General features: G+C 43.6%; 1 protein-coding gene across 1 annotated transcript; it reads right to left on the bottom strand.

Annotated features, from left to right (window-relative positions):
• Positions 1 to 806: 806 nt before the first annotated feature.
• AKR1E2 (aldo-keto reductase family 1 member E2) lies at positions 807 to 28,126 on the bottom strand. Its single transcript, XM_054437091.1, is given in 10 exon segments — positions 807 to 6,788; positions 7,052 to 7,134; positions 11,890 to 11,973; positions 12,538 to 12,610; positions 14,570 to 14,667; positions 16,807 to 16,929; positions 18,582 to 18,716; positions 20,906 to 21,022; positions 23,517 to 23,684; positions 28,002 to 28,126. Coding segments are annotated over 10 exon segments (963 nt in total). The 5' UTR covers positions 28,041 to 28,126; the 3' UTR covers positions 807 to 6,745.
• Positions 28,127 to 60,948: the final 32,822 nt, after the last annotated feature.

Raw genomic sequence — 60,948 nt, 5'->3', positions numbered from 1 at the left:
AGAAATACAAAAATTAGCTGGATGTGGTGGCACGCACCTGTAGTCCCAGATACTCGGGAGGCTGAGGCAGAAGAATCACTTGAACCCAGGAGGTGGAGTTTGCAGTGAGTCGAAATAGTGCCACTGTACTCCAGCCTTGGCAGCAGAGCATGACTCTGTCTAAAACAAACAAACAAACAAACAAACAAACAAAAACAGTAAAGGAGTAAAAGAATGGCTACTCCATAGACAGAACAGCCCCAAGGGCTGCTGGCTGCCCAGTTTTATGGTTATTTCTTGATGATATGCTAAACAAGGAGTAGATTATTTCTGCCTCCCCTTTTTAGTCCCTATAGGATAACTCCCTGACACTGCCATGGTGCTGGTGGGAGTGTAGCATTGAGGACGACCAGAGGTCGTTATTGCCATCTTGGTTTTGGGGGATTTATTGCAACCTGTTTTATCAGCAAGGTCTTTATGACCTGTATTTTGTGTGGGCTCCTATCTCATCCTGTGACTTAGAATGCCTTAACCATCTGGGAATGCAGCCCAATAGGTCTCAGCCTCGTTTTACTCAGCCCCTATTCAAGGTGGAGTTGCTCTGATTTAAATGCCTCTGACAGTTGTCCCCACTTTCAGTTGTTCCATGTTTCCAGACCAAACCAAAGCCTACCTCATATATATGGATTGGTGTCTTATGTCTCCCTAAAACATATAAAACTAAGCTGTAACCAGACCACAATGGGCACATGTTCTCAGGATCTCCTGAGGCTGTGTCATGGGTCATGGTTCTCACATTTGGCTTAGAATCAATCTCTTCAGATATTTTACAGAGTTTGGCTTTTTTTTTGTTTTTTTTGGCAACAAGTATCTCATTGCAATATTGCAATTAACCTTAAACAAACTACTGTGTGTCCAGTCTAATGTATCAAAGAAATACAATACAATTATCTGAAAAAGCTCTAAATATGCCTCCTTTTTCCAACTACTAATTTATGAGGCTGGGGTTTTTTCATGAAGTTTAGCCAAGACATTTTGATTGAATGCAGACTCAGATATGAAATCTACTAAGCCAGACTTATTAAATAAGTTCGCAAACATATAAAACAATGCCAATCTTGTAAATATTTTTCTTTTGTCTTGGGGAATACATTATGAGAGTCTGGCTCTGGTTATTATATGCTACAATAGTTTTTAGGGGCTTACTTTCCCCATTGCTTTGTAAATGATTCCAACTCCCAATTGAATTCAATTTCTTTGTTTCTTCTAGTAACATCTATCCCACTCTGATCATTTCCTGAGGTTTCCTAAATGTTCTTTTGTCTTAAGACATAGCCCCACAACCTCTTTTATCTCTTCAGCTTTAAAATATCCCTCAAGGTCACAGACACACACAGAAGGAAGACCATGTGAGGACACAGAAGGAAAAGTCCTGGAGAGAGGCCTCAGACGAAACCAAATCTGTTAACACCTTGACCCTAGACTTCTAGCCTCTAAAACTGTGAGAAAATGAATTTCTGCCGTGTAAGCCAAAAAAAAAAAGAATAAAATATTTTTAGAACAACAACAAAAAAATAAAATGAAAATAAAAAAGCAGCAGCAGTTCCAGCAGACCTTGCCCATCCATCTCTGTTGTATTTTCTGCTTTCCAATTTTCCTAACCTGCTTCAGCGTAAATTCATTAGACACCAGGTGGGGTGGCACAGTAGTGAAGGTCTGTCCCTGCAGCTGTCACAACTCAATCCAACTTAATCTAACTTAATTTCAGAGATTCTCGTTTTGGGTAGTCTCTAGCTAACTGTATTCTCCTTCCATTGATGGAGCTATTTCTGTCTTATTATTTTACAAGAATTAATTGCACCACAGTTTCTGTTGTTGCCCGGCATTTGTTCAGGGCCCTTTCTGCCTGTAGAATCTTCTTCACTAGTGAGGGCTGTCATCTGTCTTGACAAGAGAAGGAGCCTTTTTCATGCTCTTCAGCTCTTTGAGAATTTTCCACTTCCCCCTAGAGATGTTGACTTTTCTAGCCAAGAAATTGCTGTTTCCATATCTCCTTCTGATTTAAATATATCGCCTCTGTTTAAAATCAGGCCTGGAAGTAAATTAAGCATATAATGGCTTGAATTCATGTGACTCACCAATCTGGTCTCACAGTAATTGTTTTTCAATGATTTCCCAGGTGAAGTAATGCTGGTCACCATTGGAATAGAGTTTTGCAGGTTTAATGAGCTCTTCTGTTTCTTTCATCCAAATACTCATCAACACTGCCAAGAAATGTTTGATTTTCCACTGGTGTCACATGGAATGGAGCTGTGTGTTCAAAGGTTCTGGCACTGTCACTGGGCCACATGCCAATCCTGCGGGGTGGAATGTGTCCTATCTTCTCAGGAATCAACACCAAAAGTCTCACCCTCTTATTTACATAGTTTAAAAAGATTAATTCCAAGAGAAAGAGTACATAGTTAACTATTTCCCACATGGTATGTAATTAAGAGCCCAGCCTCTGAAGCCAGATTTATCGAGTCAAATTCTACTCACATCACTTTACTAACTGGGTATTTGCGGGTAATTTACTTAACTTCTCTATTCCTTGGTTATTTCATTTATAAAATGGAAATAATGGTAAATCCTACCTTTCTGTGAAGATTGAGTTAAAACGTGTAACATACTTACAGAATAGTACCTGGCACACAGAAAGCATCAAGTTAGTACTAGCTAATGTTAGGGAGGGATTGGTGTTGGAGCATGGATATAATTCTAAGTGGCAGAGGCGATATGTGACAGAAATGCACATTAAAAATTGTAGTTTTCCTTGTTCTCTATGTGTTCAAAGTACCAGAAACCAGTTGGTGAAGATAGGCTTCCAGTCCAGCTCTAGTCTCCTAGTGAGGACTGCCAGGCCATGGAAACTGGGCCTAGAGTCACGCCCATTAGTCCTCTCTGCCCAGAGCAGAATCCAACCAGGAGTGACAATGACCACAGCACAGTGGATGTCACATCATCTAATGTTGCTAACCTAGGTCTGGATAGTTGATTTGCCCCAGTGTATGGATACGTAAAAGAATTCAGTCCTGTGAAAATATGCTGCATAACAAGAAAAAGGAAACACAATGAAGACACAGGGTCTTGATCAATTTCATGATATAAAATGAAAATGTGCCCGAACCCAGCCAGAGCTGGTCGCATCACATGTCACTGTACTGTGATCGCCTCCACATGTGTGCCTGTCCCATTTCAACTAGGGTGTTTAAGAGCAAGACCAAGTCTTCCTCATCTTTATAACTAAGGAATAACAATAAAGAAAGCTTGTTGGAGAGCTGGGGTTGTGCTTGAAGCATTGTTTTAGACACATAAAGTTTAAGGTGCATATTAGATGTCTGTGTGAAGAAAAGGAGAAATGGAAGAAAGAGAAAAGATGGAGAAATAAACGTGCTAAAATGCGAATTTTATCACTGATTAAAGTTGGGAACTAATAAATAGTATCTAAATGCACAGTTCCAAGACTGTGCACATAGTCACCCTGCGGCACCACAGTGAACTCATAGGAATGCCATGGGGGATTTCATCAAAGACATACGAATGGCCAATAAGCACGTGAAAAGATGCTCAGATCATTAGGCAGTAAGGAATTGTAATTAAATCCACAATGAGACACCACTGAACTTCCACTAAAATAGCTGTAACAACAACAGGGGCAGATCAAAACTAATGCTGGCGAGGGTGTGGAGAAACCGGAATCTTGCACATTGCTGATGCGACTGTAAGCCTGTGCACTTTGGGAAACAGTTGGCAGTTTCTCAAAACAATCAAACATAAACTGCCATCAGTCAGTGAGCCCCTGCCATCCTCCCCAAGGTCTCTTGCTCCTTGATGCCCATTTGATGCTCATCCACACCTCCCGAATCTGTTTCCAGCTTTTTAAGCCTTTGATTACCACTTATCCTTGGATTTTCCATTCAAATAAAATAAGAAAGTGCCAATGAGGAGAAGCAGCTACTGAAACGAGTATCTGAGTATCTCCCAGTCTTAAAGTCAGGAGAGATGCCCACAATCATTTGACGCAGAGGGTCCCGTAAGGGCACACGTTTACACCTCCTCTGTGGACCTTGGTCTCCAGGCCCCAGAGTGGGGAAGAACTTACATAGAAGTCACATTCCCTAGAGAAAAGCAGGGAACCAAGGAAGGGGAGGGCTTGTCAGCTCCACTCAGAATGAACAGACAAGAGGGACCGGGTTATCAATTACCATCTGAAAAGGGAACTGGGAAATACTGCTCAAGAACGAGGCTGCGTAACTTCTGTGAAACTTTTTAAGCTTTGCAATTGCCCAGTGTTTGCCTCTTTTTGCTATCCATTGTTTCCTTCCTGTGATTGTACAAAGTTGAAGAGGTCTTTTAAAGACAGTAAAAGGCTGCCATCTCCTGTTAAGAGCCGCAGATGCACTGGAACATTAAGTGCTTCCCAGCGCCACCTGCTGGTCAGCTTCACTCAGTTTTCATGCCGGCTGGAAGTAAATCCATGAAATGCAAATACCGTAGTGGATCCTCAGTGGCCAGCTATCGTGAGACACCTGACGTATTATTGTTAACCAACTCATGCTACTGTGCAATGGAGCGCTGAGACTCATTCCTCCCAACTGCAGCTTTGTCCTTGCTGACCAACCTCTCCTCATCAGCCATCCACCCCTGCCCTCCCCAGCCTCTGGTAACCACCATTCTACTCTCTACTTTCAAGGTCAACGAACAATGGTTTAGGTATAAGTGACAAGGAAAATTCACAAAATAGCAGGTAGATTTTTGACTCTGTGGGAGATAAAATACAAGTCACACACCTACACACGCATGTGTTCACAAGAGTGCTACATGCAGATGACTGTGTCACCTGCTGCATAGCACTGTGCCACTGAATCCTAACACCTCTAGGTAGACAGTGACAAAGAGTTTAAAGGTTTAAGAGGTTAAGTAATTTGCACAAAGTCACACAGCTAATGAATGATAAGGAGTCACGAACATGGAAAAATTAAAGGTCCATGGTGGTGGAGCAGGGCCTGATCATAGGAAGGTCAAGAGACTCTCCCATTTCCTGAGTCCTTTGTAAACAGTCTTCTGATTAAACTCTCCCTGGAAACTTGGTGAAACCATGACACCCCACCCTCAATCCTACCCCCAGTAGGGCGAGGCTCCCATGAGGCTCTCGCACCAGTCACGTCTTTTAGTTTTGGTGACGCCTGCGGCAAAGTCCTCTCTTGAGGCCAAGCTAGAAGGTTTCTACACGCCCCTGCACATCTGGAAGGCTGGGCAGGGAGGTGGATGAGAAACTGAGGAACGAGGCAATGGCAATGATACTGGTCGCAGTAACAACGCATTCTTCCTGGAACATATCCTGGGCCAGACACTGTCTCCACAACTGGGAGGTGCTGCAATTCCTCCATTGAGTGGACAAGGACACCAAGGGCTGGGAGGTGAGGCAATCTGCTCAGGATCACAGAGCTAGAAAGGCACAACTTTTATCTGCAGAACCCACACCTCTAACTCAGCTGGCCTGCCTGTGATAAAGTGAAAAATGGGAAGTGATGTGGAGGGGAACTGTCCGCAAACAGTCCCCTTCAGCCACTGGGCAACACCTCCATATCTTCCCTGAACCTGATGCAGAGGGAGGAGGAAATGAGAGGCTCGTATGGAGGCTGATGTGGGGGACGCAAGAAGCGGGAAGAGACCATGGAGTCGACATCAATTTCTTTCCGGCTTAACTCATTTTGAATAGGAGCCAAGGGCCTGTGAGTTGAGAAGTCACATCCTTGGAGATTCGGTGTGAATCCCAGGGCACAAGAGCTAGGCCAGATTCACTGAGCAGACAGCAAGGACAGGGATCATGGCGTCTGGACCACACAAAGTCCATTAAACCACACCCTCTACCAATGCCTGGGTGTGAACACCATGCTCTGCCGGGCCTCCTTCTGATACATGAATCTAAACAGGCTGAATGAGCAGATGTGAGAAAGTGAGCTGTATTTCATCTCCGCTATGGGGGTTCCCCAGGTATAATCTGACTTATCAGAAGACCATATTAAAAACTGGTATTTAGGAATTAACCAGCTACTTGGGAGGCTGAGGCAGGAGGATCACTTAAGCCCAGGAGGCAGAGGTTGCAGTGAGCTGAGATCACTTGACTATACTCCAGCCTGGGCGACATAGTGAGCCTCTGTTTCAAAAAAAAAAAAAAGAAATTAAAATTCAGATTTTTAAGGAAGAAAAAAGCCTCTTTACTGAACTGAAACAGTGTCCCAGACTTATCCCATTTTCCTTCCCACTAGGGGAAGGGAAGGGCTCTGCTTTAGAATACCTGGGGCCATTGGCAGGGCAGAGAAGGAAGTGAAGGTGACGCGGGCTGGCCTGGGGCACAATGGGTGGAGCTGCGCAATGGGGCAGAGACACATTACACTGTTTCCTCAGCTCTGTAGATGGCTTAAATAACTCCATAAGATAAAGTTTTCTTAAAATGTGAAGGCAAATTTCATCGATGAGTCATCAGTGTGTTTGTTCAGAGTAGAGGCCACACAGGCTGTCTTGGAGAAACCCCAGTGCCTTCACTTAGAACACGCTCAATTCTCCAGATTTGTCAGAGAAGGCGGCTCTTGCACCCCCCTCTGACTGTGTGGCTCCTGTCCCAGGCACAGCTGCCCTGGCGCTGTGATGACAGAGGAGGGTCAACATCACCAATGGTGATCTGCATCTGGGCTGAGCAGAAACAAGGAAGGGGAAGCTGTCCTCAGTATTCTATGTGGAAAGGATAGTCTTTGTGATTTTTAGTTCTGAAAAACAGAAAAACAAATCAAAAATAGAAACAAAGAGTGATTATTTTTTAAGAGAAACATTTTAAATGATATAGTTATATACTTTTAAACTCCCTGGTGCATGAAATTAGCTTCATTCAGTGGCTCATCTTCAAACAGGAAAGAATTACAAAGAGAAGGTTTAATTAATCTAAAATGTGTATGATAAATACCTATTCAGATACCAATCATTCAATCTGTATATTCTTCCCTCTATTTTAAAAAGAAGGAGCCATATTTACATGGGGAATGTGGCCAGTTGGAGATTCCTGTCTAGGCTGAGGATGTTATCCATATCGTACTGTGTTAATTCAAAATCAAACACCTGGAACCAAAACACAATGTTTGTAGAAACCTTAGTTTAATTCACATTTAATGGAGCACATGTTACCTACATAGCACTGCACTAGGCCTTCAAGGGGCACAAAGATGTAAAACAAACACTTCATCAGATACTTGGAACTTCCCTGAATCACAGCCTGGATTCCCCAAATGCCCTTTGATTTTGATCATGTGACTGGTGTTGGCTTGGCCTTGGCTACATTTAGGAAGCCTTAGACAGACGGAAATATATACTGCACTCATCTTAGTGGAATAAAGGACATATGGGAATTGTTAAAAGTTACAGCGGCTGGGCGCAGTGGCTCACGCCTATAATCCCAGCACTTTGGGAAGCCAAGATGGGCAGATCACGAGGTCAGGAGTTTGAGACCAGCCTGGCCAATATGGTGAAACCCCATCTCTACTAAAAATTTAAAAATTAGCCAGACATGGTGGCGTGTGCCTCTAGTCCCAGCTATTCAGGTGGCTGAGGCAGGAGAACCACTTGAACCCAGGAGGTGGAATTTGCAGTGAGCCGAGATCGCACCACTGCACTCCAGCTTGGATGACAGCATGAAACTCCATCTCAAAAAAAAGAAACAGGTATGGCACAGAATTTTTCCCACTGACTCTGCTACCCCTCAAAACCCCAACAAAACAATTTGTTCCACACACCTGCCAACTAGGGACCCACTTGGCCCTGGGACTATGAACTCTAACAGTACCCATATCACAGAGTACGTTTTCTGAGTGATCCATTTTTCTTCCTTGAAAACAGTATTCTTCTCAGCCCTTCCCTCCCCTTTTGCTGTCCCCACACACTGAGGAACAGGACCCATGGCCACAGCATCAGCATCCACCCCGGCCTGGCAGAGTGGCTGTCTTGCAGCGGGAGGAGGGGTGCATTGAGTAATTCCAATGCAAGGACCTGGAGCCCCCCAGCCTCTCCCCAACAAGAGCCTCCCCCTCCTGAGGCCAGGAGAAAGTAGCCTCAGCGTGTCATCTGGAGGGAGTGGGGAGTGCTGGGGCCGGGGTAGGCGGATTCTTGGGTTTAAGGGGAACAGTGAGCAGTTCTAGAAGAGTCCTTATAAAGGGTGGGCAGCCTTGTAGCAGCAGTTCTGAGTGGCACCGGGGCCACAGGGGGCGGGCCGGGGTAGCCCCCTGCACTGGACGCCTTTTTTCTCCCTGGTGAGTCTCGTGGACCCGGCTCTCACCTCCTCCTGACAGCATAAGCACTTCCTCCGGGCCCTCCTAACCCGCTGCTGCTGTCTGTCCTGAGCCATCAGATCACTTCGGCTTTGGCCTTCAGGTCTCACGTCAGCCTGGTCCTGTCTCACTGCCTGAGGATGGCATTTCCCCTCAGTGTGTAGCAGACCTAACAGAGGAATGGTGGCATCTCAGCTGGGCCCGAGGTCCCCGTGTCACATTCACTGCTCCTAGGCCGTGGGGATCCCGGGCATTGAGAGCCACAAGGGCAGAACTGGGGCGATGTGGCCCCCTGCCACCTGCTGAGCTGCTCACGCGGTGGTTCCTCCCATGGGAGGGTCAGATAATCTTCCCCAGCCTATGTCCTCCCAGGGGCAATCCTAGCTGCCCTGCAGGGCACAGAGGGCACCTTAGGCCAGGCCCCCATTGAGGGGTGACAGCGTGCTGGCAGCCCTCACAGCCCTCGCTCGCTCTCTGTGCCTCCTCTGCCTGGGCTCCCACTTTGGCGGCACTTGAGGAGCCCTTCAGCCGGCCGCTGCACTGTGGGAGCCCCTTCCTGGGCTGGCCGAGGCCAAAGTCGGCTCCCTCAGCTTGCGGGGAGGTGTGGAGGGAGAGACGCGGGTGGGAACCAGGGCTGCACGCGGTGCTTGCGGGCCAGCGTGAGTTCCGGGTGGGTGTGGGCTCCGCCGGCCGGCACTCGGAGCGGCCGGCAGGCCCTGCTGGCCCGGGCAATGAGGGACTTAGCACCCGGGCCAGCGGCTGCAGAGGGTGTGCTGGGTCCCCCAGCAGTGCCGGCCCACCGGCGCTGCGCTCCATTTCTCGCCAGGCCTTAGCTGCCTCCCCACAGGGCAGGGCTCGGGACCTGCAGCCTGCCATGCCTGAGCTTCCCGCGCCCTCCGTGGGCTCCTGTGCAGCCGGAGCCTCCCCAATGAGCACCGCCCCCTGCTCCATGGCGCCCAGTCCCATGGACTATCCAAGGGCTGAGGAGTGCCGGCACACTGCCCAGGACTGGCAGGCAGCTCCACCTGTGGCCCTAGTGCGCGATCCACTGGGTGAAGCCAGTTGGGCTCCTGACTGGTGGGGACTTGGAGAACCTTTATGTCTAGCTAGGGGATTGTAAATACACCAGTCGGCACTCTGTATCTAGCTCAAGGTTTGTAAACACACCAATCAGCACCCTGTGTCTAACTCAGGGTTTGTGAATGAATGCACCAATCAACACTCTGTATCTAGGTTCTCTGGTGGGGACTTGGAGAACTTTTATGTCTAGCTAAGGGATTGTAAATACACCAATTGGCCCTCTGTATCTAGCTCAAGGTTTGTAAACACACCAATCAGCACCCTGTGTCTAGCTCAGGGTTTGTGAATGCACCAATTGACACTCTGTATCTAGCTACTCTGGTGGGGACTTGGAGAACCTTTGTGTGGACACTGTATCTAGCTAATCTAGTGGGGACATGGAGAACCTTTGTGTCTAGCTCAGAGATTATAAACACACCCATCAGCACCCTGTCAAAACAGACCACGCGGCTCTCTGTAAAATGGACCAATCAGCAGGATGTGGGTGGGGCCAGATAAGAGAATAAAAGCAGGCTGCCCCAGCCAGCAGTGGCAACCCGCTGGGGTCCCGTTCCACACTGCGGAAGCTTTGTTGTTTCGCTCTTTGCAATAAATCTTGCTGCTGTTCACTCTTTGGGTCCACACTGCCTTTATGAGCTGTAACACTCACCGCAAAGGTCTGCAGCTTCACTCCTGAAGCCAATAAGACCACGAACCCACCGGGAGGAACGAACAACTCCAGACGCGCCACCTTAAGAGCTGTAACACTCACCGCAAAGGTCTGCAGCTTCACTCCTGAGCCAGTGAGACCACGAACCCTCCAGGAGGAAGAAACTCCGAACACATCCGAACATCAGAAGGAAAAACCCCGGACACGCCGCCTTTAAGAACTGTAACACTCACCGCGAGGGTCCGCGGCTTCATTCCTGAAGTCAGTGAGACCAAGAACCCACCAATTCCGGACACATCATGTGGAGCAGATGCTGGTCAGTCAGCAATGCTCAATTCTAACCACTACAAGAGACCTACAGCCTCGTTCCAAGAGGCCCGTCAGCAGCCATTGGAGAGAACTGAGTTTACAGCTTAGCCAAATCCATACTTTTCAGGCTTAAGGTTAGCTGGTCACCCAGAGCTGCTCTGGGCCATTCAAAGAGCAGGACACCTGAGGAAGGAGAGGAGAAGTGCATGCGGGCAGCAGGTGAGCTGGACAAAGGCCTGGCAGGGAGAGCGCTGTGGACACCATGAGGAGCCTGCCCATCACCTGGTCCTCCCATCGTGGGAGGCCTGCCTCTCCTGCCAATGGCAGGGCTATGCCCACCTGCAGCCAGCTTGGCATGCACAGCAAGCCTGAGGGCACAGGCACTGCTACAGATGGGTCAATAAACCCCGATGGCGATGCTTGCTTGACACAACCAAACTGAGCCCTGAGAATGCAGCAGTGCCTTGTGGAGCTCATGGGCAGCTCAGACACCAAGAGGGAGCATACTCCTGGGTACATGCTGTCTATGAAAATGCAGCTGTGCAGCTGGCCCCAGGATCACACACACCTGTGCTGACATGATCAATGGGTGTGGGCTGCCACCAATGCCTGTCGTCGCCTGTGAGATCGTCACAGGTGACATCCGTGACTGGGGGTGACTGGCAGCTAAGAGCATCAGGTACTTTCATACGCCAGGCACTATGCTATCCCTTCACTGTATCATTACATTTCACCCTCAGTGATCCTATCAGAAGGGCGCTCTAATGAAGAAACAAAGGCTGAGAGAGGTCACGCAGCAGTTAAATCGTGAGTGGGCCTGTGGGAATCCCAAGTCCATGGCCCTGACTGGGTTACAGACTATGTCGTCAGGGTTGAAGCCACACAGAGTTCCTTCACATAGCTCCAAAAATAGATTTCACACACTTCTGTGGTTCTTGGCTTAGGTGAAAAGGTTGCCCTGAAAAGGACTGCTGCCTCTCGATGTTCTGCACACACTCCACCTGTTCCAGTCTTCACTCCTGCCTCTCGGAAGTCACTAGACAGGAGTCAGGACCAGAATCTTCCCACACAACTCAAAGCAGTGCCCTCAGGCCACGTGGGCATGCCCCCATGCGACAGAGGTGGCGACCTGTCCACCGACTGCCTCTCCTTTCTCCTGAGCACACGCTTAGGAGACATCCAGCCTCCCCTGCGGGCTAGCGCAGCCATGTGACTGGTGCACATGCTCAAGCCTGGCCCATACAAATCTTCCCAACAAGATGCTCTTCCCTCCTTCCTAATCTTGGGCTGGATGGAGAAGACACCAACACCCTAGGGGAGAGAGGGCCTAAGATGGAAGGAGCCTGAGTCCTTTGATCGCTGAGTAAAAGGTCAACCACCAACACCCGCAGTGCAGAGGGAGAGGCCCCTGACATATCAAGCCCCGCGATCCTGAAGCTGTATGCTACAGCAGTCATCCCTTCCCATCTAACACATGATCTGAAACTCGCTAAATAAAAGAAGGAAAACACCCACCTGGATATTCTCTTTAATGTGACTTGGGGTGATAGATCCAGGGATCACTATCACGTTCCTCTGGATTTGAAATCGGATCACAATCTGCACGGAAAGAAAAAGTCTACTCTCATACAAAGAGAAATCCCATGTAGTCTAAGTTATTTTCTAACATTGTGAGTTTTATCATGCAGTAAGAGTCCAAGAATCAATGACAGCAGCTACTATTACTGGCATTTACTGAGCAGCTCTGTCAATATGTTGGTAATGACAGTCATCAGCCCAAGGAGGAGATCAGACAATCTACTTAATGAGAATTCCTTAACATGTGCCCGGCCCCCCACTGGACATTAGAACAAAGAAGACTAGAATAAATAACTTTTCTGTTCCATCTCATACTAACCATGCATGCAGTTGGTGGGGCAGAGGGAGAAGGCCTGGAAACTCCTCCTCTGAGTCTAGACAGGCTCGGAGGCAAGAGTACGTGGCTTGAGTGACTAGGAATGTGGCTGCAGACCAACTTCTGCTTAACGCTGGGAGGTTCTAATGAGTCATGGACTCACCTGGGTGAGCCAGTCCCTTCCTGAGACCTTCCAAGCCCCAGGACTCCCCAAGGATGTGGAGCGGTCAGAGAACCCCACCTGGCTCAGAACAGCCCTCCCTCCCTACCTGAGCGGAAGACTTGCCGTGCTCCTTTGCAATCCTCTGGATCACAGGGTCGTCTATGAGGTCAACCCCCTCACTAGAGAGACACAGCACAGGGGGGTGAGCCAGGAGATCCAACATGGATGCCCCTTTCTTTAGAAAGAAGAAATCTTTGTCCAAAATGAAAGATTTATTTTCTAATCATGACACATGCTGACTACAGGAAATTTTAAAATGCAGAAAAGCACATCACCCCACATTTCCAGTATGGAGATAACCACTGCTAAAACTTTGGTGAACAAGGCTACATGACATCACTTTTCATGTGTATTTTGTGCTTTTCCTCAAGAACCAGATGGCCATGTCAGCGCATGCAGCCAGTGGGCTCCCAAGCTTTGACTCTCCCTGACTCTCAGGGCTCTCTGACTTCTCAGCTTCTACTGTACACCCTGGCACAGCACAGCGAATCGATATTTGTTGATGATGATACTTTCAGAAAAGTTTGCCCAAAATACTACTAAAAAGTGAATATTGTGAACATGTGGAACCTTTAAAAGTGATTTTGAAGATGACCATAGAGTCTCTATGCATCCTGTGTTCAGGCACGGGTGGGCCCTGAGAACTCTGAGGATTCATTTTTTTAACAAGTGTGTACTAAGCCATCACCCTGTTTCAGGCATTGTGCTAGTATCGTCCTCAAGGTCTCCTGAAGGAACCAAACAGAGTGCCCAGTTGCCCACCCCAGTCAGTCTGAGAGCTCCCTGACTCACTCCATCAGAGGATCCTCTACCCCAAAGCTCAGCTGTGGAATGGACCCAGCCTTCTAGGGACTCTCTAGCTGGTTCCAAGTTCAAACACACATGCCCCACTTCACAAGGAAAACACACAGGTGATAAAACTCAAGTAATTTCAGCCTTTTCGGGGTTCCCAATGTTTCCCAGGTGCTGAGCTAGGAGCTGGGAAGAGAAGAATAAATAAGATACCTGCACTCTGGTTGCTTTGACTAGTGGAAGGGACTGAGAAGAAAATCACAAGACAGTGTGACAAGGGCTGTGTAAGAAACATAAATAAGGGGTCAGGAGGGCTTCCTGGAGAAGATGATGCTGGACTGAACCTTAAATTAGAAACTGGAGTTTGCCAGATTAAAAAAAAAAAAAAAAAGATTCGTGGGTAAAGAGAACAGTATTTGCAAAGGCACAGAGGTGAGAAAACATGTTCTATCCAAGGACCCCACAGCAGCTTCATGTGGCTGAAGCCCAGGATGTTCACAGGGATGGGGAGGAATGAGGCCAGAGGCAGGCAGAGGTCACCCTGGCTGCATCTCACAGGCCACACCAAGACCTGAAGAATTTTTCCCAGGAAAGTGATATGATCATAGGAAAGAGACAGCTCCTTTCAGCTCCCCCTGAGAGCAATGGATTGGAATGGAGTGGGCCAGGGAGGGAGCTGAGGGGCTCCTCTAATGACCTCGGGAATTCTACTTAACTAAGGCAGTGACAGTGATGGCAGAAATGAAATCATGAAACAAAGTCCAACTTCTCCTGGCAGAATAATCAATAGACTTTGGTGCTGGATTGGACTCGGGATGTGGGAAGGGATGATTTCCAAGCTTCTGGCTTAGGTGGCTGAATGGCTGGATGTCCTTAGCTGATCTTGGGAGCACAGTACAGCTGCAGGAGGGCCTGGGTAAAGATGACAGCAGGCTTTGCCTCATCCAACCACAGAGAGCCCTGGGGAGCATCCTTGTCAGGAGGTCAGAAGGGGACTGACACCCTGGTGGGGAACTCAGCAAAGGGGTCACTCCAGGCTGATTTATGTCCCTGAAGAGGTCCTGACCCTCCCAGGGCAGCCCACTCACAGCCACTCCCTGGCTTCCAATAATAAACCATGCCTTCAACCCCAGGCTTGAGAGGTGTGGACAGCCCCCTATAGTACTGTCCCTCCACACCCTGTCAAAACATCCATTAAGCCCTCCCTCAATCATCCCAAGGAAATGAGAAGGTGGCATCTACTTCCCAGTTGGACTCTGACTAACACACCACTGATGTATCATTACCACAAGCCACCAAGAGGACGGTAAGCAGTCACGGACACATCTCTGGATTGGCAAAAACTGATCAGATTCTTCTGAGGAAGATATGGGTGGCACTCAATCTATAACAGAATCACAGCTTACATAAAATTCAGACCACTAGTGTTCAAGAAAAGCTCTACAAGAGAAGACCTGCGTCAAAGTCTTGGCTGTCACCGAGTAGCCATGGGGCCCAGCTCCAGGCCTAAGTGTTTCTGTTGTGAGGAGGCTGGACAGAGCAATCTCCAAGAGGCCAGCAGGTGTCATGGTCTCTGAGTCCACGGCCTTGGGGACACCTACATCATCTGAATATTCCAATGCCACCTGCTCTGCAGGGCCTTTCCTGAGCACTCAGGTAAAGACTGTAACACTCCATAGCTGTCAACTCCCCCTGGCCTTTATTTTCCTCTACAGCACCTATCACTATCTGACATCTCATAGATTTTACATATTTGCTAACTGTCTTTCCGTGGTCACCAAGATCTAAGCCTCATGAAGATAGAGATTTTTGTTTGAATTTGTTTTGTTCATAGATGTCTCACCAACACTAAGAACAATCTAGACATGTAGGAAGTGCCAAAAATATATCCACTGAATGAATGAATGAAATTGAGGAACTACATGTGACAAATACATGCTACAGGTGACTTGAATGAACATTTTAAGAAGCTAGAGAGCAGGATCTCTGTCTCTTGCACATTCTCTAAACTCTCATATATAATTCCAGGTTATAAGGAGATTTAAAATAAATAGTTATTTAGTGTAAATTACAGAGAACTATGAATAGTGCTTTTGCTCTCAGGAACATGCCAAGTTCATCAAGATCAGCCTCTTTGGAAAGCCTCCAAAAGAGAGGCCAGCCCTTCTGGAGCCTTCCGAATCCTGTGTTCCTGGGTGTCCATCAACCTATCAGAAAGCAGACCCTCCACCCCACCTTGTCTACTCAGACTATGCCATAATCATTCCCAGGTATTTAAAGTGCTGAACAACTAAATATACTGACACAAAACGGAAGCTACTATCCATATAAACATATATCAAAACTTATGTATATAGGGTTGTATACAAGGCAAAGCTAAACTACATGAGAAGCTGGGTCAGAAGCCAGGCTGCTCTTCATGGTGGAGGCTACAACAGGACCCAGGGGAGCTACTGAATGGCTGAGGGCTTTTTTCTTGTTCTGGGTGCTGAATACTTGAGTTTGTTCACTTGCAAAAATTCATCAAGCTACGTATGCCTTTTATGATTCACACACTTTTCTGCATCTACTCCATACAGAACTTTTTTAAAAAGCATATTTATTCAAAAAAATAGAACGTGATGCTCTATTCTTAATAGTCCCAAACTGGAAACTGTCCAAGTGCCCATTAACAGCAGAATGGATAACTCAATTGTGGTTAATTTACAAAACAGAATACCACAAGAAATAAGAGAGCACTATCTACAATCACATGCACAGAAACACAGTGCTGTGTGAAAGAGGCGAGCACAGAGGGGTTTATGTTGCATTATCATTTTATTTTACCTGTGTAAAGTTCAGAAGTGAATCCCAGCTGCTGGGAATGGGAACGATGCTGTGCTCGGCAGGGGTTACAGAGGTACTGGACGTGCTGTTTACTGAGCTGGATGCTCGTCCCAGAGCTATGCTCAATTTATACAGTTCCATTTTCACATGTGCACTTCTACTCTTCGATAAAAAGCTTAAGTACTGTATAAATGATTTTTGAACATACAAAGCTAGTCTAGAAAATACAATAGTTATTTCCCCACAAGTCTTTTCTCTGCATTAAAAAAACAAAGTGCCTGCATCAGTTTCAGCAGCCTGTGAGCCTGGTGTGAAGCCAACTGGTCATCCACTCTTTCTTGCTGCAGTCTGCAGGCTGGGAAGAGGTGGAGGGGAGGCCCATGTTCCTGAATAAGGTTGAGGCACCTGCCAGGACCCTGACTGCTTCTGAGTACACCTGGTGACCTGCCTGCACTGCACATGGAGGGCCAAGCGTCAGCTCATGCCCTGCTTGCCAACAGTACCATCTACCCAGACACACCTTCAAGAAAGCCACTTGCCTAGCTGCTGCCTTTAGTCACCATTCTGAGTGCTGCCAGAGGAGAACAGGCCTGTTTTGTGCTTCACCCATCCTTCCATTTCCAGAAGAGCCCTGTGGAGGTGGCAGCTGGGGGACCAGCCACACAGGTTAAACTCTCTGATGCTTCCATCGGCTTACCTGGTTGGTTAGTGGCTTGAACCTCAACCCAGGCTTATTCAAAAGCCTCTCAAGCTGTTCATGGTTGAAGTTTGACACCCCGATGTTCTTCACCAGCCCGATGATCACCAGGTCCTCCACGGCCTATAAGAGAACAACGACTCCACTGGGTGTGAAGCTTCTGTCTACTGCACTGACAATCTACATCCCTCAGCAGTTCTGTATGGTATTCTAAAACTGGTTGGACCCAGTATTTTTACAATATTTTACTTGAAGCTTCAAAAGCATTTCTGCACTCAAGGTCTGATTCCAGTACCATTTTCCTGGCTAGGGGATGCTGGGCAAGTTGCATGGCCTCACTTGGCCCCAATTTTCTCAGCTTCAGGACAGGTCGACACTGCCTGTGCCACGGGGATGTTTAGGGGTTATGTGGAATCACAGAAAGTGTCAGCTAAGGCTGGCGTCCAGCACTCGATACATGTGAGCTCTTCTTGTTCCTATTCCTCCTGATGTCTGGCAAGCATGTCTGCTGCGGGTTTTTTTTGTTCACCTTTCTTTCCACTGAGACCCTGACCTTCTTAAGCACACGGATACATCAACATTCTCCTATCCCACTTTCTCCACTTATTATTTTAAGACACTTTGGGGCAGAGCAACCTAAACCTCTGAGCTGGTCACTGACCAGCAAGCCAGGCTGCCCCTGAGCTTCAGGAAGAGCATGGCTTCGTGCCAGGGTCCGTAGTCAGCAGCAAGTCCTGAGTGACCAATGGGCCAACATGCAGCAGTTAGTTACTGCCTCAACTCTGCAACGATCACTGGAACCTTGCTGGTGCTACATGAGCACCCTAGAGTTTAACCCAAATCTTTTGGGACATAAAACATTGTGACAGAAAGGGTTGAGGCCCATGGGCCCTGGTCCTGACATCTCAGATACCTTAGGTCAGTCTTTGTCTTCTACTGATGGGGGGAGCCTAGCCTGGGACTCCTCCCTGTCCGAGGGTTCCCTCTGGCCTCCTCCCTGGAGAGCTTCACCCAGCAACCTCTGTCCTAACCTCAGCAAGCTTAAGCTTAAGCTTAGTTTCTTCTTGGGCCTCAAATGTGATGTCCCATCCCACATGATGGTTAGCAAGACCATAAGACCACACGTGCTCGGTCAGCCATGCTGGAGCCCAAGCCTGAAACCCACCCCAGCCTGTGGGTCGACTTCCAGGAACCTCTCAAATCCACCACCTCCTTAATTTCCTGCTCAAGTCTTTACTGCAAGCCCCTGCAGTAAAGGGCTGTTTTTGGTCTGAACCCTGGAAATGGGCTGACATTTGGTAACCTTCCCCGACACTGGTCTCACCTCCCCAGCCTGAGCTTCCATGCTGCCAACTTTATCACTCTGAAATGCTTGAGAGAAAAAGGAACTATAAAACATTAACAGTGGTTACTGCTGGGTGCCAGGAAAATAAAATTTTTAATGTTAGTTTAATATGGAAGAACTCTCCTGTATTATCTGAAATAAATATGGTTTTTTAATCAAAAAATAAATGAATATTTGAGAAAAAAAGTGAGCTCTATAACGAGCTACCCCTCAAATGTGTCAAGAGAGCTGCACCACACCAAACCAAAGGTAACAAGAAAGTCACTGAGGTCTCTGAGTTCTTCAAGTATTGATTCCTTGTTTGCTCCACAAACCCCACATCTCAGGTAGACAACCTTGATGTCTTTGAACACAAGCAGCTCAGGGCTCACTGCCTCCTGGGTGGAGACCCACACAGGATGAGGCTGCCTGGTGGTGTGGCTCAGCTCACCTCCCACGTGTCCAGGAAGTCCGTGTCACCGGGAATGACCATGTTGCTCTCGTCCAGAGGCAAGTCCTACACTCCAGGATGTGAGAGGCAGAAGGAAAGTTCACCGCAGCTCATGATCCATTCTGGATGAGGAGGCTGCGAAGGAGAGTTGAGATGTGTGAAAAAAAAACAAAAACATGTGTCAGGAGACCTGCATCCAAGCCACAGCCCTGTCACTAAGGAACCCCAGCCTGGCCATGTGACCAGGTCCAGTCTTCACCTTTCTAAGAAAAGATCAATGGCTGGTGGACTGGATGGCTGGCAAAGCCTCTGCCAGCCTGATGTTCACTGTTCATCTCTCACAAGATGGGAAAGGAAGACCCTGTATCCTTACTGATGCAAGGTTGTCCTCTCCCATCGCCTCCAGAAAATAGTTTACTAATTTCGGGTAAAGAATGGGTGAGGAGTGCACTTTCTTCATGTCTTATAGAGCCCAATCAACCCTCTCCTAACTCCACTGTTAGGGTCTTGTCTTCTTTCTTAGAATCCCCATCATGATGACAGGTAAGGAAGTGAGAATACAAAGGTACACAGGAAGTAGAGGGCAGAGAGAAACACCTTGAAAGGGCGAGAACCTAGTCACCCTTCAGAGAAGCACTGATGTGCAATCCAGCTACCTCCCTCATGCACTCCCACATAGCATGTTAAGGGTGAATGGCATAGGCATGTTTATTTAATGACACCTAATCACACTCCTAAACAACAATGGAAGAATGTCACATGTTCCAGCCTGATACACATGAAAGAGGCATTTTCCATGATGAGCTGAAGTAACTAACAGTCTCACTTTAAAGCCACATCCCATGTTGACATTTATCCAAGCCTCCACAAAATTGCAGCCCAGGACTCATACTCGGACCCCGATCTAATTGTCCAGCATCACACAAGGCCTAGCAGTTCCTACTGCCCAGAAGACATGCTGACGATGCTGCATTATCTTCTTCTGTAATTTGTTGGGTGATCTGAGACCTTTTCCTTTTCTACCACCCAGAAATCCAAAGACAGGAATCTGCTAAAGGATGAGGGCAAGGAAAGTGTAACAAATGTCTGACCTGAGCATATGCTTCTAGGCTCCAATAATCTAACTTAAACCTTAAACTTTCTGTATCTTAGTTTCATCATCTCTCCAAGAGGGATGTTAATGGTGTCAACTTTGTAGAACTGTCATGAGAATTAAATGAGTTAATATGTGTAAAGTACTTAAAATAGTTCTGGGTACATAATTAAAACAATGCTGGCTGGCAATGAGTGTAATATAGCTGTAGCTATTGTTTTAATTAGGATTTTCTGCATGCAATGAATTTCAAGGCACAGACATCACTCTGGTTTTGCCCTCTGGGTATCTTCCCCTCTTAGTCAGTGTGACTAATGGACAGCTGCCCACATCGTTTATGGAAACTAGATACAAAGCCTTAGTTAAGTAAAGCTGTGCTAGGAATGAAGTGTTTTTTGTTATTTTACTCGAAAACAGTAACCAACAGTGTGGCACACATAAAGGGACCTTCTCACAGGTTGGTATGTAGAAGACTCCTGAGCAGCAGTCACTCATTCCATTGTAGGAAGAACATCCCTGCAAGGGCTTCTGTATTTCACAGGTGTCAACTGTGTGACCAGGCCCTTGCCCAGGCAGGCTGTCATCACAGCCCAGGGCAAATATGCAGGGATATCCTGGCCAGGACCTGTGTGAAACAGAAACAGTTTGCCTAGAGTAGGGAAGTTGCACGGCCAGACTGGGGTAGCTTAGTGACAGAGCCATGGCTCAGATGCATGCTCCAGACACATTGTGAAGCAATTAAGAGAATAAAACCAAGTGGAAAAGTCAACTACCACCACAACCCACTGGACCCTGCTGCAGGTGAACAAGCAAATATCTCCCATATTGCAAAACAGCATTTACTCCCCAAAGAGAACAGAACCTGCAAGAAGAGACAAGGCCTAGGAATTCACTGGGAACTCTCTCTGAGCAGCAGTATTTCCTCATCTGATCACTGCTTTCACCTGAAAACCTAAGGGAAAAAAACTTACTGCTCTCTTGGCTTGGAAAAAAAGCGACTGGCTTGAAAGATGGACCTGTGGGGGCCTTAGAGGTCAAGCCAAGCCTCTCCTTAACTGAGGCCCAGAGATATCAAGAGGACTGCCCAAATGCTGCAGCTAGCATGTGGCAGATGCAGCCTGGGAACTCTGACCCTGAATGCTGGTCCATGCTCTCCCCACCGCAAGACAGGGTGTGACCACGGGGAGGAAGGTCCTGCAAACTGCGGAACGAACTACCTACTGAACGGTACCTTGAAACCCATGGGCCAGTGTATGAGGTAGAGGTCCAAATAGTTCAGCTTCAAGGCCTTGAGACTCCTTCTGCATGCTGTTTTCGCCAAGGACTTCTTGTGGCAGGTGCACCACAGCTACAAAGGAGAGGGGACCAGCGTCACACATGCCCACCCAGAGCCAGCATGGCACCCATTCTGTAGCCCCACAAAGCTACTGTCTTGGACCCAAAATAGCCAAGATGAGATGACCACAAATACAACATGGCAGGTTCTGATGGGAGGACAGGGACATTATCCTCAGAAGAGTTCCAGGACACCTGCAGGGAGAGGCTCCAAAGCTGGGATCCTTCTGCCTGACTCCTCCTCAAGGGAAGTTCAGGAATCCAAGAGATATTTGATGGTTATTTGGATTCACTGGGACCAAAAACAAAAACAAAAATGAAATTCCTGCAGGCAGAAAAGATATGACAAAAAATCAGAAGAATCTCTATCTTGTGTTTCTCACTTAACACAGACCCCGTATTAAGGGTTCTCTGTTCCTAAGGCACTGTAACCATGTGGGTTAGCCTACAGGTGAGTTAGCTCACACTGCCTTACTTCTTTTAGCTATTTCCCTCCACACTCCCATTATGTAGAAAAACTTGTGTTTTTCCCCTCATTATACTTTTATTGACTGTGACATAAGCTAACCTGAAGGCTCCATCAGAGCAAGGGAAAAACAAAAATGATAAGTTAAATGAAAGTAAAAGAAAGGGGAATCAAATAAATGAAAACAAACAAGCACGGTATCTTCACAAAAATAAAAAAATGAATGCCGGAAGTAAATGCATTCCATTGTTAATCACAGTTGTCTCTATGCGGTGTGTATATGTGTGATTTATTTATTTCTAATTACATTTCTATGACTTTTCCAAATTTCCAAAATAATGAACATATTTCCACTGCTGACTATGATCCACACAGAAGCAACTTGCTCCAAATTGCAGGGTGAGCCTTAGAAACCTCCAGTTGCTCACATCCCTCCCTGGACTATTCAGAAGACATTCTCCCTGGTTGGCCAAGCACACACCAAGGCTGCTCTCTTACCACCCCCTGCTCTAACGCAGATAGCAGTGGTGCCTGAAGAACATTAACTTCCATAAAGTAAAACAGAAGGCAATTCAACTACAGAAACAACATTGAATCTTGAGGTATGAAACTTTAGCTGGGAAGTTACTCAAGAAATTCTCAAATCCAAAGTCTCATTTTACAAATAATGAAGCTGTGAGCCTGAGCCATCTAATCCCTAATACTCACAGCTCCTGAATGGCAGCTAGACCATGAACCCACGACTCATGATCTCATGGTCTTAACATTCTGCTTCCAAATCAAAAGCAAAGGAATTCTTGAATTCTCCACTATCGTAGTCCACTCTGCATCTTCCACAGGTCCTGCCTCCCAATACCCTCCACATCCATTTCCTCTTCTCCCTCCCTCACCCACTGTGCCAGCGCAGGCCTTCATCATCTTCCACCTGCACTGCTGTTAATGCCTCCTACCCGGCCTCCTGCCTCTGCCTCAAATGCAAGCTTCTTTCACCTACTAAAATATCCTATACACAACACAAGTTGCACTCACAGATGATACAAGCTGCCCTATTTAAAAACAAAACAGGGCTCCTCTGTCTCTAGGTAAAAGCACAGCTCCTGACAGGGCACAGCTGAACTTCCATGGCTTAGCCCATCTACCACTCAGCCTCACTTCTCGTTACTCCTGCAACCTGACATTGTGTGGTCCAGAGAGACCAAGTGATTTGGTTTGGCTGTGTCCACAGCCAAATCTCATCTTGAATTGTAGCTCCCATAATCCCTACATGTCATGGGAGGGACCCAGTGGGAGGTAACTGAATCATGGGGGTAGGTTTTTCCTATGCTCTTCTGGTGATAGTGAATAAGTCTCATGAGAACTGATGGTTTTATAAAGGGCAGTTCTCCTGTACACGTTCTCTTGTCTGCTACCATGTAAGACGTGCCTTTGTTCCTCCTTTGCCTTTTGCCATGATTGTGAGGCCTCCCCAGCCATGTGAAACTGTGAGTCAATTAAACCTCTTTTTCTTTATAAACTACCCAGTCTCAGGTATGTTCTTACAGCAGCGTGAGAACGGACTAATACACCAAGCTTCTTACAAACCCCTGCACCTGCTGTGCTGCTTCCTGCCTTATGCCTGTGCTCAAGCTGCTTCCTCCACACCCAGAGTTTCTCCTTCAGCAGATGTGGGGTAGAATTTGGAATCTGCATTTAACAATCACCCCAGTGATTCTGAATTTAGGAATCGCCATGTAAACAGACTTCATGAGGGCTAGGACTTTGTCCTATTCACCACTGTAGTCAAAGTGCCCATCACTAACTGAATTTTGGCAATGTATTGTTAAATGGGGGTATCTGTGTACTCCTACCTGAATGACCAAGTAAATAATATGAAACAAACCTGCACACAATATAATTCAGCATGCTCATGAAGCTGTGAATATTCTTGTTTATTCCGATTTGAGTATGAAACAAAGTCATCAACTGCCATAAAGAAAGTAAAAAGCCCTCCAGAGATGTAGCATTACCCAAGCTCTGCCAGCCTTGCACAGAGAAGCCCTACCTTAGTGGCAATGAACAGATCCTCCCGTCTTACAGCGCCTTCCTTGATCTTGCAACGGATCCCTGCTCCAACCTCCCTCTCGTTGTGGTAAAAGTAAGCACAGTAGAAGTGCCAGTACCCTGCGTCAATGGCCACTTTCACTGCCTCAGTCACTTTCCCTGGAGAAGCCTGCAAAACCAACAAAACAAAGTGTCTTCTCACAGTCAGAGGAATCCAACACAAATCTCCCCTTTCACCCAAGCATGTGGACTACATAATACATAAAAAATTAAGTCACTGATTTGGTACTAGTATAATCAGTCTAAAAACAGGTAATATCAGTTACGAAGGAATTTATGAATACTGTAAGTTCCAACTCCTTTACATATTTTGGGAAAAAAACTATAGGTTATTTTTAGTGTCTGCAGAAAACTGAGCTAGATGGTATGCTTCCTGAATGATCAAAGCAATAAAAAAGTGTAGAATGAATAATAACTGAGATGCAAAGAGGCTTAAGATTTATCCTGTACACTCAGATACCACAGCGTCCAATAATAAAGGCTGAGGTATAGACTCACACGAAGGTATCCATACAAAAAGAAGCATATAACAAAACCCAAATGAATATATAATGCTATAAGCAATAAGTTCAGAAAAGAGAACAGTCACTCTAAATGAAGCTCAGGCAAGGGAAGGGACTAGAACTAGGGAAGACTATGGGGGTGGGCGGGTTTGCAATCTCATTAAACTGAAGACTGACAACGGCTTTATAGTTCACAAAGCACTTTCTCACTGGAGCTTCACAGTAACCCTAGGAGTTAGAGCAGCATAATTATCTTCATTTTATAGGCAACAGATTCAGAGTGGTTGAAAGCTAATGAATCAAGTATCCATCTTAAGTTAGAAAAAGAACCCAAGAAATTGGATGGAAAGATAAAAATATGATTAAGAATAACATCAATAAAATAGAAAACAAAGATGTAACAGAGAAGATCAACAAAACCAGAAGTCAGTTCTTTGAAAAACTTCAGTAAAATAAACAGACTTCTGGCGAGGTTGATGAAGAGGCCAACTTTTTAAAAAACTGACATGAATGGACAGTAAAACATGCAGATAAAATGGACTTAAAAGAAAATATTACCAATAACTATATGTCAATAATTTGGAAAAATGAGATAAAATGGGAAAATTCCTAGAAAAATTTAACCCAAGAATAAAGCTTGAATAGTTACATAATTATTAAATAAAGCAAGGAATTCAAAAGAAAAGAGAAAACCACCAGTTTCATAAAATTTTCAAGAAAAAAATCGTGTCAGTTTAACACAAACTTTCAAACAACAGAAAAAGATGGACTTATCTCAACTCATTCTACAAAACTAGCATAACGCTGAAATCAAAATCAGACAAAAATATTAAAAGTTACACATTCATCTTATTCATGAATACCGTTGCAAAATTCCTAAGTAAAATAAAAGCAAATTGGATGCAACAATATTTATGAAAAGATAATATACCACACCCATGTTGAGTGTATCTCAGATATCTAAGGATGGTTTGATATTAGAAAATCTGTAATTCATCAATATTAACAGATTAAAATACAAAAACAAAAGTCATCTCAATCAATATTTGTTAAGATTCAATAACAGTTTAGATTCAAAATCTAAACTCCCAGTAAGTTGGGGAAAAGAATTAATTTGATAAACAGTATCAATATTAAAAAAAATCCATCCTACATCCTTTAAAATCAGGTACAAAACAAGAATGGCCACTGTGCTGGAGGTGCTTTCCAGAAGTACCTAAACAACTAAGAAGAAGCAATTTTAAGCTTAAAGATTGGAAAAAAAGGAAAGTAAACTACCATTATTTGCTGATGATACGATCATTTGTGTAGAAAATCCAAACAAATGTAAGGCAAATTAACAGAAATAATAGTACAGTTTAGTAAAGTGGCTGGAAGTGTAATGAATATAGCAGGTGAAACAAGTAGAAAACGTAATTTCAGAGAAATATAATTCCCAGTAGTATAACACACTATCAAGAACCCAACAATAATTCCAACAGAAGACATATATTCTCTTCAGGAAAAACTATACAACCATAGGAAAGGATGTTAGAAATGAACCATATTCAGGACAATTTATTAACAGAGAAGAATACCATGCTTGTAGAAAAGTTAAGATTTAATATTACAAAGATGTCAATTATCTCCAAGCTGGTCTACAGATTTAATGTAGTTCCAATCAAAACCCCAATAAAGTTTCTCATGGAACCTTATAAGCTAGTTCTAAAACTTACAGTGGAGAGTAAGGTGCCAAAATAAAAAGCCAGGACCCAGGTACATGCATCTGTCAAAACTCATCAAACTGTACACTGTAAATCTACAAGAGCAGGGAGAGGTGACCTGCCCTACTAGGTATGGGGGCTTATCAAGGAACTGTAGTAATTAAGACAGCGCCGATCAGGCACACAGATGGATCAAGTGGCCCCTAATAATGAAGAGCCCAGGCTGAGGTCTCCAGACATCTCACTGCTCCCCTTGCTCTCTCGTGCTTCAGCCATCATCTTGAGAACACTCCCTAACTAACCGCACGAGGACAGGAAGTGTGTGGAGCCAAGTGGAGTAGCTCCAACCATCCCAACTGAGACCAGCCAACTCCCAAGTGAGGGAGCCCAGCCAAGGTCCACAGAGCTGCTCTCCTGACCTCCCGTGTGGGAGGAATACACTTGCTGCTGTACACCACTGAAGTCTGGTGTTTGGCCATTGATGCAGCATTTCTGGGGCAACAGATAACTGATAGGTCTGTGATGTTCCTTCACTATTAAAAATAGACAAGTAAAAATAAGCCTTTGCATAGACCAGTGATGAGTGACTATTATTAATCCAATTTGATGCACCTGCAGTCCAAGAAAAATAAACAGAATATTTTGACCTGTTAAGCACAGTTTTCACTAATTTTTCCTTATCCTGTGTGCACGAAAGTCTGGACTCCTGCACCAAATTGTTGCAGAAATAAAGGGAAGCAAGAGACTCAACAGTTTAATCCATCAAGTGCTTACTGAATGAAGGGCTGCCAGATGCACGTCCTTTACTAGATGCTGAGAACCAATATGAACAAAACGACACTCCTAGCCTCTAAGTTGGTAAGCAGGTAGGAGAAATAATTTAAATAATATTTTCATGAGCAGGCCTTGAACATTCTGACTCCTTCAGTAACTAACTTCCTATATGACTTCTTATAGCTTTTATCAACAACTAAGTTTAGCTTTTTTTTTTTTTTAAAGATCAAATTTTAAACGCTTTTTAGTCAGTGCTGTCTCAAATCACTGGCAGGAATTGTAAAGTTCAAAGTAGAGAAAGGTCATGGAACACAATGGCGGTTATAAGAGGCTGGGGGGAGGAGAGGAAGGAGGGAATGGGGAGTTGCTGATCAAAGCGTACAGAGTTTCAAACACACAGGAGACACAGCTTTTAAGACTTACTGCGCACTAGGATGCCAACAGTCAACAATAATTTACTACACATGTGTATTTCAAAATAACAAGACATTTCAAACATCTCACCACAAACAATAGCTGAGCGAGGTGATAGATATGTTAATTAGCTTGATTTAACTACATTGCAATTGTATACACGTCTCAAAACATTACGCTGCAACCCATAAATGCACAGAGCGCTGATATGTCCTTTTTCTCAGGCATCAGGGCGGGTTGCTTCTAAACAGGGAAGAACATGAGATCCCAAAGTTTCTTTTGAAGCCTAATCAGCAATTCCAATTTTCCTTTTTTTTTTTTTCCAGCAAGGTCTGGCTCTGTCCCCCAGGCTGGAGTGCCGTGGCGCCATCAAAGCTCACTGCAGCATCGACTTCCTGGTCTCCAGTGATCCTCCCACCTCAGCTTCCTGAGTAGCTAGGACCACAGGCGCGCGCCCCCAAGCCCAGCTGATTTGTTCATTTTTTGTAGAAACAGGGTTTCGCTATGTTGACCTGGCTGGTCTTGAACTCCTGAGCTCAGGCGATCCTACTGCCTCGGCCTCCCAAAGTGCTGGGATTACAAGCCCGCACCCCACGCCCGGCCCCAACTTTTCTTTCTCTCTTCGCTGGAGAGGAGGCTTCGAGGTTCCCTGCTCCGGCCGAGTCCAGCGCCGCCAAGGCCTTCCCTCGGCATCCCCGCTCCAGTTCTGAGTAACTTCAAGGGCTCGGCCTCTCCACAGAGCGGCCCCGCCCAACGCCGCGGCCGCAGCCCCAGAGTCTGAGGCTTGGCTGCCTAGGTCCCCGCTTCTCCCAGAGAGCGCCTCCGCGGGCAGCACCGACTCCGTTTCAGAAAAGGCCGGGCCGGGCTGCGTGTGGGTGGTGGGCGGCTACCTCAGCAGCGCCTTCCCGGGCGTCGGCCAGGCGGAGGGGAGGCCGCCGCACTTCTCCCCAGCCCCGGCCTGGGCCCATCGGGCGTCCCCAAGTCCCGCGCTCCCCTAGGTCAGGCACGCCTCCCTGCCCGCGACCGCGTCACCTTCCAGGAGCTGAGGCCCACGGCTGGGATATCTCCCATGGCCGCCGCCCGCCGCCCCGCTGCCCCGCTGCCCCGCACGCGGCTACCGACAGGCACCGCGCGAGCTACTGCGGCGCTGGCGACGCGCCGCTGCGACTGGCTGGAAGTGCCTTGTGACGGTTGACACTCCGACAACAGCTGGAAGCATGAACGCCGGGCTTCCTGACTGGCTGCTGGTGTCGCGCGCCGGGCACTGACTGGCTGGTTGTATCAAGGACGGGCACCCCGATTGGCTGGAGGCGCAGCGCCAGCTGGAGTCCCAAATGGCTGGAAGCGCCGCGCTCTGGACATCCTGATTGGCTGGCGGCATGGACGACGGAGTTTTCGATTGGCTTGCAGAGCCACGCAGGCGCGGGGAAGGTTTTCCAATTGGCTGGCATTGCCGCTCACGCCCCCTTAGGCGTGACCTCCTAGTTGCCTTCTCCCTTGCACCGGGTGCACACGCGACTGAGGGTAGGGCAGAGGTGCTAGGTGGATGGGCAGAGAGTCCTCACTGTTCCAGGGCCTCACCATGGCCGGGCCATCTTAGGGCAAGCTCTAGGGTCAGGGTGCAGAGTCCTGCGTCCCCTGGGGCACAGGGTGTGCGGGAGCGGGTCCCTGCTGTCTTGTACCAAGGATGGCCATTGTCAGGTGCCCCGAGGCCCCCAGTCTGGGAGAAGCGTGCCTGGCCTTGGTTCCCCGTCAGGGACCCACTGTGCCCTTGGAAAATGCCTTCCACTCCCTGGGGTCCTTTCCGGCCCAGAGCAGCTGGGGCTTGCAGGACAGCGGGGGTCCTGGGTGGTGCAGGGGAGGCAGAGCCCTGCATGTGGAGGGGAGCGTCCTTGCTTGCAGCCTCGGGCCCCCGTTTGGAAGTGGATGGGGTGGACTGGACACCCCCCTTATGAGTGGACTGGGCTCCCCCAGGGCCAGTGGAGGGAAAGAGGGGTCAAGGGAGCCTTCCGACGTCCGTCTTATCTCTCCTGGAGCTTACAGCTACCCCTTCATTTCCCCCCTCAGCCCTGGGAGTCCTACTGCCTTGAGGACACCCACGCTCAGATGAGGGCTTTGTTTCTAGGTTCCTCGCCTAGGTCTGCAGTGCTAGTGCTGGCCATCAGGGGAGGCGGTGCCCATTGTGCTCAGAGGGGCAGCTGCAGCCAGAGAAACTCCCAGGGTCATTCTGGGTGTCCCCCTGCCTCCCACCCAACTTGCATCTCCTGTGAGCATCCATCTCCACAATGTGAGCTCCTCACAGGTGGGAAGGGGGATCTTCGATACTCTCATTTATTCATTCAGAAACTGTGCCTCGAGCACTCACCTGTGCAAGGGGCAAGTTAGGCCAGGGTGCAGTGCTGAAAATGACCTGCATGGGCCTTGCCCTCAGGAGCTCACCATCTGTAGGAGTGGATGGACAGAGCATAAAAGCAAATGCATGAGAAAAAAAAGAGCAGGTGCTCTAGTAAAATAAAGCAGGTGCTTGTGGTGAGAGGCGGAAGGGACAGAGTGAGGGAATCCTCAACACCTCAATGAAGTGGCTGCAAACAGAAAGGCAAAGAGTGAGGGAACCAGCCCTGCACAAGTCTGGGAACAGTTTTCCTGGGGGAAGCTCTACTGCATTGCAATCGTGTGTCATGCTATTTCATTGTTTTAACAGAAATTCCATAAGTCTATGACGTTGAGCATCTTTTACTCTGCTTCTTTGCTATCTGTATATCTTTGATAAGGTGTGTTTTCAGGTCTTTTGCCCATTTTTTATTTGGGTCGTTCATTTTCTTATTGTTGGATTTTAAGAGTTCTTTGTGTATTTTGGATAAGAGTCCTTTATTAGATGTGTCTTTGTAAATATTTTCTCCCAGTCTGTCTGTAACTTGTCGTTTCATTTCCTTGACATTGTCTTTAGCAAAATAAAAAAAAATTTATTTTAATGAAGTCAGCTTATCAATTATTTCCTTCATGGCTCATCCCTTTGATGTTGTATTTTAAAAGTCATTGCAAAGGCATAAGAATGATATAATGGACTTCGGGGACTCGGGGAAGGATGGGAGGGAAGTGAGAGATAAAAGACTACACACTGGGCGCAATGTACACTACTCTGGTGAGGGGTGCACCAGAATATCAGAAATCACCACTAAATAACTTTTCCATGCAACCAAACACTACTTGTCGTCCCAAAACAATTGAAATAAAAATAAAAATTAAAAAATCAGAGACTAGACAGAAAAAAAATAAAAATTAGTAAATTAGAATATCCTGGAACACAGTAATCAATATAAAAAATGAAAATAAAAAAAATCACTAAACCCAAGATCATCTAGATTTTCTCTTATTTTCTAGAAGTTTCATAGTGTTGTGTTTTACATTTAGGCCTTTGATCCACTTTGAGTTAATTTTAATGAAGAGTGTGAGATCTGTGTCTGGATTTATTTTTTTGCATGTGGATGTCCAACATCATTTGTTGAAAAGACTGAATGTTCTCCAGGGTATTGCCTTTGCTCCTTTGTCAAACATCAGCTTACTATATTTGTGGTGATCTATTTCTGTGCTATTTTGTTCCATTGATCCATTTGCCTGTTTCATAAATACCACACTGTCTTGATTACTGTAGTAGATTTCTTGTAAGTCTTGAGGTCAGGCAGTGTGAGTCCTCTAACTTTGTTCTTTTCCTTCAATATTGAGTTATCTATTCTGTGTCTTTTGCTTCTTCATATGAACTATAGATTCAGTTTGTCCACAAAATATCCACAAAATAATTTAGTAAAATTTTGATGGGATTACATTGAATGTTTAGATCAATTTGGGGAGAGCTGATGTCTTGACAATGTTGAGTCCTTGTATTCATGAACATGCAATATCACTCGATTTATTTATTTATTTTTACATCTTTCATCAGAGTTTTGTAGTTTTCCTATATAGGACTCATACATATTTTGTTAGATTTATACAGAAGTATTTCATTTTGGGGGGTGCTAATGTAAATGGTACTGTGCTTCTGATTTCAAATACCACTTATACCACTTGTTGAATTCTGGTATATAAGAAAGTAGTTGATTTTTGTATATTAATCTTGTCTTCTGCAACCTTGCTACAATTGCTTAGTAGTTTCAGAAGCTTTTCATCAATTCTTTGGAAATTAAGATAGCAAATAATGTCACCTGTGAACAAAGACAGTTTAATTTTTTTCTTCCCAAACTGTATATCCTTTTTTTTTTTTTTTTTTTTTGAGACAGAGTCTCACTCTGTCACCCAGGCTGGAGTGCAGTGGCAGGATCTCGGCTCACGGCAACCTCTGCCTCCTGGGTTCAAGTGATTCTCCTGCCTCAGCCTCATGAGTTGCTGGGATTACAGGCATGCATCACCATGCCTGGCTAATTTTTATGTTTTTAGTAGAGATGGGGTTTCACCTTGTTGGTCAGGCTGGTCTCAAACTCCTGACCTCATGATCCACCCTCCTTGGCCTCCCAAAGTGCTGGGATTACAGGCATGAGCCACTGCACCCAGCCTGTATACCTTTTAGTTCCTTTTTTTGTCTTATTATATTAGTTAGGATGTCCAGTACAGTGTTGAGAAGGAGTGGTGAGGGGACATTTTTTGCCTTTTCCTGGTAGGAGTGCTTTTTAACAGTACAGTTTCCCCATATGTGCCCTATTGAATCAGAAAGTTATGGTGGGTGTTTGGGACCTTTGGTCTAGAAGATTTCTAATGGCCTCATTGACAGATGCATTTGTATGTTAAGGTATAACTTCACACTCAAAATACTTTTGTCTTTGTTATGGCATTCTGCTATAGCTGCTAAGATGCTGAGGCTTAAGAAATTCTTCATGAACACTTATTACCTCCTTCTCAGCTATTGTCTTTTTACCCTTGTCACTGTCTTTAGTGGATACTGGGATTTGCTGATTGTAATTGTCGTCCTGGTGATCTGCTTCCTGTGTGATATACTAGATTCATTAGTGTCTCCTGCGTATCCCATGGCTGGGGGTGTGAAGAGTAATAGATAACAGAGCTTCCCATGGAAGTAGCTAAAGGGTTTGTGTGTTTGGGAGAGGAGATTAGGAAAGTTCACAAGTAATAATATAAACTAGAATAAAAAAATAGCATGGGATAAATATAAATGATATTCAGTGGGACTCTAAAAGGAAGAAATTGTATGAAGTTGTGAGGGATAAATGATCATTGAAATTAGCCTTCAAGATAAGAAGTACTGATGAATACAAATGAGGAGAAATAATTCTTTGGTGGTTGAGCAGTTTTATTTAAAGATTCTCAACATATAACACATTGTCAAGGGAAAAAGGAGCATGAATATGAAGTGCAGCATGAACACACTTTTTAAAAGTGCATTTTGGTAGCTCCATGGATGGCCTGTTCTCAAGGACGAGGGAAGTTAACGCTGGGAGTGAGTGAATATTTTAGGTTTAGATATAGGCATTTCTTTATCTAGTTGCTTTATTGGATATCTTACACTGAATAATAATGTATAGGGAATAGTCTCTCTGGGGCATCTTTGCACAGTGGCTCATTCTAAATCCCCATCACCGGTGCATGCATTGAGAGAATAACACACATCTGCTACAGCCTGTGTGTATGTTTCTCAGTGTTTGACACAGCTTCACACAACCTTCATCATCACCTCATAAAACTCAGGGCTAGACCTTTTGAGACAACAGAGCAACAAGTGTGATTTCTCTGCACACATATGATGTTGAGAGATGAGAACAGGGAGAAGTGCAGAAACAACAGCACACCTTTTGTTTTTTTTGCAGCTGGACAGATAAGCACACTTAGGGGAGAAAACGTAGGGTCCACTAGGGTTGACGGAGTAGAAACCAGCAACAGAAATGCCAGCTGCCCATGAAGGATCAAAGAAGCAGCAAACAAAAGCTAAAAGCTGTCCTGCTGGTGGCAGCTCTGCTAAGCCTGTTTTGATAGACTTGAATTTTTGCACACCTCACAACAAAGCACTCAGCCTTTCAGTTCTTGCTTCGAGTCAATTGATTGTTCTAATAACATCATTAACCCAGGGAACAGCACTAAGTGATTCTGTTTGGGTTGAAGCCAGTAAGAAGCCCAAGGATGAAATGTATCACTTCATGCCGAATCTTTACAAACACCATTCCTGGCACTAAAGGTTTACTTGACTTTTCTCCCCAGTAGCCAAGGGACTTATCTTCTGCCAAGGTTTCAATGGAGATGACCAATCAGAGTCATCTAAGCCAAAATAAACCTCTTTATGTCCTCCAAGAGCAGATTTGCTTGTGTGAACGATGCAGTTGTTGTCTTGCCAAGTCAACAGCTTTAGAAGTGAATAGACTACTTACAGGCCAAGGATTATAAATGTACAAAAAGGGGAAAGACTCCACAAAGAAGATGTGAGATTTATGACCTTTGAGAAATAGCATTTGGCTGAGCCAGTGACGACAAGATCAAGTAGGGAAGCATCGGCCTCTGCACTGAACCACTGTGCTAGATCTTTGTGGACAAGAAATTCCATTTGTTTGATTATTCACCAGGACTCCCAGTATACTGTTTTGTCTAATAAGAAGCTAAAACGGCCAAGTTCAGCTCAAAGGAAATACCATGGCCACTCAGGCAGCAATACTAGTTTACAGAATCTGGACAAAATTTAACTGCTGTAATGGAAGAGGGCTCAAGAAGGAATGCATGAAGTCTATACCTTAAGTTCTATTTAAAGTGACACAAAAATAATAGCTTGTCATGTGAGCAACCAAAAAAAAGCATCATGTGGCCAGGTGCGGTGGCTCACGCCTGTAATCCCAGCACTTTGGAAGGCTGAGGCGGGTGGATCACAAGGTCAGGAGTTCGAGACCAGCCTAACCAACATGGTGAAACCTTGTCTCTACTAAAAATACAAAAATTAGCCAGGTGTGGTTGTGCACGCCTGTCATCTCAGCTACTCAGGAGGCTGAGGCAGGAGAATTGCTTGAACTTGGGAGGCAGAGGTTGCAGTGAGCCAAGATCGTGCCACTGTACTCTGGCCTGGGTAACAGAGCAAGACTCTATCTCAAAAACAAAAAGCATCATGTTTTTTAATCATAAATGGATTATAACAAAAAAAATCACTGTGGTGTACTGTCAGAAGGCCCTCAAAACACTTTCCAGTATTCAGAGTGCAGAGGAAAAAAATCAGGAGGAAATTCTGCTTGTAAGTGCTCATTAGACATTCCCAATAACAGAAAATTCCTTCTTCAAATCTCACATAAACTGGCCCCACATACACAAAAAGCAACCGGTAAGTTGCTAAAGTAAAGGATAAAAAGGCAGCCACAAATAATAGTCCACGAGTTTCTGAGGACAAGATTATGATATTATAAGGAGCTCTTTTTCACTGAGGTTGCCCAACGCCAACTATCCTATCTTTTACCACAACTTAACTGTTGTTAGACTTTCACTGGAAATGTCTGTCTTATCTTTGTCTCATGATGAAAATAAAGACTGTCCAAGCAACCACAAGAACCATAAATGTGGTTCTCATCGATGGGGACACACGGGGGACAGCAACTTGTCAATCTCAGACTGTGCAGGCATGTACCCTTCAAAGCAGCAGTTCCTCTGCATTATAGCACTGTGTGACACAGAGAAAAAAAATAGAAACAAACGATTGTCTGTAGCAAGGTTGCTTCTGGAGGTATTAAATTATGCATCTCTCCTCTCTCTGCTTCTCCTTCTTCCCTCTTCCTTTATTTCCTGCTGGAGTTGGGCCTTACAGCTCCTTGTCTGAGGGATCTGGGCAGGGAAGGCAGCAGAAGCTTCCAGAAGACAAAGGCTCTTTAGGCCAAGTGCCCTGGATACAGGGTGAAGAGAAGGAGCTTCGGAAAGAAAGATCTGAGGGTAGAGCCTGCAATGCCTCTCCTGGACCCAAGGGTGGGTGAGTGACTGCTCTCTGGCCGAATGGCTGCTGCTTCATCCCTTGGTGTGAGGCACTCAGAGGGATGACTCACAGCCTCAAGGAGGATGCCCTGTTCCTCTGGCCCAGAAGCAGCCAGAGCCTGATAACTGGGAGACAAGAGCAGGGGCCATCCACCTTCAGCAGGGACTGGCGATCCAACTGGCTTCTTCACCAGCCTGGTTGGAATTAAGTCCACTGGAAGGAAACAACAATTATTTTTAATATTAATTTAAGTTTTGTTTTGTTTTGTTCTGTTTTGTTTTGTTTTGTTTTGTTTTGTTTGAGATGGAGTCTTGCTCTGTCGCCCAGGCTGGAGTGCAGTGGCGTGATCTCGGCTCACTGAAAGCTCCGCTTGCCAGGTTCACGCCTTTCTCCTGCCTCAGCCTCCCGAGTAGCTGGGACTACAGGTGCCTGCCACCACGCCCAGCTAATTTTTTGTATTTTTAGTAGAGATGGGGTTTCACCGTGTTAGCCAAGATGGTCTCGATCTCCTGACCTCATGATCCGCCTGCCTTGGCCTCCCAAAGTGTTGGGATTACAGGTGTAAGCCACTGCGCCCGGCCTTAAGTTTTTATATTGGAATTTGTTTTGCCTTAAATTGGAAGAATAAAGACTGATTGGATGAATTGTGGAATCTATAGAAGGGAATATTCTGCCACTACTGAAATCCATGTGGTGCAGCCACACATGCTGACAGGGAAAGTGTCCAAGGTCCCACATTCAGTGAAAAAGCAAGACGTATGATATGGTTTGGCTTTATGTCTCTACCCAAATCTCACGTTGACTTGTAATTCCCAATGTTGTGGGAGGGACCAGGTGGAAGGTGATTGCATCATGGGGGCAGATTCCCCCTTGCTGTTCTCATGATAGTGAGTTCTCATGAGATCTGATGGTTTAAAAGTGTGTGGCAGTACCCGCTTCCCTCTCTCTCTCTCCTGATCTGCCATGTTAAGATGTGCTGGCTTTCCCTTTGCTTTCTGCCAAGGTTGTAAGTTTCCTGAGGCCTCCCCACCCATGCGGAACTGCGAGTCAATTAAACCTCTTTTCTTCATAAATGACCCAGTTTCAGGTAGTCACTTATAGCAGTTTGAGAACAGTTAATACAACGTGGAATTTGATAAATATGATACATACATTCAAATACATAATATACTGTACATACATACATACACATATACACATATGCATACATATACAAACATGCACATATGCAAATACACACATACATACATACAAATACACAGACACGGGCACATAGACATACACACAAAGATGTACTCACAGACACACAAATACACAGACACAAGTACACAGACACACACACATACTGTATACACACACGTGCATACACATATGTAATATGCATACACATACACAGAGACACAAATAAACACAAATAGACACACATACATGTACCCACATAGACACACTCCCCCCACAGACACATACACATTCATATACACACACACACCCCATCTATCTATCCATATATGTGCTCCATATGCATAGACAATTTTGCAGTAAGTGAGAAATGTAACAGTGATTACCTATGGGAGGGAGCAGTAATCTGGCCCCTCTGACAATTTTTAAAATGCTGGATGTTGTGAGATTTTTACAACATACATGTCTTAATTTATGATTTTTAAAAAGTTTATAAATGGAAGCAATGTGAGAAAAGACATTTTTATATTTACTTGCACAGGCAAAAAATGTAAAGCCAACATATTTTTATCAGCCTCATTTTCTAAATAATTATCTTATTATTGTTTATTTATAGATTGATTCAGAGAAAATTCACAAATTGTAAATCAAGTTGATTAGGATGTACTTAACTTGAGCTTTGGAAATATTTTGTAAATTGATTTAATCAATTCAAGATGAATTGACTGATTTATAAATAAAATTGAGGGAAAATAATGGTATAATTAAAAATAGTTCCTACATACTAGTGGACAACTTTCCTTCTAACATAGGACTTCAAAGTCGGTGAAACCCTTGTGCACTTTATAGATTGGTTCTTCCTGCCCTCTGGTGGCCGTTAGTAGTTCCTACATATTAGTGGACAACTTTCCTTCTAACATAGGACTTCAAAGTCGGTGAAACCCTTGTGCACTTTATAGATTGGTTCTTCCTGCCCTCTGGTGGCCATTGCTCAAAATGCAGACAGAGCTGTGTGGAGGTGAAACAATGAAACTTTTTTTGTTTTTTTGTTTTGTTTTGTTTTGTTTTTGAGACGAAGTTTCGTTACTGTCGCCCACGCTGGAGTGCAATGGCGCAATCTCGGCTCACTGCAACCTCCGCTTCCCGGGTTCAAGCGATTCTTCTGCCTCAGCCTCCCGAGTAGCTGGGATTACAGGCGCCTGCCACCACGCCCAGCTAATTGTTGTATTTTTAGTAGAGACGGGGTTTCACCACGTTGGCCAGGCTGGTCTTGAACTCCTGACCTCAGGTGATCCGCCCGCCTCGGCCTCCCAAAGTGCTGAGATTACAGGCGTGAGCCACTGCACCTAGCACAATGAAACTATTAATACAACCCAGGCAGTGACTCACAGAAGCCTGAGAAATCCTCTCAATTTCCTCATTTTAGTTTTGCAACATAATCTTGCTATCTTGATTAGTCTCACTCTATATTACTGACATAAAATCGAATTATGCCATCTCAAGTATTTGAGTTATATATTAAATTATCCAAAGCTACAGTAATTTTCTGTAAAACTTTTACATGTATAGCATATTGTTAGACCTTACCACATAAGGGGTGTTTTGCAAATAAGAAAATAAAAACACTTTTAAGTGTACTTATTTTTTTTCTTACTGTTAGATAAGTCCTTTAAATATTCTATTTTTTTGTTCCACATTACCACTCTGTATGTTCTGTCAAGTGTACACTTACTATTCAGATTCCATGAGGAATAGTGACTCCGAGGGAGGCTGGTACACTCAGTAAGTGGCAGGCCCAAGGGTTGGAAAACAATCTGGCTCCTGAGTTTGTGTCTAAGCTTTCCTTCTTTTAAAAATCCATAGGGTTAATTGTGAAGTAATTTTTAAGTATTTAACTAGAATGTGTTGATAATGTGCAACTTGTAAAATCTTATTAGATACAATGTTTGTTTAAGGCAATGTTCGTTTACCTTTTTCTTTTTTTTCCTGAGACAGAATCCTGCTCTGTTGACCGACCTGGAGTGTGGTGATGGGATCTCTGCTCACTGCAACCTCTGCCTCCCGGTTTAAGCCTTTCTCGTGCCTCAGCCTCCCGAGTAGCTGGGATTACAGGAGCATGCCACCAAGCTTGGCTAATTTTTGTATTTTTAGTAGAGATGGGGTTTCACCATGTTGGCCAGCCTTGTCTCAAACTCCTGACCTCAAGTAATCCACCTGCCTTGGCCTCCCAAAGTGCTGGGATTCCAGGCGTGAGCCACTGTGCCCAGCTGGTTTACCATACTTTTTAATACACTAATAGCCTCAAAGACCTAGTTTCTTCTATAAAGTTTATAAACCAGGCTTCATGATTTTAGGGGAGATGACTTTTTAGAATATCTAAAAGGAGATATTTCATTTTTTAAACCAAAATTTAGAAGCAGAACCTACCTGGCACTAGCATCCTTTTATCCATCATGAAAGTCTAGTCCCTTTGGTAGGGGACAAATGGATGCTTGTAGCTCAAGAGAAAGTAAACCACGAGAAAGAGTTACTGAGTTAGAGTATGGTTTCAGATAAAAATGATGATTAACTTCAGAAGATTTTTTTATAATTATGGAACTCCAGACTAAACATTCTTAGGGTTTCTGGTCCAAAATAGCTTCATTAAAAAATATATATATATGTATACTTGGACATTCCACTGATCGCCGCTGTTTCAGGTGGGGTCATTTTAAGCTGTTAGTCATCTCTGGACCAGTCGCTGTGATCATTCCAAACGATTCCCCCCCTTGAATTTCAATGACATCTATGCTGGGCTCAAGGGCTCATGCCTGTAATCCCAGCACTTTGAGAGGCCAAGGCAGGTTGATCACTTGAGACCAGGAGTTTGAGACCAGCCTGGCCAATGTGGCAAAATCCTGTCTCTACTGAAAATACAAAAAAAAAAAAAAAATTAGCCGGGCATGTTGGCTCACGCCTGTAATCCCAGCTACTCTGGAGACTGAAGCACGAGAATTGCTTGAACCCAGGAGGCAGAGGTTACAATGAACCGAGATGACACCACTGCAATCCAGCCTGGGCAACAGAGTAGGACTGTCAAAAAAAAAAAAAAAAAGAAGAAGAAGAAGTCAATGACATTTGGCTTATGTATGCAATTCATACAGTGCTGACTTTACACAGCCAGTACAGTAGGAGCAATGGAACGACCCCCGAGAACTAGAGAAGAATCATCATCCCATAGGAGTTAAGCACGTAAGCCCCATGTGTAACGGACCAGGTCAGGTGCTTGCTGAGTCACCAGTGGTGCATCTGGAGATGTGTGACTCCCTGCAGCATCAAAGCAACTCCTGGGAAGTCTCATGGAGGCAGAAGAGAGACTCAGTTATAAATGCAAACACTAAATCTGGCCGGCTGTACTGCCTATATGAAGACCATATTAAAATAACCAGGCAACTCTTTTGATGTTAATTTAATAAGAACAGCTATGCAAAATACTTAAAAACCAACTGTTTTAATTCAAGCAAGTCCCACTTCCACCCTCGGGGTGGGGTATTCTTTTTAACCCGACTTTCATGATGGATAAACCAAGGCACAGAGAAGTTCAGTAACTTTTCCAGGATTCCAGTCTCATAAGTGACAGGGAGGACCGACTCCTGGGTCCACCCTAGCATAGAAGCACACTGTGCTATCTGTGTAACGGCCCACCTGCCAGTGCTGCAAGCTCCCGAGGATGGGAAATGTGTGTTACCTTTCCACTGCAGGCCCAGCACCTTCATCACTGCTGCTTTCCCAATGCAGTGTGTTTGCTGGAGTGGAGGAGTGTTTAGAAGGCAGGAATTTGCTCTTTTTCTTTACATAGCACTGCCCTGGAGACAGGGACCAGATCTTCAAGAGGGAACATTATTTATTCATCATCGATTATGGTTGCAGTGTGAAACAGAAAGAATGCAGACACAAAATACGCAGTACCTGCTCTCACAGGCCTCACATCTTCTTAAGATGACAGAGTGATATTAATTTTAAGATAAAATTCTTATTTAAAGGGTGGCTTCCATATTAATCCTAAATGAGTGTGGGCTTCATATTGGACTTTCAAAATACAGGAATCAAAAGCTGATAGAACTGAAAAGAGGAAATAAGTCTGCAATTCTAGCTGGAGATTTCAACACAGTAACGGATAGAATCAGTGCATACACAATCTGTGAAAAGACAGAAGAGCCGGACAACTCTACCCTGCCCGGGACATTACGGACCACACGCAATCGAAGCAAATACACATTCTGCTCACAGGCACTTGGGACATTCACCAAGAGAGAAGAGAACACATTCCGGGCCATAAAATGAATGTGTGTTGGAAAGGATGGAAATCCTGCCACATTCGCACCCCCAGCTGCAAAGCCTCTCTCTGGGTGCAGGTGGAGAGAACAAGCCTACTGTTGGGGTGACAGGCAGCACCTGTGTGCAGTTGTACAGGCCTGCACTAAACAATCTCAGAGTGTGCAGAAGAGGAGAAGGTGGTGAGACATGTGGAAGGGTAGCCATCAGCAGGACACAACTCCTTGCAGCAACTGTGGAGCTCAAGAGAGGTGTAACAGCCAGGAATATTCACTGGTTCCTGGCTTGGGTAATGGTGTGGGTTATGATTTGATTCACTAATCATAAAAGTGCAAGGCAAGAGGAAAGATTTGGAATGAGTCTGTGCATCCGTGTCATTGTGTGTGTGTCCATGAGTTTGTGTGTGTTTGTGTGTGTCTCTGTGTGTCTGAGGGTGTCTGTGTGTGTGTCTGTGCATGTGTTGGTATGTGTGTGTATGTGTGCGTCTGTGTGTATTTCTGTGCGTGTCTGTGTATGAATGTGTGTGAGTGTGAGTGCATTTGTGTGTGTATAAGTGTGTGTGATTAGTTCAGATTTTCTGTCTTATCTATTGGAGAGAATACCAGTTTGAACACAAGTGAGATGGCTCTCCTAGATAAATGGATGTCCAGCTCAAGCGCATTCAGACGGTGGACAGGCCCAAAATTGTGAGTGGAGAGTGGGGAGGAAGAAGTGATGGGAGAGCGTCCTGAACACCTCCATTAACAAGGACACTGATGGATGGGCAGAAGCTGAGACCATGAAGCTTGTACCACAGAACTAGGCAAGGAGAACCCAGTGGAAGGAGCTTGGCAGGCATTATTGGTCGTCCACTCAACAAGCATTGCTCCTCCATCCACACTGGCAGAACCTGGCCACCCCTTTCTTCGTGAATCAGGACAGTCCTGATGAGCATAAGCCTGTCCTGTGGTCCCCTTCCCTATGGGATTGAATCATTTAGAGGGGGGAATGGCTCCTAAGCCCAAATAGGACTTTCTCTACTTAGGAACTCATAAGCTAAGGGGAGTCTTTTCTTTTTAGGCTGTGAATGATTTATGCTGGGAAAAGGGGCTGCCAAAGGATTCCTAGAAAATTTTTTCAGGTTCTCAAAGCGGGGGGAAGAAACAATTTCCTTGTATTTGGTGGACAGTGGTGTGTCTGGTTTTGCTCTTGCCAAACGCAGGTACTCTCACACAGTCACATGTCACACACATGCACACAGCACTCTCTTTCTCTATTTCTCTCTATTACTCTCCCTCCCTCCTTCCCTCTTTCCCTTCCTCCCAACTTCCTATGCCTTCTCTCAGACACACACACACACACACACACACACACACACACACACACACACCACGAAAGCTCGAGTGGATCAAGCCCCCAAATCAGCATAACGTCTGAACACAGCCACATTGAAAAAGGCAGCAGTAGCGCCTTGATGATGCGGGCCCTGATGATGAATTAATCTTAGGGACTCCAGATACTAGGAGCTCTTGTTGCCAAGTGTGGCTAGTTTACCTGAGATAATAAAATTTCCTTTATAGAGTCTTTCATTTTTACCCATTTTTTAAAAAAACTTAAAGCTAAAGATATTCCGATTTTTATATGGTGGCATCTCAGACACTCGCCTGAAAAATTGCTTAAAGGAGGGGAAGGTGAAGCAGTGACAAGTTTATTGGTGACATTCACACAAGCGGCTTCAGTGTGACCCACATGAACACGAGATTCATCGCGTAAGATTTGAGAGTAAATGAAAAGTGAGGAGGCAGGATGTGTAGGCCCTGCACTCTTCTCTACAGAATTTGGCTGTGAATGGAGAGATTGGATTAAAGCCAGATGAGGTCAGAGTGACGATACTTTCCTGTGTTTTGGGTTTAGATTTCTTTTGCCCTTGTTATTTTAGTTTTGCTTTGTTGCCTTTTTGTTAACGGGCATTGGACTGTGTTTATTTGCTGAGAGCAAGGCTTCATTAAAAGAGGGAAAACGTGGCACAAAGAAGAGCTTGGATGTCACCAGCAGGTAGAGAAGCAGAGAGAAATGGCTCCTTAAGGAGAGGTGGGAGGACAGGCCTCTCTCCTCAGGAACTAACAACTGGGTTGTCTGCTTCCGCTGCAGAGTTGTCATGCAGCATCCCTTACACATTTCTCAGCAAACCGTAGCTTCCTCAAGGCAATTAGAGCTTTGCCCCTATTAATTCTCTATCTATTAATTCCAAACAACACCATTAAGACTCTGGCCATTTGTGAATAGTATCTGCAGACGAACAGTAAATATCCCATGATGTTGCTCTCAAGCCCCAGCGCTGACAGAGAACAGCCCGACAGTTTTTGTCCTACGGTCTCCTAACCAAGGATCTCCAACAAAGGCAGAAAGAAGATACCCTGGGTCTATCCCAAGCCTCCATTTTTCAGATTCCTTCATCTGTCTGTGCATCCTGTCTTCCATTCCTGGATCACCCGGTCTTATCGGACACTGCTATAATTCCTCTGTACAACTCACAATGGAAAACCTGTTTACACATTGGGAAAGGGATGGAACCAACAGTTCTATGAGCCTTTTGGAATTAAAAACTTGCTGTGTCTGTGCTTAGATAGATTTATTTGTAGTACAGAACTCTCTGTGTTCATTTTAAGTTTGATGTGGTCTGTAAGTCCAAAGGGCATTACCGACAGTGAACGTAGAACTGCAGAAGAGGATTATCTCACTTCTAGTCACTCTTCGCTCCAGCCAGTGCCCAGCAAAGTTGTAGGGACACTGGCTAATGAGACACAAATCATGGTCACATCTTTCCTCAAGAATCCACCCATGTCAGTGCTGTTTAGCCCAGAATAATTCAACAAACATTATCGGGTACTGATTATGGAGCCAGGCACTGGGCTAGAAGCAAGGGATATAAATATAATACCACATTGGGAGGCAGAGACAGGTGGATCACCTGAGGTTAGGAGTTCAAGACCAGCCTGGCCAATATGGTGAAACCCCATCTCTACTAAAAATACAAAAATTAGCCAGGCATGGTGGTGCATGCCTGTAATCCTATCTACTCGGGAGGCTGAGGCAGTAAAATCGCTTGAACCCGGGAGGTGGAGGTTGCAGTAAGCCAAGATCATGCCACTGCACTCCAACCTGGGCAACAGTGTGAGACTTCGTCTCAAAAAATAATAATAAAAATAAATAAATAAATAAATAAATGTAATACCACCTGAATTGCTCTCCAGGAGCTTAGACTTATAAGGAAGGCAACCTTTAGATTGGTAACTTCACTTTCACATATTTGCATGTGAATATATACCCATATATAATAGGTATCTGAACTGCCCATTATGGTATACATAAAAGAGGAAAATAGCCTTTTCTTAAGAATGAGAGGGTGCCTGAGTGGAGACATAAAAAATGATGAAAAGATGTCTTCATAATAAATATGGTACAAAAAAATTCCAGGAAAAGAAATAGTGTAAGCAATACAGTAGAGTCGCAGAAATACAAGAAATGTGGCTTTTGTAGACCACAATATTTCAGGAAAAAGAAGAGATGAAGCTGCAGGCTTTTGCTAGAGATCCATTTTTAATATGCTGAGGAATTTATACACTTAGAGATGAAAGGGGTCTTTAGAAAGCTAAGAAAGAGCCATGATTGATATTCTACTTTGGATGGATGGTGCCGGGACTCAAGTGGATTCAAGTGGGAATAAGATTGGAGGAAATGACTAATGTGGCATTGCAAATATTTCAGGCAGAAGACAATGGCACTGGATGAGAAAGGATGTGAATTATTCTAAAAATGTTTGCAAAGCGAAACCAGCAACATGTAAAAATGGCATCATGTCATGACCATGTGTGGTTTACTCTGAAAATGAAAGGTTGGTTTAATATTCAAAAATTAATCAATGCTAATAAACCATATTAACAGACTAAAGAAGGAAAAGCATATGATCATCTTTTGAGATGCAAATAAAACCCTGAAATAATTCAATATTTATTCATTCAATACAATAAAATGTCCTCAACTAAAAAAAAAAAAACACAAAATACCTACAAATGAAGTCATTTATTAGTAAAAGATTGAATGCTTTCTTTCTAAAATCAGGAAGAAAACAAGGATGTCCCCTGTGACTATTTTTATTGGTCATTGTAGGTAGCTCAATAAGAAGCAAGAAAAAAGAAATGAAAGCACATAGATTGCAAAAAAAAAAAAACTGTTTCTATTTACAGATAGTGTAATTGTGTAAGAAAATACAAATGAATCCATAGGAGGCTACTAGAACTGAAACATGATATTAGCAAAACAATGTTTAAAAATCAGGCCAGGTGCGGTGGCTCATATGTGTAATCCCAGCACTTTGGGAGGCGGAGTGAGGAGGATCCCTTGAAGCCAGGAGTTTCAGATGAGCCTGCCCAACATAGCAAGACCCTGTCTCTACGAAAAAAAAGAAAATTAGCCGGGCATGTTGATGTGTGCCTGTGATCCCAGCTATGAGGTAGGAGGATTGCTTGAGCCTCCACGTTTGAGGCTGCAGTGAGCTATGATTGTGCCACTGCACTCCAGCCTAGGTGATGGAGTGAGACCCCCCATCTCTAATAAAGAAATAAATAAATATATAAATAAATAAATATCAATTTCATGTTAACATGCTAGCAATGAACAATTTGAAATTGAAATTTCAAGATTGCCATTTTAATAGCACCAAAAACCTAAAATAATTATGATGTATAAATGTAACAAACTCTGTGAATGACCTGTATGTCAAAAAATTTAAAAAAAAGAGTATGAAAGAAACATTGATTAAAGACCACCTAAAAAGACATGAAGATGTTCTCTAGTCATGATCTGGAAGACTCAAGTGATACTGTCATTTCTCCCCAAATTAATTTATAGAATTCATGCAGTTTGAATCAACATCACACGTGATTTTTAAAATAAGGGTTGACACAGTGCTTCTAAAATTTAGTAAAAGTACAAAGGAATAACCCAAACCACACTGAAAAAGGGAGAACATAATTGGAGGGCTCATGCTACCTGGCTCAAGGCTCACTGTAAAGCTGGGGTAGTCAAGTTAGTGTGGCATTAGCAGAAGGATAGACACCTGAATGAATGGAACTGAAAAGACAGTCCAGAAATAGACCTGCTAAATATTGTCAGTTGATTTTCTACAAAGCTTTGCAAAGGCAATTCAATTGAGACAGAAAAGTCTTTCTAGTAATTGATGCTGGGACATTCATATGCATAAAAATTGCACTTTGACCCATATCTTGCACTGTATACAAAAATTAACTCAAAATAGATTATAGACTTAAATATTAAGACATATAAAGTTTATTTTTAAAATTACTTTGCTTTAAGTTCCAGGATACATGTGCAGAACGTGCAGGTTTGTTACACAGGTTCACGTGTGCCATAGTGGTTTGCTGTACCTATTGACTTGTCCTGTATGTTCCCTCCCCTCGCCCCCTGTCCCCCCAACAGGCCCTGATGTGTGTTGCTCCCCTTCCTGTGTCCATGCGTTCTCATTGTTCAACTCTTACTTACGAGTGACAACATGCAGTGTTTGGTTTTCTGTTCCTGTGTTAGTTTGCTGAGGATGATGGCTTCCAGGTTCATCCATGTCCCTACAAAGGACATGATCTCATTCCTTTTTGTGGCTGACTAGCATTCCATGGTGTATATGTGCCACATTTTCTTTATCCAGTCTATCATTGATGGGCATTTGGGTTGGTTCCAAGTCTTTGCTATTGTGAATAGTGCTGCAGTAAATATACATGTGCATGTGTCTTTATAGGAGAATGATTTATATTCCTTTGGGTAAATACCCAGGAATGGGATTGCTGGATCAAATGGTATTTCTGGTTCTAGATCCTTGAGGAATCACCACACTGTTTTCCAAAATTGTTAAACTAATTTACATTCCCACCAACAGTGTAAAAGCCTTCCTATTCCTCCACAGCCTTGCCAGCATCTATTGTTTCTTGACTTTTTAATAATCGCCATTCTGACTGGCGTGAAATGGTATATCATTGTGGTTTTGACATATAAAATTTCTAGAAGTAAACTTGATGACCATAAGTTCAGCAAAGAGTTCTTAGATATAAGAATAAAAACACTGTCCTTGAAAGAAAAGGTCAAATATAATTAATAGAAATTAAGAAATCCTGCCTTTTGAAAGACCCTGTTGAGAAAATATAAAGACAAGCCAAACACTGTGAGAAAATACTAGCAAAACATATATTTAATAAATAAGTAACATTCAAAATATATAACAAACTTTGAAAATTCAATAGTGAAGAAAGAAAGCAATAAAAATTGGGCAAAATATTTGATAAGACATTTCACCAAGATATATGAATAGAAAATAAACGTGAAAAGATGCTGAATATTCTTAATTATTACAGGAATTCAAATTAAACCACAATAAGATACTACTACACCTCTATTATAATAATCAAAATAAAAAAGCACTGGCCACATAAGTGTTGGCAAAGATGCTGACCAAACAGAACTCTCCTCTATTGCTGGTAGAAATACCAATGGTATAGTCACTTTGGAAAAAAACATTTAAAGTGGCTTTGTTTGTAATCCTCCCTGGAAACTGGAAACATAAAGAGACCTTTCTACCATATTCACACATTTACCCACTCTCAATCTTTATTTTACTAGGAATCTTTTAATGATAAACATGTTCCAAATAAGGACCAATAAGGATTTTGAATATTAAAAGTAGAGGTTTTTAAATTCTGAGGATTAGTGATAATGTACATGTTGGCACATATGTATTTTATTTTTACCTGTATACACTTTCTCATTCTTTTGCAAATCAAAGTCTACATTAACCCTGAGACCCCAGCTCCTTCATTTCATCCTCACATGATAAACTCTGGGAAAACTTTAAAACACATTTACAAAGGACATGATTGCAACTCTTGCATGCTCTTTCAGCAGAGCTAAATTCAGGATATAATTATTTTCTTCAAAAATTCGGTTGACTCAACATATTTTCTAAAGAGGAAATTCCAAGGCATTGAAAAACACATCTGTGTTATACAGAAAACATTTTCTAAGCAGGAAAAGTCTTTCTGACTATGCAAAATATCATCAGATTTTCAATTGCATGTTATCTCTATCCGAAGACTCCTTTTCCTTGAGTCAGTATGGTTTAGAAACATGGGCAAGCAAGTCATGGTAATGTCAGAAGCTTAGCCAAACTACTATGAAAAACAGATACTGTATTAAGGGATTTTCTAAGGACAAAACAGCAGCTTTTTAAGTCAGCTCTGTATCTCTGATTTGCACGGTTAGGCTTGATAATGGCACGCGTCTCAAAAGCCCAAGATGAGCGACTCCTTGAGCGGCTCCTCGTAGATGTACTACCGACCACTGATAATTATGTCTTTAATCTTTTGAAGTAAAATGTTGTTGATTCTTTTCAGCTTGCATTTTTCTGTACATCTCTTTAAAAGCCTACAGTGAGTAAAAATCATAGATGAAAAATTGATGTGGATGATGGAATCTAGAAATGAGACTTGAGAGCCTGATGCATCATCTATCCATCCCTGGTTTTCAACACATTTCTTCTGCCCCTCATGGAAGGAGGTGGGACCCACACTTCCAGCCCTTTGGAGCCCCTGGGGAAACCCTGAGATATTCCAGTCCCCACCTCTGTGTGTTCTGATGTCACAGGTCCACTCCGCAGGAGGACTGGAACACAGAGGTCTGATACAACAGCCGAATCTAAGCTGCACAACCCTACACCTCTAACAAGCAGTTTAGAAAATATGCTGATATTATCGTTTTTATAAAGAAAACCATTTCAAAATTCTGCATGTTTCAAGAAGTTGGAGATAATTTCCTTTATTTTGAGGAAGACAATACTGAACTATGGGAAGATGGACAAGGTTAGTTCCAGCACAGAGAGTCAAGCTCTCAACAGACATTGGCCTGGACACACAGGACAGGGTTCAATACTCTCTACCAAGCAAGAAAATCCTTCTGTTTCCAGGCTACTGGGAAAGCTAGTTCAGAAAAGGTGGGCTCCATATACTCTCATTCCTTTCTGCACCCCTAAAATCCTGGGACAAAGACATATTCCTAAACTAGGCAAATGTTCAAGCAGTCATTGCAGATTCTGAAACCAAAGGGAAGTGTGATTTGCTTCTTGTTGTATTTATTTGTTGTGTTGTTTTTGTTTATTGTTACCCTTCCAAGTCATAATAAGTAACATTTGAGAAGCTGCACTAAGGTGTCAAATGTCGCTCTTGATTACAGGTAAAGTACAATTTCAACAAATATTATTTTAAGTGAGTGATTTCTTAACAACGCAATGTCCTCATTCTGGTAGATGGGCCAAAGAGGCTTAGCTTTATTTCTTTGTTAAAACTCAGTCACTCTGTGATGAAAGATGCTATTTTGTGCAGCCTACTCTATAGATCTACATGGGAGACATCCCTGAGCTGTGGCTACTTTCCTGCAGGGTTAGGTAGGGATGTACTCTCCATGGTTCCTGCCAGCAGGAATCCCTCCCTTCCCCTTCCTGGTGCTCCTCCTCCACAAGTACACAGTCCACAGACCTTGAACTTAGGTAGTGAGAGTTAGAAAGGAAGGGAAAAGAAAAAAAGAGGTAAAAATAAACATCTATAAGTTCCATATACACTGCTGTGAGCGAATGTGTGTGCTTTAGCAGGAGAAAAATATTTTAGTATTGAACAAGCCAACTCAACCTGGACTTTTCCTGCAGAATCCTCAAATAATTAAGCATCCAATAGAAAAAATTAAGCCAGTATGTGACATCATCTGGCCTAGTTTCAAGAACAACTCTATGTTAGACATTCTTCACTCTTTCACCTGATTGGCAGGTTGAAGTTTGGCGTTGCCTTATACCCCATCCCTTGCTGAACACTGGAAAGGAAGTCACCCCTATGATTAGTGAATGTGTGTCTACTTGTCTCTTCTTCTTCTTGTTCAACAGCAACATAAACTACAAAAGCCTGGATTTTTTCTAGTGCTAGGAATTTGGATGATTTAAAACATCTGATCAAATTCAGGTAAAATAAAACTAGTGCAGAAATCTAGCTATGAAAGAAAAATTGAATAAGAATAAAAGATCAGTGTGTTGGTTGCTTTCCCATCAAACTTGTACAAGGATAACATAGGCTCAGATATGTAAACATCTAAAAATTAAGAAACATGTGACATGAAATGTACACAAAATTTAAAACATGAAACTATAGGAAACCGGCTGTGTACTGTTGTGTATTTGCTTAGAAACATAATATTTCAAGAATTGAATTTAACAATGCATGAACTTATTTACAATTAAAAACAACTTTAAAAGGCATATTTCTCAATTTTAATACCCAATCCAACAGTCCAATAAAAATGGAGACGCCCTTAGCACTTCTTGTATCTTTAAAAGACTGTAACATTTTCTTTAAGACTTACAACTAAATCTTTAAATAAGAATTGGCTATTTTAACATTAGAAGATAACAATTTTTTAAAGGACTGCATATTTTTTTGCTCAGAGAGTTACATAGAAAAGGACCTTATCCTCCCCTCTCTTTCTGCTATGCGTGCACACACACACACACACACACACACACACACACACACCCCCCTCACAAATCAAGTCTTTTCATTTAAAACAAATATTTTGGACGAGGTAATCCTAAGAGTGTCTGAAAGACAAACTGTCTCTTTTTTGGTGGGGGAAAGGGTGGAATTGGAGAGAAATCATAAAAAACACTGATGTAGATAATTAGTTGAAGAAATAATATTCATGTTTTTAATAAAATTTTTAAAATTCATCTAAATTCATTACTTTATTCATTTGTTCTTACATTAATTCATCTAACAACTATTAATTAAAACCACTAGGAAGTGGAAATTAAAATACTTAAGCAAGTCTTTTTGGTTGCAATTAACAAAATCCCTCTGAGCTGGCAGAACGCAGCACCAAGGGCTGTTGTACAGATCTGAGGCATCTAAGAAAAGGCAGAGGGGCAGCAGGGCCTCCCAGGGAACCATGCCACAGGTTCACTGTGACCCAAGGTGACAAACCTCTCATCTCTGTGTCTCTCTTCTGCTTTGTTCTTTTCTCTCCTTGCAAACAAACATGTTCTGATTTTGGGTGTGCATGAGTCAAAACTACCCAAACTCTTCTCAGCCCTGCCTGCAAGACACTGGTTAAGCGTCTTACAGACACTGGTTAGAGTTTGAAATCCAAATCCACATTCCAGGAAGAGAGCATGCTGTTGGCCCTGCCCTGCTCTCATGACATCTCAGGTTCATCAGTTATACCTAGAATGTTTCTCAGGAAGGGGTTTGGGCTTGGAGAGTGGATCCAGGAGTTGTGAAATCAGAACAGGGCTTTCAATGCAAGGGTGCCCAACACCCCTGCTTCATGATCTTGATAGAAAATCTGATAATGCTATCTAACCACACAAACAATGTTTGAAAGTCGACATACTGCCCTAACTGTAATGTAAAGGAGAAACAAAAGGAAGATTATTTAAGATAAAATGATATGATTTTAGTATTTAAATACTTTGACACACCCAGATGCACATCCATTATGTGTAAAATCACTGTGAAGGTGATAGTTACATTCAAATACGTAGCAATTTGATATAGGTGACTTGTATTGGATGCTTAAATGCCATAAGAACAATGCTCTTTGTGATAATTTTCCTGAAATATGGAGAGTTTAGGGTAAATTTCTGAACTTAAACTACCATCTTCTCTCAATTTAAATATTAATTGAATTTCTATAAAATTTAGTGCATATTAAAACTATGCAAAAATGTGTGCTTTATTTAAGCTTGTGGAGGCTCAGAGAAAGATTAGTATCTGAGTGTCTATGAGTAAGCAGCAGGGCCCTGGCAGGCTGTGCAGGTGGAGGACAGCTCTGCATCGTGGCGGCTGCTGTCCCACTCACTGTAGGACAGTCAGATCCCCTGACATGCTCTACTAAATAACAGTGACACCTACACCCATCGTGACACTTGCAGATATCCCCACATGTTCTAGGTTACCGTGCCCATGAAGGGCCATGGTTTTTAGAAATATACTTCCTGAAAGAGAACTTCACAAGCATTAAATCCCATTGCTTCCCTGCCTTTCAGTTCCCAAAGCCTGCACTTTCTCCCACTGAAGTTTGTCTCTTCAAAGTTGCCAATGTACACCTTAAACACATTGGTAATGTTCAGCCCTTATCTTACTTGACCTGTATTTCTCTGGCTACATTCATGCAGTTTCCCATGCAGACATCTCTTCTGATACCATCTCTTTAGTGTTGATGCTCTTCAGATCTCAGTCCTACAGTCTCTACTTTTTATCCCACATGCTCCTAGGGGCATCCTTTTCTCTCTCAGACCTTCTGTAATTACCTCTAGGCTGATGTTTCTAGCATTTATATCTTCAGTGCAGACCTCTCATTAGAGATCCACGGAGAATGTTCAGCTGCCTCCTAAAAATCTCTCTTCAACAGTCCCATGGGGACCTGAAATGCAACACCTATAAAACCAACCTTAACATCTCCCCACCCACCCACCTTTCCCCTGCCCCAGGGACCATATCTTAGTTTAATGGAGTAATAAGTGGAATAAGACACCTATAATCAAGAAGCTGCTGGCTGCCCTTCCAGGTGGGCAGAGCTATATGTTCACATGAGAGCACAGTTATCCTTGATCTTCTAAGTCACTCCAATGACTCTCTTGGTTATTGAAATGTTAGACTAGCAGATGCCTAGGCCCTGAGCAGAGCCAATGCTACAATCTTCTTGTTCTAGGTGAATATGTGTGTGTGACTGTCTTGGGAAAAGCTGTATTTCCCTAGAGCATTCGGTTCACAAAGAGGCTAGGCAAGGTGAATAAGAAGCCAGGGGAACTTGCAAGGAGGTGACTAAGACTCATCCCTTCTTTCCAAGGTAGGTAAAGAGGAACGTGGAGGCACTGAGCTTGTGGCTCTGACCAAGAATCACTGGCAGACAATGATCCAAGGACCCTACAGACCTGGATATGAGGTTGGTGGGATGTTGTGGTAGAAAATGCTGATGATCCCAGTATCCAGTCTCTGCTCATTTTCAAAGTAACTGAACCTTCCAAGTTTTAGCTAGGAATGTGGCCACCCACACCAACCATATTCCTCCATTCCCTTCCGTCTTCACAACAGAGTTCAGGCCAGTTGAATGGAGTGAAGGAAATGTGTGCGTGTGTGCATATGTGTGTGTGCGTGTGTGCGTGTGTGTATGTGTGCATGTGTGTGTGCGGGTGTGCATGTATGTGTGCATGTGCGTGTGTGCATGTGTGCGTGCGTGTGTGCATGTGTGCATGCATGTGTGTGTGTGTGCATGCATGTGTGTGCATGTGCACCTCAGCCACAGAGCTCTCTGCTCTGGACTTTCCTTTCCCGTCTGCTATAGAACATGGACATAGCAGTGGCCTGGCTTCAAATCTACAAAGTAAAAAAAGCCTCCAGGGGACAGAATCTTAGCCTAGGTTTCCATGAACTAGTTATGAAAATAATAATTATTACCTTATTTGTATGAACTTCTAAAAAATTTATCATTGCCTTTAACTAGGAATGAGGAAAAAAGCAACAATAGCATTAGCAGTGCCTCTGATTCACCAACTGAAATGTTAGATGATTTCATATCATATCACAGTAATGAAAGAGACTTCAAAATAAGTGTATCGTTTATGCTCATCACCACTTCAAAGTGATGCTGGGCACAAAGTTCCTCCTTTAGACTGGGTTATTTAATGTCTTATTGAAGAAACATATGTTGCCATATCACAATTTTCAAATATTTTGTTTTTATATTTTTATATTTTGAAAACTATATTCATTTTATTTCCTTTGTAGCCCTCTGTTTTTTGTTTATTTGTTTGTTTGTTTGTTTTTGCTCTTGCTCTGTTACCCAGGTTGGAGTGCAGTGGTGCGATCACAGCTCACAACAACCTCCAATTCGTGGGCTCAAGCAATCCTCCCACTTCAGCCTCCAAGTAGCTGGGAGCACAAGTGTATGCCACCATGCCTGGCTACTTTTTAAATTTCTTGTAGACATGGGATCTCCCTCTGTTGCCCAGGCTGGTCTTGAACTCCTGGGCTTCAGTCGTCTTCCCAAGTGCTGGGATTATAGCATATAGGTGAGAGCCACCATGCCTGGCCATTTATATTATTATTTCTTTTTGAGGAGTCTATAGGCTTTAACATGCTGTCAAAAGAGAGCACTACATATGATAAGGGTAAGATCTGTTGCCTAGAGTGTGGTTTAATAATACTGTGAGAGGAGCCTAAGTAAATGATTCCATACAGCAAACTGCTCCACAGCCTGGACCACTCACTGTGGAATTGCTACATAAAAGATGAATGAAATTCCATATCCTTTAGCACAGCCTCTATGTGCTTCTGTTTAGCAGGCGTGGAATTGATTCTCCCTCAGTGTCTCCAAAAAGAACCAACCCGGCTGACGCTTTCCTTTTGGATTTCTAATCTTCAGAACTATGGAAGAATAAGTTTCTGGTGTTTTAAGCCACAAGTTTATGGTCATTAGTGATTTCAGCTCTAGCAAACCCATACAGATTTTGCTACTAAGAAACAAGGTCCTTCTGTAACAAATACCTAAAAATGTGGCAGTGGTTTTGGAATTGGGGGTTAAAGGCTAGAAGAACTTTGAGGCAAATGACAGAAAAAGTCTAGCTTGCCTGGACAAGCCTGTTGGGGGAAATATGAGTGCTTAAGGTGATTCTGCTGAGGTGAAATATGAATGCTTACGGTGATTCTGCTGACATGGAGACCTCAGCAGAAATCTCAGATGGAAATGAGAAAAGTGTTACTGGAAATGCTAGGAAAGGAAATCCTTGTTATAAAGTGGCAGAAATTTGCCTGAGTTGTGTTCTGAGGTTGAGTGCAAAGCATAATTTGTAAGCAGTGAAGCTGGCTATTTAGCTGAGGGTATTTCAAGGAACATGAAGAAAGTAAGGCCTGGTTTCTTCTTAATCATTTTGGTAAAATATAAGAGGAGAGAGATAATTTGAGGAAAGAATGTTGGAACAAAAAAGGAACCAGGACCTGATGACTTAGGAAGTTCTGAGCCTTTTTGGATAGCAAAGGATACCGTGATGAGGAAATTCACTATGGACAGAGACAGGATGTTCTGTAATGAACACCAAGGGAGTGCCCAGAAAACCTTTCGCTGAAAAGATTAGGCATGTATCGTGGATCCAATCTCAGCAGAATCCAGGAATAGAGATAGGGTTACCCAGGAAGAATTCTGGAGAACTCTTCCGTCTAATGACATAGATTCCGTTGATATACACAGGAACCTATGAGGATTTTGAGAATGTTAAATCAGTAGAAGCACTGCCAACTTTGTCCAAAAGGGACAGAGACAAGACAAAATGAGAGAAAGTCATGGGACTTATAAACTTTACAAGCAGGAAACGCCAGTAGAGCTACTTGACAGCCAACATGCTCTACCCTTTCAGAAAAAGGAAGAATGACTCCAAGGACAGAGCTGTGGATGTAGAGACCGACTGAGCTACTGCCACCTGCACCCAGAAGCCAGATACACCACTGCTGCAGGCCCAGGGACAGGGGCCACCCACGGAGCTGCTGTGGGCCCAGGGCGTGCAGGATCATGCCACAAAAGATTGTTCTCAGGCCGTGAAACCTAATAGAATGTGCTGTGCTAGGTTTTGCTTAATTCCAGTGTCCCCTTTATCCCTCCCATTTTTCTCCTTTTTGGAATAAAAGAAAAAGCAAAAACAAATGTCTTCTTAGTTTTAAATGGAGAAGATGTAAACACACCAATGTATCTTGGGAGTGGATAACTTGTTTGCTAGATTCACAAGTCCAGAGAAGGAGAGGAATTTCACCCTGGGATGGATCCTTCTTAAAGTTTCACCCATATCTGATTTAGATGATTAGATTTGGTATCTTTGACCTGATAATATTTTTTATGAGATTTGAGACTAAGAATAGATAGTCCAATGGGTTAAAATTGTCAGGGATGTTGGGATGAGGTAGATGTCATCTTCTCATGGAGCAGACGTGGATTTGGAGTAGACAGTAGGGAGAGGGTAGAGGGCTGAATTGGTGCCTCTCCAAAAGATATGTCCACTGGGAACTTCAGAATGTGACCTTTTTTTAGAGTAAAGATTTTAGAAGATGCAATTAAAGGAAGAATTTCAAGATGACATCATTTTGGGTTGGTATTGGCCCTAAATCCAATAACTGGTGTTATTATAAGAGAAAGGAGATTCAGGTTTAAGACACATATACACAGCTCCCAAATGCAACCCCTGTCCTGACTCCAGCCCTGCTCAAATTGGTTGTTTCGGGGATAGAAAGTTTCTTCTATTTGTTCCAATCAGAGTGATGTCCATGACTTCATTTCATGATAGGGGAAGAGACTGGACCACAGGCTTGGAACTGTAGCCAGCCATTTGCTACCAGAAGGGAAGGCAGCCTGAGTGTGCAGCCCAGACACAAAAGACAGGTAGAACCAGGAAAATCAGAGGAGCAGAACTGCAGCATGCATGAAATTTCTTTTGAAACTTGAAATACAAGAAGTCGAATCCCTGAATAGACCAATAGCAAGTTCTGAAATTGAGGCAGTAATTAATAGCTTACCAACCAAAAAAAGCCCAGGACCAGACAGATTCACAGCCGAATTCTACCAGAGGTACAAGGAGGAACTTGTACCATTCCTTCTGAAACTATTCCAAACAATAGAAAAAAATAGCCTCATTTTATGAGGCTAACATCATCCTGATAACGAAAACCTGGCAGAGACACAACAAAAAAAGAAAATTTCAGGCCAATATCCCTGATGAACATTGATGCGAAAATCTTCAATAAAATACTGGCAAACTGAATCCAGCAGCACATTAAAAAACTTAACTGCTATGATCAAGTCGGCTTCATCCCTAGGATGCAAGGCTGGTTCAAAATATGCAAATCAATAAATGTAATCCATCACATAAACAGTACCAATGACAAGAACCACCGCACGATTATCTCAATAGATGCAGAAAAGGCCTTTGATAAAATTCAACACTGCTTCACGCTAAAAACTCTCAATAAACTACGTATTGATGGAATATATCTCAAAATAATAAGAGCTATTTATGACAAACCCACAGCCAATATCATACTGAATGGGAAAAGCTGGAAGCATTCCATTTGAAAACTGGCACAAGACAAGGATGCCCTCTCTTACCACTCCTATTCAACATAGTGTTGGAAGTTCTGGCCAGGGCAATCAGGCAAGAGAAAGAAAGCGTTTTCAAATAGAAAAAGAAGAAGCCAAATTGTCTCTATTTGCAGATGACATGATCGTATATTTAGAAAATCCCATCGTCTCAGCCCAAAATCTCCTTAAGCTTATAAGCAACTTCAGCAAAATCTCAGGATACAAAATCTATGTGCAAAAATCACAAGCATGCCTATACACCAATAATAGACAGAGAGCCAAATCAAGAGTGAACTCCCATTCACAATTGCTTCAAAGAGAATAAAATACCTAAGAATCCAACTTACAAGGGATGTGAAGGACCTCTTCAAGAAGAACTACAAACCACTGCTCAAGGAAACAAGAGAGGACATAAACAAATGGAAAAACATTCTACGCTCATGGATGGGAAGAATCAATATTGTGAAAATCGCCATACTGCCCCAAGTAATTTATAAATTCGATGCTATCCCCATCAAGCCACCATTGACTTTCTTCACAGAATTAGAAAATATTACTTTAAAGTTCAGATGGGACCAAAAAAAAGAGCCCGTATAGCCAAGACAATCCTAAGCAAAAAGGACAAAGCTGGAGGCAACATGCTACCTGACTTCAAACTATACTACAAGACTGCAGTAACAAAAGCAGCAGGTACTAGTACCAAAACAGATATATAGACCAATGGAAGAGAACAGAGGCCTCAGAAATAACACCTACAAGCATCTGATCTTTGATAAACCTGGCAAAAACAAGCAATGGGGAAAGGATTCCCTATTTAATAAATGGTATTGGGAAAACTGGCTAGTCATATGCAGAAAACTGAAACTGGACCCCTTCCTTGCACCTTATACAAAAATTAACTCAAGATGGATTAAAGACTTAAACATAAGACCTAAAACCATAAAAACCCTAGAAGAAATCCTAGGCAATACCATTCAGGACATAGGCATGGGCAGAGACTTCATGCCTAAAACACCAAAAGCAATGGCAATAAAAGCCAAAATTGACAAATGAGGTCTAATTAAACTAAAGAGCTTCTGCACAGCAAAAGAATCATCAGAGTGAACAGGCAACCTACAGAATGGGAGAAAATTTTTGCAATCTATCCATCCGACAAAGGGCTAATATCCAGAATCTACAGGGAACTTAAACAAATTTATAAGAAAAGAACAACCCCATCAAAAAGTGAGTGAAAGATATGAACAGACACTTCTCAAAAGAAGACATTTATGCAGCCAACAAACATATGAAAAAAAGCTCATCATTACTGATCATTAGAGAAATGCAAATCAAAATCCAATGAGATTCCATCTCACACCAGTTAGAATGGTGATCATTAAAAAGTCAGGAAACAACAGATGCTAGAGAGGATATGGAGAAAGAGGAAGTCTTTTACACTGTTGGTGGGAGTGTAAATTACTTCAACCATTGTGGAAGACAGTGTGGCGATTGCTCAAGGATCTTGAACCAGAAATACCATTTGACCCAGCAATCACATTACTGGGCATATACCCAAAGGAATATAAATCATTCTACTATAAAGACACCTGCACTTTTACGTTTATTGCAGCACTATCCACAATAGCAAAGACTTGGAACCAACCCAAATGCCCATCCATGATAGACTGGATAAAGAAAATGTGGCACATATACACCATGGAATACTATGCAGCCATAAAAAAGTATGAGTTCATGTCCTTTGCGGGGATATGGATGAACCTGGAAACCATCATTCTCAGCAAACTAACACAGGAACAGAAAACCAAACATTACATGTTCTCACTCATAAGTGGGAGTTGAACAATGAGAACACATGGACACAGGGAGGAGAACATCACACACGGGTGCCTGTCGGGGGTTGGGAGGCTACGGGAGGTATAGCATTAGGAGAAATATCTAATGTAGATGACGGGTTAATGAGTGCAGCAAACCACCATGGCATGTGTACACCTATGTAGCAAACTTGCACGTTCTGCACATATATCCGAGAACTTAAAGTATAATTTAAAAAGAAAAAAGAAACTTGAAATACTCTGACTTTTCGGTTATGTGTCAATAACTTTCCTTTTTAGCTTAAGCCAATTTCAGTTGCTACTTGCAGGTTACATTTTTGTTACACTGTCACATTTGCTAATACAATTGATTCATAAGATTTAATTTACAGAATGCACAATATATTTTAAACCACACATTTGCGTCACATATTTCCGAGTATATATGCTGTGAGAGTCTTGGTAATTTTATCTGAGAACTGCATATTATTCAGAACCACTAAGAGCATATCCTTCAATCCCTCATTTCATAAGTGAGAAACTGAGGCCATCAAAAATAATTGAAATTGTTCCACTTAATAGATGTAGGTAATGATGTAGTTAGGTTAAAAATTAGTTCCTTTTGACACAAAATCACTTCTGCCAGCGCAGGGCATGTTTCATTATGTTCCATGAACTGTGAAATTCTTATTCCAAGTAACCAAGCTAAGCCAGCTAAGAGAGGTTTGTGAGTGTGAGAAGAAGTCCTCTCTCACACCTGGAGTAGAAATTGAGAACGTACCATGAAAGATTACAGAATCCATTTCAGGCCTTGGAAGGACTCCCACCCGCCTCACAGAGCAACAGCTACCAACACAAAATGAAAGCACAGGAAGAAAAAGAAGCAAAGTAGCTGCTGCTGTCCCACCTTCATTGATTGATTTATCTGACAAGTGCTACCTATTACTTTATTCCAGGCCGTTTGCTAGTTCTTGGTGATAAATGATGAACAGAACTCAGTCTCTGCCCTTATGGAATCCAGTAGGAAAGAGAATTCAGCAAAGAGATAGTTGTAACACAGCTGGAGGGGGAATTCCTAGGGAGGAACTGGGGTCAGAGAAGGCTTCCTCAGACTTCAGAGCAAGGAGGATTTAGCAGGTGGGACTAGGGGGACAGCATTTCAGACCAATAGAAGAGCATAAGCAAAGGTTTCTGACTGGGAGAAACAGGGAAAATCTATGTCATTCACGTGGCTGAGGGATGGAGTGCAGGGAATTCTGAGCCCCCAAGAGAGAACCCCAAGACGCCAGCAGATGTAGAAGCTCACAGAAATCTCCACAGAACGCAAACACCTCTCCATGAAATAATGATAATGAGCCCTTAGTTGCAGAAAAGGATTGAGTATCCGGCTATAATCTGGATAGAGACTTTGTAATTTAAAAAATCATTTTCAAAGCAAGTGAATTTTATAACTTTTAAAGGCCATATGCCTACAGCATTAGAAATCATATGTTTTGGATTTTTGCTTATAGAAGTATGACAGGTGGCTTTCCTTTCACACATTCTAAGGCATTTTCAGGTTTAGAAAACTGGAATGCATAATTGAACAAAATTCCTGTAAATAAACATTTATTTTTCCGTGTCTTTGCAGAAACTAAAAATTCCTCCCTTTAAAATATTACTGAAACATAATTTATCTTTCTGCAAAGAGATACCTAGATCACTTGAGTGTTTAAACATTTTATTTCTGACATAGCCTAGTCTCATTTGTTTTAATAATGTATTTTTTTCTTACTGTATACATATGTTTGTCTAATTACATCCTGGGTACTCTTGAAGTACTTTGAGCAAAAAGAGCAGATGTCAATGTTTTCCAGCTTTATGTAAATTCTTTTAACATATGTAATCCCCCACTCAACTGTAATTTTTTTGTAATTAAGAAATATTTGAGGCCAGGCGCGGTGGCTCACTCCTGTGATCCCAGCACTTTGGGAGGCCGAGGCGGGCGGACACAAGGTCAGGAGATCGAGACCATCCTGGCTAACACGATGAAACCCTGTCTCTACTAAAAATACACACACACACACACAAAAAAAAATTAGCCAGGTGCAGTGGCGGGTGCCTGTAGTCCCAGCTTCTCGGGAGGCTGAGGCAGGAGAATGGCATGAACCCGGGAGGCCGAGCTTGCAGGGAGCCGAGATCGTGCCACTGCACTCCAGCGTGGGCGACAGAGCAAGACTCCTTCTCAAAAAAAAAAAAAAAGAAATATTTGTTGGATGCATCTTATCTATGTTAAACTATGTGTGCCTCATATATAGACTCTGGACTCCTTAGAATAATGTCTATGGTACTGGTGGTTAACCCATCACTTGCTACACTCCGGAGATTCTAATGATGGTCAATTTGTCCGGGAAGCAGGAGCCAAGGAGGGACAGTGTAATGCCTTTTTAGTTCAGTTCCATTCTGAGACCAGCAAAGCGCACGCCTTGCCGGTCATGACCCATATTCATGGGATGTTTGTATTAAAGGAAACAGCCTAAAGGTACCTGCAAGGACACAC

The sequence above is a fragment of the Pongo pygmaeus genome, chromosome 8, assembly GCF_028885625.2.
Source record: "Pongo pygmaeus isolate AG05252 chromosome 8, NHGRI_mPonPyg2-v2.0_pri, whole genome shotgun sequence".
In the NCBI taxonomy this organism is placed as follows: Eukaryota; Metazoa; Chordata; class Mammalia; order Primates; family Hominidae; genus Pongo; species Pongo pygmaeus.
This window is presented reverse-complemented; position numbering and strand designations above follow the sequence as displayed.